General features: G+C 43.7%; 1 protein-coding gene across 1 annotated transcript; it reads left to right on the top strand.

Moving 5' to 3' along the window:
• Positions 1–4,814: 4,814 nt before the first annotated feature.
• FABP7 (fatty acid binding protein 7) lies at positions 4,815–16,685 on the top strand. Its single transcript, XM_040350346.1, has 4 exons — positions 4,815–4,985; positions 5,265–5,437; positions 8,917–9,018; positions 16,428–16,685. The coding sequence occupies exons 1-4, from the start codon at positions 4,913–4,915 to the stop codon at positions 16,476–16,478; spliced, it is 399 nt and encodes a 132-aa protein (XP_040206280.1). The 5' UTR covers positions 4,815–4,912; the 3' UTR covers positions 16,479–16,685.
• Positions 16,686–72,089: the final 55,404 nt, after the last annotated feature.

Here is a 72,089-nt window from a genome sequence, read left to right on the forward strand (position 1 = left end):
TGTCTTCTGCAATAAAATACACTTGCCTGCCTGTTTGCATCACCCCCTGGCATGTAAACTGATCTGCACATGTGAAGCTCAGCTTACAGCAGCCGATCCAATCCCTGTGTGCTGGAATGACAGCTTCCGCCACATGCACAGGAGTAACGTCATCCTATGCTGGCCAATGAAAATGCTTGTAAACCAACACACAGGAGAAGATGCCTGTGCCAGTGAGGGACCGGACAGTTGGAGGAAAGGTAAATATAAACTGCCTTTAGTTCCGCTTTTAAAAATGTATCTTCTAGTATTGTACATATGTAAGATATGTTTTGTATTTTAAATTTAGTTTTACAACAGCATTTTATGTCTACAGAAAATAGAAGTGTAATGAGCAGGCTAGTGCAGACCCAAATTGCTTCCTTAAAGGGGTAGTAAGGGTTTGTTTTTTTATTTTCTAAATAGGTTCCTTTAAGCTAGTGCATTGTTGGTTCACTTACCTTTTCCTTCAATTTCCCTTCTAAATGTTTTTTTTCTCTGTCTGAATTTCTCACTTCCTGTTTCTCCTCAGTAAACTTCACACCATCATCCAAGCGGTGGAAAGTCAGTCAGAACAGCTTAAGCCTCGTACACACGATCAGTCCATCCGATGAGAACAGTCTGATGGACCGTTTTCATTGGTTAACCGATGAAGCTGACTGATGGTCCGTCGCACCTACACATCATCGGTTAAAAAAACGATCGTGTCAGAACGCGGTGACGTAAAACACAACGACGTGCTGAAAAAAACGAAGTTCAATGCTTCCAAGCATGCCTGGATTTTTAACCGATGGTCGTGCCTACTAACGATCGTTTTTTTCCCATCGGTTAGGAATCCATCAGTTAAATTTAAAGCAAGTTGGCACACACACGATCGGTTTTGACCGATGAAAATGGTCCATCGGACCGTTGTCCTTTGTTTAACCTATCGTGTGTACGAGGCCTTAGAGCCCATTCACACCTAGGCGTTTTGTCGCCTGTAGCGCGACGCTCACAAACGCCAGAGGGACCAAAATACCTGAAAGTCTATGGGGATGGTTCACATCTGAACGCTGATGCGCCTGACGCCCATCGACTGTAGCCAAAAAAAGTTCCGGACCCTTTTTTGTCACGCGTATCGGGCGGTTTGGGCGTATTTGAGCGTTTCCATTTCCCATAGAAAGTAATGGAAACGCTCGATTCAAGCGACTTGTGCGACAACGGGCGTTTGCTACGGGCGTTTCGTCGCTTTAATCAATAGAACTTGTCGCCCATGCAGAAGATTAAAAAAATCTACCAACATAGCAACAAGTGATGAAAAGATGATAGTTTTTCCTATTGGCTAAAATAAAAAACATCAAAGTACAAAAACGTCGGACAACGCTGTATGCAAACGCGCAAATAAGCATGAATACGCGCGAAAAAAACGCCGAACGACCGACGCTCAGGTGTGAATGCAGCCTTACTGAACAGCTTACTGAGGAGGAACAGGAAGTGAGAAATTCAATCAAAGAAAACAAAAAAAAAAAAAAATTTAGAAGGGAAATGGAAGGAAAAGGTAAGTGAACCAACAATGCACTAACTTAAAGGAACCAATTTAGGAAATAAAAAATGAACCTTTACGACCCCTTTAAACCCAGGAATGGATAGAGAGATAATAGCAGATAGGTAAAGTTATATACACCACAACATAAAGGGTTAAGGATATTTTTTTCTTCTTTACATATTTTAATATACTCTTAAACTCATTTCTTTACATCATGAAGACTACAACAATAATTTTAGGACAGAACTACAGCCAATAATAACAAAATAAAAATTAATATGCCATTACAAAATAACATAACCAGCTTTTGCTGAAATATTCACCCAAAAAAAGAAATACATTTTCCACTGCAATACTTCTTTTTGCCACTAGATGACCTCTGTCTGATGGCCAGCACCTTTCATCTTACTTCCTTTGAGACCAGGTCATCCTGGACCCACGCCAACTTGTGAGTAAATAGTGAAAAGTGAAGCTGCACAGTGATGAGCTCTTCTCTCTCTCGTTATGCTTTCTCTTCTTATCAACAGATGTACTGATTGGCTTCCTTGTGCTGCTACTTCCTCTCCCTCTTTAGCCCTGCTCTACAAGGACTGCTAGCTGATACCAGAACGAATTAAGGTACCCACAGCTCTAGCAATTTAAAAACACATTAAAATGACAAATCCCATTGCATTTAACCCCCACCCTGTAAAGGTTAAATGCTTGTTAACTCTAGGGCCGGGTACTCACGAACAAACATGTACCGTGAAAGCGGTCCGTCGGACCGTTTTCACCGTACATGTCTGCCAGAGGGCTTCTGTACGATGGTTGTACACACCATCGTACAGAAGTCCGCGCGTAAACAATACGCGGGGCGTGTCCGCGTCGTCGCCGCGACGATGACGCGGCGATGACGCGGAGACGTGGGCGGGCCTGCCATTTAAAGGCTTCCACGCATTCGTCGAAGTCATTCGACGCATGCGAGGGACGGCGGGCGCCTGGACATGTACGGTAGGTCTGTACTGACGACCGTACATGTCCGAGCGGGCAGGATTCCAGCGGACGGTTTTAAAACACGTCCACGAATATTTGCCCGCTGGGAAAAGGCCCGGCGGGCAAATGTTTGCTGGAATTCGGCCCGCTCGCGCCTACACACGACCAAACATGTATGCTGAAACTGGCCCGCGGACCAGTTTCAGCATACATGTTTGGTCGTGTGTACGGGGCCTAGGGGGTAGAGGAAGAGGCTGTGTTACTTACCTTACCCCTCCCTCTTGCAGGCTCCAGTGCTTTCCTCTTCTCTCTAATGCTTCAGGCTGTCGGTGGCCCCTTGATGTTGTGGCATACATTGGAGGACTATTGGTTTTGCATTGTATGTGGAGAAAGCAGACGTATAAACCTCTCCGGGAGGGCCTTTGAAGTGAAGGCTGCAGGGTCCAGCCACAAAGGAATAAGATAAGTATTACTCCTTAGACCTTATGGGAATTTAACCCTTGCAGTGGGTGTGAGTAGGGGGTAGAGTTGGGCTTTATGATGTTTTACCTATTACAGAGCTGCAAGAATTTGTGTCTTTTACATCTGCTTAGAGCTAAGCTTTAAATGCTATATCAGTATCCAAAATATGATTATAGTACAATTTCAAAGTCTGTGTAGCAGTTAATATTATAGCTGTTAATGTAAGTGTGACTGTTCGAAGCAGTAAATTGCAGTAGTGACAGGTATTAGTACAGCTGCTAGTCTAATGTGCAATATTCTGTATACAATATCAGTATACTTATTATCAGCAGCCAAATATATAGAATGTGTAGAAATTAATGAATTGTGGGGCATACACACGATCGGAATTTCCGATGGAAAAAGTCCGACTGACTTTTTCCATCAGAAATTCCGACCGCGTGTACGCCCCATCAGAGTAATTCCATCAGAAATTCCGATGAATTCCATCGGAGTTTACATAGAGAACATGTGGAATTCTGTCGGCACTCTGATGTGAATTTGGACGGACAAAGGTCCGATCGTGTGTACAGGGCATAAGATTGGCAGATTGTTAAATATACTGGGGCAGATCCACGTAGAATTGCATGGGCGCAGCGTATGTGAGATACGCTACGCTGCTGTAATTAACTTTTTGTAGCTTCGAATCCAGAATTAATTTGCGCCGTAAGTTACGGCGCGTAGTGTATCTCTCGCGGCTTAACGGCGCGTAATTCAAATCGGCGAGTAGGGGGCGCGTTTCATTTAAATGAAGCGCGTCCCCACGCCAAACCAACTGCGCATGCTCCGTTCCTAAATTTCCCGCCGTGCATTGCGCTAAATGACGTCGCAAGGACGTCATTTTTTTTACGTGGACGTAAATTACGTCCAGCCCGATTCACGGACGACGTACGCAAACGAAATACATTATTTTAAATTATACGCAGGAACGACGGCCATACTTAACATTGCATACGCCACCAAATAACAGCTTTAACTATACGCCGAAAAAAGCCGACTAGAGACGACGTAAAAAAATGCGACGGCCGATCGTACGTTCGTGGATCGTCGGAAATAGCTAATTTGCATACTCGACGCGGAAAACAACAGGAACGCCACCCAGCGGACGCCGAAGAATTGCATTAAGATCCGAAGGCGTACGAAGACGTACGCCTGTCGGATCTAACCCAGATGCCGTCGTATCTTGTTTTGAGGATTCAAAACAAAGATACGACGCGGGAAATTTGAAAGTACGCCGGCGTATCACTAGATACGCCGGCGTACTCTCTTTGTGGATCTGCCCCACTGTAATGAAAAACTTGACTGTTTAGCACACTCATTTTAATTTATTATCATGTTGGTAGGTGATCATCCTCATCTAGAGGACGATCAATGTAAATGAGTGTATTATATACCTTTAATTTGTATAAGCATGATTGCCTATCTATTTTGTAATCCTGTCATTAAGTTCATTCTAAACTTTTCCATTCTGCTTTTAATTTTCCATTCTGCATTCAAATACAACGTTTTCATAAAATGAGGCAAAATACTTATTACACCTCGTTCTGACTGTTTCCAGGCTCGCACATATGTAAAATGATAAAAGATAACTTTTCTCCCCTAAAATGACCTCTTTTGAAACGAATTCAAGGGCTGCGAGCCAAGCATTTAATTTCCTGACCCTTTGTTTGAGCCTGGAGTATTATCCATACCACGCCTCTTGCCAGGCTATTGGTGTTTGAGGATGGGTAGGATTGGACCCCTTTCTTCTAACAAAGGTCCAGCCCCCATCACCAGTTGCAAGTCTCCTAATAAGTAGGGCTGCCATGTATAGTAAGACAGAGCATCTCCTAAGCAAAGGAAAAGAAAGCCATTTAGACCTTACACTGTGCTCTCAATAACATCCCTGCTGCTAAAATGGTAGATGCTTTCTGTGCCACCTGGAAGCTGGTCGACAGCCAGAACTTTGATGAGTATATGAAAGCCCTAGGTGTGTGTTCTTCCTTTAATCTGCAGATTTGTACAGCATCTGCTCTAGATAACGGAGACTAAGTGCACTGAGCATCAAGCCAGCCTTTTGTAACTTGCCTCCTATTAACCACCCGCAGACTGCACTCATGCAGTTACTTGGCAGATAGTAGACGCTTCTGCTTATATGCTGGCTGGTCATTTAATCGCAGGAGAACTTTTACCTAAATATTTGCTTCCTAAATTGCATCCATACAATTATTTCCACAACTCTGACTGCTTACCTTTCTGTTCTCTGCAGGAGTTGGCTTTGCTACCAGACAGGTTGGCAATGTGACCAAACCCACCATCATCATTAGCCAAGAAGGTGACAAAGTGGTGATCAGGACCCAGAGTACGTTCAAGAACACAGAGATAAGCTTCAAGCTGGGGGAAGAATTTGATGAAGCCACAGCTGATGACAGAAACTGCAAGGTGAGAGCTGCGCAGAGTATAGAGGATCTTATACCAGATAAACTTGAGAAGGGGGTGGGGGGGGGGGGGTCACAAAGCAGCTACCTTTATGTGTGTTGAAGCTTGGAAACTAAAGTAGAAATTACTGTATTTTATCAATGTATTTTTAATCAAATAAATGCATTTTAAGTGTTTTAGGTACTTTACGTTGTTTATACAAGCTAGTTTGCTTTGCATATTTGATTATAGATCTATCAAAGTCACATTGCTTTTATTAGTGTATGAGCAAGAAATATACTTCTGAACGCTATAGTATGTATTTTTATACTTCATAAACAGTTGTCAGGTTATATTCTGATGCCCCGTACACACCATCACTTTATGTGATGAAAAAAAACGACGTTTTTTAAAACGTCACTTTAATTGACCGTGTGTGGGGGAAAACGTTGTTTTATGTCTTGTAAAAAAAGACCAAAAAAAATTGAAGCATGCTTCAATTTTATGTGTCGTTTTTCAAAACGTCGTTTTTTACTTCACAGAAATTGACCGTGTGTAGCAAAAAACGTTGTTTAAAACAACGTTTTTTCACCCGCGCATGCACAGAAGCTACTTATGAAGCAAGCTTCAAGGGAAAAAGTGGTGAGAACGTAACCTCGCTTTGCTAGAACATTGTGAAAAAACGATGGTGTGTAGGCAACTTCGTCTTTGAAAATTGAAGTTTCAAAAACGTAATTTTTTACTTCACAGAAAATGTCGTTTTTTTTCATCACATAAAGTGATGGTGTGTATGCGGCATTAGAGAGCTGAATTAGCATTTAAATGTCATCAGTTACAAAGCATTTGGAAATTGGAATTCAATAAAACATAAACTGTTGGAATTTTTTTTTTTTACAAAATATTAGAATACACTATATATACTGTATTTATTGGCGTATAACACTCACTTTTTTACCCTGAAAATAGAGGGTAAACTGTGCCTGCGTGTTATATGCAGGGGGCTGTGGATTTTTTTCCCCCTGAAACTTCCCTCTTAAAGTTAGGGTGCGTGTTATATGCCTGTGCGTGTTGTACGCCGATAAATACGGTAAGTAGATTTTAGCTACAACACGAGGGTTCGTGTACCACCGCACCTAAGCCAACTGGTCTTAAAACCTAACTTTTTTTAGTTCACAAATAAAATATTGAAAAAGTGTGTGAAAGAATGTATCGGGTTTTTACTTAAAAGGGTCACCTCAAAAAATGAAAGAGGAGAGATTACCACGGTGGTCACTATCTAACCATGGGTCTTTAATACTGCAAATATCTTCCCTGCTTCTAATCTGAACAGGATCTCTCTGGCTGTATAGTAGAACTATCTGATCTGCTGGCTTTGCGGCAAGGAGGCTACTTTAATACCCTACCTGCCAATACGATAGATAACCTTGCCGGGTAGGTTAATTTGCTTCTGTCTAAAATTGACCCTAGTATATGAATGTGATTTCGGGACCTTAGATTGTAAGCTCCTTGACGGTAGGGACCGATGTGAATGTACAATGTTTATGTAAAGCGCTGCGTAAATTGACGGCGCTATATAAATACCATAAATAATAATAACCCGACAGATGGCTATAAGCTGTTTAAAATAAATATCTTTCAACATTTCTACAGCTCAGCTCAGAAGTAGGGAAGATATTTGCAGTATTAAAGACCCATGGTTATATAGTGACCGCCGTGATAATCTCTCATCTTTAATTTTTTGAGGTGATCCGGCACGATATATTCTTTGACACACTTTTTCAGTATTTTATTTGTGAACGAATACAAGTTAGGTTTTAAGACCAGTTGGCTTAGGTGCGGTGGGACACGCACCCTCGTGTTGTAGTTAAAATAGCATTGTCAGACGTTGGTCACTATAAAATTTAGGCATTGTTATTGGGAAAAATGTAGAAGTATCTGTTCTTAGCGCCAATAACAAAGTCCACATTAGTTTAATCTATTGGCTTCATTTGATAAGCAGTACTTTTTTTTTTACTAGCGTTAACTGTTGACCATTTAACTTGTTAACAATTTTTAAGCTATCAGTTTAGTTATGCTGTGATATAATTTTATTTTGGCATGCCAATTATGTAATTGATGGAAATCATAAAATAGTGGATGCGGTTTATTTGCCAAACTTGAGAGTGGAGTTATGCTGTATGAAAAACTGTTTTCAGATTGTTTATCTGCTGTTATTATGCATGGTAGTATAATGGGTTATAATTTATTCTTATAGTTAAAATCTCTTCTAGAGTCCAATAATAAAGTTGCTGAAACCTAATTATTGTTAATGGGGTTGATTTACTAAAGGAAATGAGCCAATTCAGAAAAGTGTATGTTCACTCCGTTTTGTAAATAAGGTCAAGCTGTGTTCATGTGCTAGGGAAGTTATAAAAACTGGACTTTTATGTGCATGTGATTGGATGATTGAAGTAAGCACAGCTTCATTTTACAAAGCTAAGTGAACAATAATTTTTCAAAATAACATTAAAGTTGTTTTTAAACCCCCACCTTTCAAGAAATGTCCCCCCCCCCACACACACACACATTTCAAATTCCTGATTTGTGCTTGCTGTACCATTTACTTGTATCAAAAAATATCCCGTTCTCTTTGTATTGCTTCCTTTATGTTAAATCCCTGGTGTTTCTGCTAGTCCCTCTGCTTTCCTATTAAATATTGAAAACATTAAGCAGGAGAGCTCACTGTGGTCAGTTATTTCGCTGTGCTGCTCTCCTCCAATGATCAGACTTGTCCTAACCCCCCCCCCCCCCCCCAAAGCTCTTATGCAGCAGAGGAAATAGGATCACTTAGAAAAAAAAGGGGGGGGGATTTATAATGTTTTATTTTTTATTGTTTTTATATCTATACACAAATGTTTGTCTTTCATTTCAATCTTAATGGAGTGTTTTAAAAGGTGATTGTTTACAGTCACTTTAAATTTAAGTAAAGCTTCACCAGAAAAGGAAAGTTCTAATTTTCCGACCACCGACCACCCCCCACCCCCCCAACACACACACTTCTACCTCATTTCGATTTTTTTTTTCCTGGGAGTGGTTACCTATTTCTGCTAGGTACCTCCTTCCGCTTTCACTTGGCTCACCTAAGTGATCTGAGCAGAAGTTTGGCCCCTCTCTTCCCCACCCACATCCTCCTGAAATACATGTCCCAGGGGGCTACAGATCCTTCAGTAAGCACAACGCAACTCGTGCATATGCAGCGGGAGCTGGCTGTTGAGCCACAGGAAGTCAGAAAGTTTCCCTTACTTAACATGACAGTTATGGGGTCCATGAAGAACCAGCCTGGCCTGGTAGGTGTCTGCATAATAAAAGTCAACGGCTACAGTATTTGCTCTTCTTTAAGTGAATAGCCTCTATTCGTTTTGTAAAACAGCCTACTGCACTTATCAAGGTAAATGCTGATTTGTATTAGATTTTTAACCTTAGACTGTTCCTACATTTTGATAACTCATTTATATTCTTGACAGTCTATTGTATCACTGGAAGGAGATAATTTAGTCCATGTGCAGAAGTGGGATGGTAAAGAAACAAAATTTGTAAGGGAAATAAAGGACGGCAAAATGACTATGGTGAGTATATAAAAGCACAGAAGATTATAATGTATCTGAAATTTGATATTTATTTTATTTATTCATTGCAGGTACTTATATATGCAGCAATTTACATATATATTGTACATTCACATCAGTCCCTGTCCCCCAGGAGTTTACAATCTAAGGTCCCTAACTCACATTCATGCATACATATACCAGGGGCCAATTTAGGCAGGAGCCAATTAACCTACCAGCATGTCTTTGGAGTGTTGGAGGAAATCAGAGTACCAGAGGAATCCCATGCAGGCACAGGGAGAACATGCCAGCTCCAGGCAGGTAGTGCTGTGGTTATGATTTGAACCAGAAACCCTAGTGCTGCTAGGACATTAGATATAGTATATGCAGGGTCCTGAGTTAAGTTACACTTTAACCACTTAAGACCCGGACCTTTAGGCAGCTAAAGAACCTGGCCAGTTTTTGCGATTTGGCACTGCGTCGCTTTAACTGACAATTGCGCGGTCGTGCGACTTGGCTCCCAAACAAAATTGGCGTCCTTTTTTTCCTACAAATAGAGCTTTCTTTTGGTGGTATTTGATCATCTCTGCGGTTTTTATTGTTAGCGCTATAAACAAAAATAGAGCAATATTGCTCTAATAATGCAATATTTTTTACTTTTTGCTATAATAAATATCCCCCAAAAATATATAAAAACATTTTTTCCCTCAGTTTAGGCCGCTACGTATTCTTCTACCTATTTTTGGTAAAAAAAATCACAATAAGCGTTTATCGATTGGTTTGTGCAAAATTTATAGCGTTTACAAAATAAGGGATAATTTTATTGTATTTGTATTAATTTTTTTTTTTTTTTTACTACTAATGGCGGCGATCAGCGTTTTTTTTTTTCGTGACTGCGACATTATGGCGGACACTTCAGAAAATGTTTACACATTTTTGGGATCATTGTAATTTTCACAGCAAAAAATGCATTAAAAATGCATTGTTTACTGTGAAAATATCAATTGCAGTTTTGGAGTTAACCACAAGGGGGCACTGAAGGGGTTAAGTGACCTCATTTGTGTTTCTAACTGTAGGGGGGTGTGGCTGTAGGTGTGACGTCATTGATTGTGTTTCCCTATAAAAGGAAACACACGATCAATGACGGCGCCACAGTGAAGAACGGGGAGCTGTGTTTACACACAGCTCTCCCCGTTCTTCAGCTCCGGGGACCAATCGCGGGACTCCAGCAGCGATCGGGTCCACGGGTCCCGCGGTCACGGAGCTTCGGACCGGGTCACGGGCGCGCTCCCACGACCCACGGCTGGGCACTTAAAGAGGACGTACCTATACGTGTGCCCAGCCTTGCCATTCTGCTGACGTATATGTGCAGGAGGCGGTCCTTAAGTGGTTAAGAACTAATTCGGAAACATAAAATTCCATGGTAGAGCTGGCTGGGTAAGGGTATCTAGGTGCAGGGAGCTCTCCAAAGCTAACCACCTATAAGGGGTAGAAATGTGATTTCATTTAAATTATGGGCACAGGAAAACCCTTTAAGAAACTAGGGGGGACAATTATATTTTATTTTTATATTAAAATGTATATACTGTATATACCCGAGTATAAGCCAAGTTTTTCAGCACATTTTTTTTGTGTGCTGAAAATGCCCCCCTCGGCTTATACCTTTTTGCACCTGATCTCCCAGACTTTGGGGACCCGGTACTGACTAGCCGTAGGTCCCCTGGACCCCAATTCTGGCACACATGTAGCCGCACTCCACTCTTGTTCGATTTTTAACATGTGAATAAATATAATTTTTTACTACATGGTATCACTTCTCCGTTTCTGAGCTGCGCAATAACCCCATTTGGGAAAATTCCTTCAACATGTAGCCGCACTCTTCCTCTACAAGTGTGCAAAGTTTGTTGTCTGGGGACCTATGGCCAGGGAGCACCGATTTTTCAAAGGTGGGCACCCCTTCCATAGACTCCCATGTTAAATGGTAATTTCTCTGGTGACTTTGGCGACCCGGTACCAGCCAGTCGTAGGTATGGGCACAGTGAGGCATGGGCATAGTGAGGCATGCACACAGTGAGGCACAGTGAGGCAGATGGACACCCTAGGCTTATACTCGAGTCAATATGTTTTCCCAGTTTTTTTGTGGTAAAATTAGGTGCCTTGGCTTATACTTGAGTATATACGGTATAAGTATTGCATAAAAAATATAAGCTCTAATGAGCAGGACCCTCTGATTCCTCTTGTACCACATTGTAATGTAACTGTAATGTCTGCCTTAATTTTGTTCAGCGCTGCACAAATTGTTGGCGCTATATAAATCCTGTATTATAATAATAATAATATTGGTAAATCAACCAAGAGATTCTTTAATTGCCTCTATCTATTTGTTAAGCTTATTGGAGTGTTGAGTAGAAAAGTGGGTTACTCCTTTTCAAGACATCTGGGACTCCATGAAAATCCTGAAAATAGCATTGACCACTTAGGCCAAGAATCTGATTAGGCCAATAATTTGAATATATCCTTTTATAAGCTTATCCTTCAGGTCTTTATGAAGTTGATTGCAAGCATATAGACATTTGAATGAATAAAGTGAATGATGAGCGCAAAGATAAATGGAATATTGCACATAAACAAATCAATTATGTGAACGATTGAAAGAATAATCCATATGATCCTCTAAATGAGGAAATAACACAAAAAACTGTAAACACCGCTAATGCCTTATAACGGCTTAAGTGATGTGCAAACAAAGGTAATTAATACAATGAAGTGTCCCAAATAAAATAAATATATAATATATGTGTATAAAGTGTCCCAAGTGACAACAATGAAATAATCAAATAATCCGTGTATTATTTCATTGTTGTCACTTGGGACACTTTATACACATATATTATATATTTATTTTATTTGGGACACTTCATTGTATTAATTACCTTTGTTTGCACATCACTTAAGCCGTTATAAGGCATTAGCGGTGTTTACAGTTTTTTGTGTTATTTCCTCATTTAGAGGATCATATGGATTATTCTTTCAATCGTTCACATAATTGATTTGTTTATGTGCAATATTCCATTTATCTTTGCGCTCATCATTCACTTTATTCATCCAATTTTTTGTTGTTAGCACAATTTAGATATGAGCTGCATTGAGTTTTTTATCTATATTTTGTCAGCACTTTTTTTATCCTCACCTTGTTAGCATTGGCTAGCGCTTTAGTCACCCCCTTTTTTATATAGACATTTGAATTGCAGAGGGTCTGGTGATTCCCAGACTTTAGAGTGAATCTACTTAGGTTAACCCAAATTAGTTAATCACTAGCTCAGTAATTATGTTAAAGCCATCTGTGTTGAAATAAGACATACTCATTAGTGTTGAGCAGAATATGCCATATTCGATTTCGCGATATATCTCGAATATATATTCGAATATTCGAGATATATTCGCTAAATTCGAATATTCGTGATATTTTATCGAAAGTAAATGATTGCGATTTTTCGCTATTGCGAATGCGAAAATAATTGCGATTTTTTGATAACTGCGGTAGGAGCACTCTGATTGGCTCAGAATATTCGTGATATTTTATCGAAATATCGCAACATGCGAATGCGATATTTATTGCGCAATTTCGAGAAATGCTGGAGGAGCGCTCTGATTGGCTCAGAATATTCGTGATATTTTATCGAAATATCGCAACATGCGAATGCGATATTTATTGCGCAATTTCGAGAAATGCTGTAGGAGCACTCTGATTGGCTCAGAATATTCGTGATATTTTACAATACAAAATAATTGCGAATATTCGGCAAATGCGGAAGGAGCACTCTGATTGGCTCAGAATATTCTTGATATTTTACAATACAAAATAATTGCGAATATTCGGCAAATGCAGAAGGAGCACTCTGATTGGCTCAGAATATTCTTGATATTTTACAATACAAAATAATTGCGAATATTCGGCAAATGCAGAAGGAGCACTCTGATTGGCTCAGAATATTCTTGATATTTTACAATACAAAATAATTGCGAATATTCGGCAAATGCGGAAGGAGCACTCTGATTGGCTCAGAATATTCTTGATATTTTACAATAGAAAATAAAAAGTGTTTTGCATTGGTGGTGATTCTTTACTCTATCCATCTGTCACAGCCGTTTGTCAATCAAACACCTTAAAGATTGAACACGTTCATGCTGCATGCTTTGGACTTTTTTTCACTTCACATATCAAAGACATTTTTATGAAAGATTATTTTTCTATTATTGGGACTATATTTCTTTATATATTTGTTTCACTGTGTATTTCACAAGTTATTTGCGCTTGCTTATTTTATAATTTGCCCACATGTCTTGTCACTAGACATATTTTTTATTCTTGTAGAGCGACTCCATTTTCTGTCTTGTATTAATTTATGTTGTATAACATTTTTGAGTTGCTGCTGTATTCTCCCCTTTTTTAAGGTATGCGCAATTTTTTCCTTCTTACAAAAAATAATAATATCAAACATACAAATATTCATAACATACACATACACATACACAAAGCCCCCCCCTTTTGCATCAGAGACAATCAGAGTTCTCCTACCACAGTTATCGAAAATTCGCAATCATTTTCGCATTCGCAATAGCGAAAAATCGCAATTTTTTTTTTTTCAATTTGGCAACATAATAGGATCGCCTCAGCTTAGCTACTCGGCCCAGGGTCTCTAATCATACCAGCAATGCTTTTAGACGTCGATAGGATGTGATCTGTTTTAAAAATCAAATTGAAAAAATGCGAATATTCGGAATTGCGAATATTCACCGCGAAATTCGAAATATAGCGCGATTTCTCGAATATGCTATATTCGAGTCGAATATTCGCAATGCGAATATTCGTGAGCAACACTAATACTCATATGGTCTTTACATCACTACCACCAGTTCTTATGGTACAATACCAAGCCGAAAATCCAATCATTTATCAGCTGAAGAGATATCCTTAGTTGTATGACACTTTGTCTTGTGTAGAACATCAGGTAATCACAGAAGTGTAGAGAACATTATAGTTTAATTCTAGAAGCTTTGAATAGTGCTGAATCACTAGTTGCTCGTCACCTAAGCACCCTTGGATTTTGCTGTATCTGCTGAGCCAGGCACTAAGGAAATCTATGCTACAGCTCAGTATTTAGGCTAATTGGTTTTCAGCCATTTGCAATTCGGTCTGTTTATTCTAAAGGCCCAGGTTTTTAGTTGTTTAGTAGTATAACATTAAACCCCTTGTTAACAGTTTCTCCTTTGGGATGCCTTGATTTCAATATATTCAGCATAAGACAGCCGTGAACAAGGAATTCATCCGCTCTGCTACTATTCTTATGCTTCTAAAGCTCTTCTACAATCTTTTTGAACAATCTCCTTTAGACCCACCAACAAGTATGTAGTGCACAAGCCTGTCTGATTGGATAGTTTAGGTAGGTCCTCATATTACATAGTTTTGGTAAATATAAAGTTGAATATACAAGGATTGTATAGTGAGCCCAAAAGACTATTATTTCTTTCATGTACCTAAACCTCTAATGAAAAGAAGATACTATATATGTAAAAAGCCTTGCACTAAATACTAAAGGAACACACGATCGGATTAAAATCCAAAGTACAAACAAGCATGCTTCGAACCAATGCTAAACCATAAGACAACATTAGCAGAAGTTGCCCAAAGGGTGGCGCTAAAGAGCAGAAAAACCATGTAGTTTCATGAATGTTGGCTGAAAAAGTTCTGCCGTCTGTATGCAGAACAAGTTCACGGCCAACGCCCTTCAGAAACCATTCCATGCATTAGTAAGATGGAAAACTGATTGTGTGTACGAGGCTTAAGTATTGCACTAATACTTTATAATCAGTTACAGTTGTTGTTTCCTTTTGGGATAAAGGCTTTACATAGATCATTTAAAGCAATCAGTGTAAGCACCCCTGTAGTGTCAAACAATTTGTCTCATCTCTGTAACTGATATTTTCTGCTGGAGAGCTTGTTCTTTTGAAAAAAATAAATAAAAAACAGACCTACTGGCTTGATCAAAATATGAAAATATAAGAAAGAAAGCCTTTTGGAAAATTAGAAAAAAACAAAAAACAAATGCAGCCATCACACCTAAGAATTGGTATGCTGCAATATAATAAATGTTAGCTTTTGGGTTTATTATCACTTTAGGGTTCACATATGTGTGAATTGGATGTGGTGTTCGCCTGACATGTGAGTGTGACCGGCGCTCAATAGAGCTAGTCCACACATGTCTGGGGCAGTCACGGTGTGATTTCCAAAAGCGTCCTGTGCGTTTCTGGGTCTGGTGCAGGTAAAAATGCGGACCTGAATCGCACCTGAACCATCAAACAGAAACGCACCAGGCCCCAGGCTGGAAACCACGACCACACATATGTGAACCCAGCCTAAAAGTGGTTGTAAAGTCACATTCTAAACTTACTGGTATACCCCCTGGTTTATAAAGACATAAACAGTACATACTGTACATTGTGTGCATTTTTTAAAAATGATGCCAAATAACTTTTTTCACACTGCTGTTGTGAGGTCACATGATTCCCCTCCGCTCTCCTTCCCTGATCTAAGGAGAGCAGGGGGAGGGGCTGAAATTCCCCTCCGACGTCAGCCAGCCAGTAAAGGGAGATAATGTGACTGCACTGCGGCAGTGTGAGAGAAGGTATTTAGCATTATCATTTTCAAAAGACACAAAAACTGTAGTTTATGTCTTTATAAAGCAAATGGGGATACAAGTCATTGTGTTAGGTATTGCAGCGGAATAGTGGCAGAAGGGAAGGGGCGGGGAGGAGATCGGCTCTCACACTGACTAGGAAATGACAGTTAGGGAGGAGGAGAGGGGAGAGACTCAGAACACACAGAGGGATGATGGAGGCATGTAAACTGACCACTGTATCATAGGTTTGAAAGCCATAATTACTGTGGTCAGTACACACAGGAGCACACAGAAACAGACAGGATCAACCAGGTATTTTACAGCATAGGATGGGACAAATTACACTGCAGAAGCACTATGTTATATATCATACTTTAAAGGAACAATCATTTTTGTTTAGGGTTACAATCACTTTATGGAGTCAGTGCAATTTTTTACTGTATATTTTTTTCAGAACATTATTATCATTGTAATTGTATTATTTGTTTAATTTTGTGATTATTACTGAAGAGTGAAGAAAATGTTGTTATATAGGATAACACGCTCTACAAACTACTAATCATGCTAATATACGATGAGCTGTAGGTATAAATGTATTTAGTTGGGGATTTCCTAGAACCTAAAACCTATTTCAAGAGTTCCCCAAGGGTAAAAAAAAAATTGAGAAACACTGATATACAGTATGATGAATCACTGTCTTGTATATAAAAATGTATAAATGGATCTTTTTTTTTTTTATTCTTTCTGCAGACTCTTACTTTTGGCGATATTGTCTCTGTTCGTCAGTATGAGAAGGCATAGTCTGGAACCTGTATTCTGCTCATCATCCACAGAAGTGTTATTCCTCTTCTATGAACTGAACATGCTGCATCTTAACAACCTTTTTTTTTTATATACCCAAAACCATTCCATGTATTTCTGATCTGTGTACACTACCAAATTGACAACTTTGTATTTTCACTGAAGATGAAACTGTAACAACTTTTTATTAAAAAAATAAAAAGTATATTCTTATGCATTGTGCTAGCTGTTTTTATATAATTTTTGTTTATCTGTCATATTGTGCTTATTTTTTTGTGGCTGGTTGGATTATGCTGGGAATGCGGAATGGATATCATAAAACTGAATTCCAGTGCCAAAACCTTTGCTTAAATATAATGTTCAATAGCTACAAATAGTATAAATACACTTTGTGCATACCAAATGTCTTAACAAATACAGATATTGCCTTGTAAAAGTAGCAGTGACATCATCACAGTGCTGCGCATAGCCACCAACCTACCAGATTGACACAACATCCAAAATTTACTGGCACAGCCAAGTTTTTACTGGCATTTCCAGAAGTTACAAAATTACAGTTTTAAGTGCAAATTTCAGTATTTAGGCCACAAACAAGTACAATGTGCAATTGGCAATGTGAAGGTAGATAGTATTAAAAAAAAAAAATATTTGTTATTTTATTTTCGATATACAGTAGTACCTTGGATTGCGAGCACAATTTGTTCCAGAAGCATGCTTGTAATAAAAAACACTCGTATATCACAGCGAGTTTCCCCATAGGAATCAATGGAAAATCAGATAATTTGTTCCAGTGTCACTGCTAGGGTATGCAGTACCGCATGTGACCAGAGGTGGGTGGGCCCCAGTGAGACCACTTGGAGATGCCCAGAGACTCTCCGAGTGTCACTGGCGCCCCCGCACATCTGGCTACATGTGGTACTGCACACCCCAGAGGCTTGAATCCTGCTCGTCTTGTGAGACAACGCTTGCAAATCAAGTCAGGATTTGAAAAAAAAAACAGCTTGTAAACCACGTTACTCGCAATCTGAGGTTTAACTGTAGTAAGTAAGTAGCTCAGCGACAGGACTCATTAGAATGGGCAGGCATGCACACATGAAATTGACTCTAACAATAACACTGACACAGGGGTGGACTGACCAATCGGGTACTCGGGCACTGACCGAGGGCCCCATGCCACTAGGGGGCCCCCATCAGGTTTACCAGCCTCAGTAAAACCAGGGACAGTATATAAAAACTGTGTTGTTTTTTTTTTAAATCCCAAGATTATAGCTGCCCTGCCTCTCCAGTACCATTTCAGTGTGTGTATGTGTATTCTGTGTGTATGTATACTGTGTGTCTGTGTGTATACTGTGTGGCCCCATAATCTATTGCCCGCGGGCCCCATAATCTCCTATTGCCCGGGGGCCTCATGAGCAGCACAGATGATGATGACAATTCACTGACATGACACTTCCCTTCCTGAGTCACAGTGACAGTCTCCCTCCACGCCAGGTGGTCCCTTCAGTCCAAACAGCACTGACAGTCCCACTCCCGGCTTGCCTTGCTCACGCTTTGCAGACCTACACATGAGGCTCCGGCTGCTCCGCTTGGCTCCCTTGTGCCATTACATCACACAACACACTCAGGCACCGCCTCTGCCTGACCCGCTCAAATACTTTGTAGCAGGCACTTGGATGGTGTCTACCAGCTCCAGACGGGAGCTGCGCATATGCAGTTCCGAGCCGAGCATGACACCCATATTTTTTACTGGCAACCTTTTCCTGTCACTGGCAGGAGAAAAGTGCCCATTTTCTACTGGCTGCCAGTAAACATCCTGGTGGTTGGCAACACTAGCACAAAGTCAGTGCAGAGAGCAGAGCTTTAGGAGGGCCCAGTAGGCCCCACCCACTAAAGGCTGCCTACAGAAAACTACAGGTAGGGGGTGGAGATAGGACCAATCATCCTGCACAAGGAGAGAAGGCAGTAGTGACCGGTCTTTATTATAGAAATCTCCTGCACAAATGACAAGTTTCACACTCAATTTTTGCACAAATCTGGAAGAAATACAAAAAGCACACCAAGATTCAAGTGAGAATACACACATCTCTTGTATTTAGGCGGAGTTGAGTGAGTGAAAAACTTATATAGCGCAACACATGCGAGCTGAATCGCCTCTGGGCGCTGTATCCATTCCATGAGTAAAACCCTTTGACCTCAGAAGAGATGGGTTTTAATCCTTCTCCTGAAGGCCAAGTGGTCCAACTCCAATCGAATGGTGGTTGGTAGAGCGTTCCACTGTCGGGGTCCCTGGACTGTAAACCTTCGATCTCCTTTGGACTTGTATCTGGCTTTGGGTATCTGGACAAGGTTTTGATTGGTGGATCGCAGAATATGATTGGGGTTATGAGCTTTTATTTTTTCGCATAAGGTTATACAAACCTTTCCCTTGCTCTGTTTTCTCCCTGTTCACTTTCCCGAGCTCCGAGTTAAAATCCACGAGGTCTTTGTCGTTGCTTACACAGGGCTAATGAGTCCCTCCATCCCTGTGTGACTGTACCCAGGTCTGGTGATTGACTGCTTACATGCTAAACAATGCATTACTGAAAGAAAGGGAAAAATGGTCACATGCTCCTCTATTCTGAGTCCTGAGTATGTTTTTTTTTTTTTCTCCTTTTCTTTTTTCTCTTCTGGGTTCCTCTCTCGCCTCTCCCACAGATTACGCTAATATGGAGGCTTTGACCTCTCAGTAGAGGAATACATTTATTCTAATGCCTTGTTAAGATGGGACGACAGTACCATAGAGTAGATTAGGTGCCCGGGACTACGAGGTATCTCTTATGTAAAAAAATCTTTGAAGATGGTTAAGGAGAACACGTGGAGACCGCTTTGAATGGGGAAGGGAAATGTATGTTTATTTTTATGTATATGTATGAAAGAGGAAAGCTTTTGTAATAATGCTGAAATGAAAATCAATAAAGAGGATTTATAAAAAAAAAAAAGAAACTCCAGAGGGTAATTGGAAAAGCAAGGGAACATAGTAAAGGTATAAATATCAGTGGAAACGAGAAACGGCGATCAAAAGAATCCAATACATATTGCAAAAAGTAGTCGTTAATGTAAAGTAGACCCAAGCGACCAATTAAAAGCTCCTTTTTCTCTAAACCGTTGACTGATTAAATCTAATTTATAACTACATCATAATTGCTCACTGCATACATCTGTGAGTTAGTATAAATAAAAGATAATAGGTATGATGAATAAAATGAGGATCAAGGCAATACAGAACATTTCTACACGTAACTGCCCCGTACACACGTCCGAGAAACTCGACGGGCAAAACACACCGTTTTGCTCGTCGAGTTCCTTGTGAAGCCGCCGAGGATCTCGGCGAGCCAAATTTTCTCATTGCCGTCAAGGAAATAGAGAACATGTTCTCTTTTTGGCCCGACAAGATCCTCGTCGAAAAGTGTACACACGACCGGTTTCCTCGGCAAAAAAAAAAAAAAAAACCAGCAAGCTTCTTGCTGGTTTTTGCCGAGAAACTCGGCCGTGTGTACGGGGCCTGAAAGATTTGATTTTTTTTTTTAGTTCCTTAGGGTGTTGTCCCTTTTTCTTTATTGTGGTTGGTATTTGGTGCCTTTTTCATGCAACTGTTTTCTATTTTTACAGTTGTTAAATATAAGATGTTGTAATTTCTATTGTATTGATACTCTTCAGCAAGGTTTAACAGGGCTGAAAGTTTCCACATTTCTTTTTGTGATAATATACTCGACTTATTTATCACTACCAGGTGTGTCTGTCTGTTTCTGGTAACAAACGACAGCCAGGATATCGGTATTTTCTACTTGTATTCTTGAAACTGTTTGTAGCGATTTTATATCTAACCAAGTGTAGCGCCCCCTTACTTTCAATATGGGCACTACGCTAAAGTTAGTGGGGAATGGGAGAGTTACTTTGCTCCCATTCACAATTTATTTAAATTAGGACTTCTGTCATTCCAGAAATGTCCACTGGGTCAGTCTGTACTCCAGGGATGTGATATCATCCCTGGCCAGCAGTTGGCGCTAGTGGGGTTCTGGCAGAGCAAGTTTTCTCCAGCAGCCAATTAGAGGAGTTCTTCCCTCACAAGGCATGCTGGGGAGGATTATATCTCCTCACTGGAGGTAAGCCTTGGGGAAAACCCGGACTTAGAAAGTGTCCTATCCAGTGTGACAAGCTCATCGGACGTGACAAGCACTCAGGGCGAGACCATTTCGGAGACGACTGCAACTTCCACAGCAGTCTCCGTGTGGCGTGGCCCTATCGGAGAAGGTTCCACTCCAGCCTCCCGCAGCTGCGGTCGAGGCCTACTTGCCAGGGGGGCCTGCAACGGCCAAACCCTGCGGTCCCTTGTCAGCAGAGGAGTGGCGCCTAATGGACTTCAATCTATTGCCAGATGATTCCGTGATTGATGAATGTGACCATCTCCTGGAGTCATAAGGCTCCAAGGAATCCAGTACCTCTGAGGATACTCAGGGGAGGAAGAAGCGCTCCGACCAGAGCGCACCGAGTGGGTCCCAGCAGCCGTCCGTGAATGTCCCGCACCTGACCTGGGGAGTCGGTGAGTCAAGTTTTGTGTCTGTTGCTGCTCTCACTACCCCCGTGCCCCTTGTTGCTCCTGTTCTGGGGAGGGCACCGGACGCTTTGGTGTTGCTGGGAGGTGGAGATCCACGCATCCTGCCTAGACTGGCTCGTTTACAACGTGTGGTGGACCAGAAGGTTGCCGCTGACTACAGGTATGAATACCCATATGTGCCACCCCCTCTCCTTTACCAGATTGATCAGGAGAGGGAAGCTGGGTGCCAAGAGGCCATTTGGGTACATTTGAAGGTACCCCACATCCTGGAGGGTGCTGATCCACGGGTGCCCTATTTAAATATGAGGTCTGAACGTTGCCATCGAGATTGGAGCTGGGGCCGCCACATCTACCGGGATCGGGTTGTGGTGAAGTGCCCCGGGAAAGAAGACCAGATCTTTGCAGTGCAATCCACTACTCCAAAAGGAGGCATTGTTTGGTTGCCTGACCCTCGTTTTTACAAGTAAAGAAACATGCGGACTTTGCATGGCCTGTTAACTTTGCAGAAGTTCTGGACAAGGACTTTCTTTGCCCCCAGTCCGTTTTGAACTCTTTTCCTGGTTTCCCCTTTCCCCCCTGCTCCTCCAGATCCACATAAACTTTCATGTGAAGGACTCTTGGGAGGGGTTTGGGTTCAGTCAGTTAGAGTGGGGACCTTTGCCAACTTCTTTATTGCAGCAAGGAAAAAAACTTTTTTTTTTCATTTTTCTGTCACTTCCCTTTGCTGCTACTTCTTCACCTTTGAGTTTTGGACTGTTGCAGTACCAGCGCACTGACCACTAGGGGCAGTTTTCTGCACCGTTACTTTGCAAAAAAAAAATGTGTGTGATAAGTTTTATGTTTTGAACTTCTTGCAAATTAGTATTTCTCTCACAGCACTTACACCTTAGGACTCCTCGGGAGGGAAGGAAGTTTTGCGCTCGGGCCCGAGTGCACAGCTTCACTCCTGACCCTGGAGGTTGTACATACATAAGAGATTATTTGATAATGCATATTGTATATTTGTATGCTTCTTTTTTTTTCTATACAGGTTTTTTGGACCCACCTACTATCAAACACTTGTGTATGTTGTATGTCTTATGCCATTTAAGTATTGTAATACAATGTGTGAATTCTGTCCTTCCTTCTTTTCCTCCTTTTTCTGTCTGGTTAGCAGGTATCAGGCCAGCATTCGGGCTCGAATGCTTTAGGACACTGGGGACAGTGTCATTTCAAGTGGGGGAGTATGTAGCGCCCCCTTACTTTCAGTATGGGCACTACGCTAAAGTTAGTGGGGAATGGGAGAGTTACTTTGCTCCCATTCACAATTTATTTAAATTAGGACTTCTGTCATTCCAGAAATGTGCACTGGGTCAGTCTGTACTCCAGGGATGTGATATCATCCCTGGCCAGCAATTGGCGCTAGTGGGGTTCTGGCAGAGCAAGTTTTCTCCAGCAGCCAATTAGAGGAGTTCTTCCCTTGCAAGGCATGCTGGGGAGGAGTATATCTGTGACAGGTGTCATGTGTTCTAAAATCTTTGCGGGGTACCCGTTCCAGGTGCGGCATCCACCTTCAGGGTGCGCGCATCCATGGACCCCGCCGGCGCGGCCCACCTGGCCAAAATTGCAGGCTATTCAGAACCTCATCCGGAGGTACAAGGGGACCCCAGTGACTTACTGGGTTCCCGGTTCTATTGAGAGGATCCCAGGCTGGGTGCCGTTCGATTGGGGGGTCGGCTTGAGGAGGACCCGGAGGTAGGTTGTCCAACAGGGCTTGAACGAACCAATCAGGAATCTGGTGACCAGAGTGCTGACAGGTATGCTTGCTGTCATCTGGTGACCTATGCAGAAATCTACTGGGAGGATTCGCTCCATTTATCTATCTAGCTCACTTACTGTAATTGGCCTGTGGCAGAGGCCCTAGAGCCAGGTCTGTGAGAGAGGCCTGTTCCTCCCAGAAATCCAAAGTGACACCTCGGCTGCCAGGCTTGTGAGAGGGGTCTTTGGGGGGGGCACTTCACTCACTCTAGCTAGAGTGGCGACGAGTTACAAATTGGTACTATATAGAGCAGGACTGCTCCATTAATATCCAGGCCTGATACTGCAAGGTTTTCTCTCTCTTGCTTCATCAACCTTGTCCTTCCCAATTGATGTTGATGCTGGCCGTGTTGGCCTGGAAATAAAGCATTGGAAAAACCTTTATTCACTGTCTGGACCTTCGCTCACTGTTTTGTTTCTACAACTGCACCCCTGGGCCACTTCAAGGTAACTCAATATGCTGATCCCAAAAACAAACCAGCGGCTCCTGCGGGGGTAGCGCTACACAAGTGTGCCAAAGGGGCTGAGTTTGTTCTTGGACTTGAGCGGAAGACAGAGGACTCAATATTTAACCAGCGGCTCCTCCAGGGGGTGGTGCTACAGAAATGATTTGAATGGCTCCCCCTATATCCTGAAATGAATGAACCCCTTTTCTTGTAATATGTGATAGAAAAAGACATGCAAATACCTGCTTTCTAAGAAGATTATACGGTGTTAATGCAGTATTTATGAGCTGAAGAAAGACAAACACTTTCAATAATTCAGTAATAATGATTATGACATCAAGGCTTGCTGTACCAAACAAGTGCATATAGCAGCCAATCAATTTTTGTCTTTCAATGTCCATTTTAAAAAACGAAATAAAAATCAAAATGGTTGTCTAGCAAAATACTTCTTTCACAGCTGATTCACATACAGTGAATTTATACCACTGGAAATTTCCCACATTTTGTCATGTTACAACCAAAAACGTAAATGTATTTTTTGGGAATTTTATGTGATAGACCAACACAAGGTGGCACATAATTGTGAAGTGGGAGTCTTTTTGGGGATGTCTCTACCAGCTTTGCACATCTACAGAGTGACATTTTTGCCCATTCTTCTTTGCAATATAGCTCAAGCTCTGTCTCTATCTAAAAAACCTCTGAGGACTTCACAAAACAGCTGTATTTATACTGAGATTAAATAACACACAGGTAGACAATTTTCTAATTAGGTGACTTCTAGTTAAACGATATTTAGTTAGGCGATTTAGTTCGCATGTGCCGCGCTATATACGTTTTTCATTCATTCATTCATTCAGAGTACAAGGGGCTGAATACAAATGCACGCCAAACTTTTCACATATTTATTTGTAAACTATTTTTAAAACTATTGATAATTTTCCTTGCACTTCGATATTATGTGCCACTTTGTGTTGGTCTATCACATAAAATCCGAATATATTACATTCACATTTTTGGTTGTGACAAAAATGTGGAAAATTTCAAGAGGTATTAATACTTTTTCAAACACGTGGAAAAAAATGCTATGTTTGCTAGTTTGACGTATAAAAGAAATAAATAAAAACTAATCGTGATGTTATGCCATTGCAAACAGAAACCTTTGTGCTTAACGTACAGTTAAGCACAAAGGTTTCTGTTTGCAATGGCATAACATCACGATGAGTTTTTTTTTTTTTATACGTCAAACTAGCAAACATAGCATTTTTTTCCACATGTTTGTTGCAGGGGAATGCCTTGATTCCAGAGTAGAAATTAGTTATATGCTGAGGTGAGGCATCACTGCCAATTGCATCCCAGTATCCCAGAGCCTCTAATGAGCGGAATGAACGCACGTAACCTCCCATGACTTTGTGAGCATACAAATATGGTGAAATAGTCTTTTCAGTGACACGTTATGAGGTAATTACTTTTCTTTTTCTTTGGCAGAACTCAGCTGAGAAATCACTGAAGTATGTTTGTTTGCTCATCTGTTGCTGGGCTCTGTTGCTGGGATAGTTTGTGTGTGAGAAGGTAGCTTCGAATTCCCACAGTTTGAAGTGAACATGTTACAAATCTTGCTGCCTGACCTCTTAGCATGCATGACTTCCCCCATCCATCTTAGAAGGGGGGCATTGTTCCCTGCAGAACAACAAAAAGGCAGTTCTACTCACACACTGAGCTCTACGATGGCAAGCATCCACGGTGGAAACACCAGACATCCTCACTAACCAATCCTGCTGTGCATTAAAAACCTATTCTTTTTAATGAGTTCACTAGCTGAGATTTCAGAGCTTAAAGTGCAATCCGTCATCCCTAAATAATAAATATATATTTAAAAGTCATCAGATAAATACATTGCAAGGTATAGCACATTTGCATGAACATTTCTGTTAAGATTAATTGTACATTATTGTTAAGAGGAACTCACATCTCTCCAGTTGTGAATATTTTGTGTTTATTTCAATAAATATATACAATATATAATTATATATGAAGCTGAAGTTAGCTTCTTATTCGGCCAGCGTCTTATTCGCATGCAGAAGTTGGCTCCTTATTCTGCTAGCTTCTTATTCAGGTTGGATCTTTATTTTAAAGTGATTATTTAGTAAATAATCACTTTAAAATAAAGATCCAACTGCAATGTTTATAATGAAATTGTGAACTTTAACAATTCTTTCTCCCTAAATGCCATGTATTTAAAGGGTTAATTCTGAATAAATATATGAAAACCTTCTTGGTTCACCCAAATTCCACTTGTTTTATATTCATTGGGCATACTACTATATAGTTCAATTTGGCCCGAGCCAAGTCATCTAAATACTAAAATATGGCACCTTGACAGCCATGCATTTCAATGGGAAATTCTGAATAAGAAGCCAAGCTATTCCTATATGAAATCCACTTTGGCTCACCCAAATTCCACTTGTTCTATACTCATTGGGTATCCTATTAGTTAATGTTCAATTTGGCCTGAACCAAGCAAAGGAAATCATTAAATATGGCACCAAACTTGTCACTCTGTCACCCATGCATTTCAATGGGAAATTACGAATATGAAGCCAAGCTATTCCTATATAAAAACCACTTTGGTTCACCCAAATTCCACTTGTTTTATACTCATTGGGCATCCTACTATGTAGCAAAAAATGTGAGAACAAAAAGGTATAGCGCTAATAAATTAGGTTGGCATAAAACTTCAAATTACAAATATGACAATAAAGTGAAAATGTCCACATAAATATATAAATAGTTGTCCATATGTGAAAAACACAATCAGTGCAAAAGTATATGGAGAAAGATCTGACTTTTTGAATAGTCCAGCAATAATAATCGTGAATTCCAAAGCCTGGTGATAGCTTCAAAAGAGTGCTAAGGTTTAAAAAACTTTGAAGTGAATTAACGTGAAGAGAAACCACCACCGATAGGTAAGGGGCTTACCAGAGAGTTTGAACCCAGGAGAACCTACATTCAGATGGGTCAAACAGAGCTTTGTGTGGTAAAAACCATGGTGGAACCTGGGCAATCCTGTGTGTGTTTCCAAAAGCTGTAGCAAGAGTGACCAAGCAGCAGAGGGATGGTTAGCTGATGATCTCGCTGGATGTGATGGTCCAAAAAAATCCCGATATGTATGGAGGGGTGTGTATCATAAATTAGGAAGAAAAAAACATCCACATAGCATAACTCTGTGTTGAATGTTGAAAATTTAATATAGCAAGAACACTTACATTTAGATGGATGTACAAGCGCTTTATGCAAAGTAGTAGCAACAGTGGGGTCCTCCTTGCTACATTAAATTTTCAACGTTCGACACAGAGTTACGCTATGTGGATGTTTTTTCTTCCTAATTTATGATACACTTGTTTTATACTCATTGGGCATCCTGCTATATAGGAAAGTTCAATTTGGCCCGAGCCAAGTGATGTAAATTATAAAATATGGCACCTTGACAGCCATGCATTTCAATGGGAAATTCTGAATTAGGAACCAAGCTATTCCTATATGAAAACCAACTTGGCTCACCCAAATTCTACTATACAGGTACTACTTTCCTACTATATAGGAAAGTTCAATTTGGCCCGAGCCAAGTGATGGAAATCCTAAAATATGGCACTCTGACAGCCATACATTTCAATGGGAAATTTCGAATAAGAAGCCAAGCTGTTCCTATATGAAAACGATCTTGGCTCACCTAAATTACACTTGTTTTATACGCATTGGGTATCCTTTTATTAGTTAAAGTTCAATTTGGCTTTAGCCAAGTGATCTAAATCCTAAAATAAGGCACCTTGACAGCCATGCATTTCAATGGGAAATTCTGAATAAGAAACCAAGATATTCATATATGAAAACCAACTTGGCTCACCCAAATTCCACTTGTTTTATACTCATTGGGCATCCTACTATATAGGAAAGTTCAATTTGGCACGAACCAAGTGATGGAAATCCTAAAATATGGCAACAAACATTGCACCATGACAGTCATACATTTCAATTGGAAATTCAGAAGAAGCCAAGCTATTCCTTTATGAAAACCATCTTGGCTCATCCAAATTTCACTTGTTTTATACTCATTGGGTACCCTTCTATTAGTTAAAGTTCAAAATGGAATCTGAACTCCACACAAAAAATATAGAAGGTAACAAGCAGAAGAAGTTGAGACTTTAGGATTTATATCACTTGGCTCAGGCCAAATTGAAATTCCCTATATAGTAGGATGCCCAATGAATATAAAACAAGTGGAATTTGGGTGAGACAAGATGGATTTCATATAGGAATAGCTTGGCTTCTTATTCGGAATTTCCCATTGAAACGCATGGCTGTCAAGGTGTCATATTTTAGGATTTTCGTCACTTGGTTCGGCCAAATTGAACTTTAACTAATAGAAGGATACCCAATGAGTATAAAACAAGTGCAATTTGGGTGAGCCAAGATGGTTTTTATATAGGAATAGCTTGGCTTCTTATTCTAAATTTCCCTTGAAATGCATGGGTGACAGGGTGACAAGTTTGGTGCCATATAAATCCTAAAATATCACTTGGCTCGGGCTAAATTGAACTTTCCTATATAGTAGGATGCCCAATGAGTATACAACAAATGGAATTTGGGTAAGCCAATTTGCTTTTCATATAGGAATAGCTTTGTTTCTTATTTGGAATTTCACATTGAAATGCATGGCACCAAGGTGCCACATTTTAGGATTTATATCACTTGGCTCGGGCCAAATTGAAATCCCCTATATAGTAGGATGCTCAATGAGTATACAACAAGTGGGATTTGGGTGAGCCAAGAAGGTTTTCATATATTTATTCAGAATTATCCCTTTAAATACATGGCATTTAGGGAGAACGAATTGTTGTTAAAGTTCACAATTTTATTATAAACATTGCAGATGATTGTTTAGTAAATAATCACTTTTGTGAATAAAGATCCAACCTGAATAAGAAGCTGGCAAAATAAGGAGCCAACTTCTGCATGTGAATAAGAAGCTGGCCGAATAAGAAGCTAACTTCAGCTTCATCACTGAAGAAATGTAGTGAGTAGTGAGTGTACAGCTTGTATAGCAGTGTCAATTTGCTGTCCCCTCAAAATAACTCAACACACAGCCATTAATAACTAGCAACAAATTTAGTACACCCCCTGAGTGTCCAAATTGGGCCCAATTAGCCATTTCCCCTCCCCGGTTTCACGTGACTTGTTAGAGCCGGTTCACACTGAGTCGCGTCCCATTCTATGCAATAGAACCGTTCTAATAGGAGCGACGCAAGTCGCTCTGACTTAGAAAAAGGTTCTTGTATGACTTCGGGGGCGGCTCGGGGCGATTTGCATTGACTTCTATACAGAAGTCATTTTGCTAATCACCTCTGAAGACGTCTTCAGGACGACTTGCAGAGTCGCCCCCGAAGTTATGTTGCCGCAGTGTGAACCGGCTGTAAGTGTTACAAGATCTCAGGTGTAAATGGGGAGCAGGTGTGTTAAATTTGGTGTTATCGCTCTCACTATCTCATACTGGTCACTGGAAGTTCAACATGACACCTCTTGGCAATTTTTTTTTTGAGGATCTGAAAGAAAAAAATTGTTGCTCTACATAAAGATGGCCTAGGCTAAGAAGAATGTCAAGACCCTGAAACTGAGATGCAGCACAGTGGCCAAGATCATGCAGCGGTTTAATAGGACAGGTTTCACTCTGAACAGGCCTCACCATGGATGACCAAAGAAGTTGAGTGCACGTGTTCAGCGTCATATCCAGAGGTTATTTGTGGGAAATAGACTTGCTGCCAGCATTGCTGCAGAGGTTGAAGGGGGGGGGGGGGGGTCAGCCTGTCAGTGCTCAGACCATAGACCACGTACCGCATCAAATTAGTCTGCAAGCCTCTTCTAAAGATGATGCACAAGAAAGCCTGCAAACAGTTTGCTGAAGACTGAAGGACTTGGAGTACTGGAACCATGTCCTGTGGTCTGATGGGGTCACGTGTGTATGGTAGCCACCAGGTGAGGCATACAAAGACAAGTGTGTCTTGCCTACAGTCAAGCATGGTGGTGAGAGTGTCAAGGTCTGGGGCTGCAATGAGTCCTGCCGGCACTGGGGATCTACAGTTCATTGAGGGAACAATGAATGCCCACATGTACTGTGACACACTGAAGCAGAGCAGGATACCCTCCCTTCGGAGACTAGGCCGCAGGCTAGTATTCCAACAATATAACGATCACAAACACACCTCCAAGATGCCCACTGCCTTTCTAAAGAAGCTGAGGGTAGAGGGGATGGACTGGCCAAGCATGTCTCCAGACCAAAGCCCTTTTGAGAATCTGTGGGGCATCCTCCACCGGAAGGTGGAGGAGCACAATGTATCTAACATCCACCATCTCCGTGATGTCATCATGGAGGAGTGAAAGAGGACTCCAGTGACAACCTGTGAAGCTCTGGTGAACTCCATGCCCAAGAGGGTTAAGGCAGTTCTGGAAAATAATAGTGGCCACACAAAATATTGACACTTTGGGCCCAATTTGGACATTTTGACTTAGGGGTGTACTCACTTTTGTTGCCAGCCGTTTAGACATTAATGGCTGTGTGTTGAGTTATTTTGAGGGAACAGCAAATGTCCACTGTTGTACAAGCTGTACACTACTTTACATTGTAGCAAAGTGTAATTTCTTCACATGAAAAGATATAATAAAATATTTACAAAAATGTGAGGGGTGTACTCACTTTTGTGAGATACTGTACACCCTCCTTATAGACACTGCATAATCCGATCCACCTCTCCTCCCTTTTACACATTTGAGATTTTTTGGGGGGGCAAGGGTTGCAATTACGTTTCCTACACGTACTTCCTCCAATTTACTCATTCTTCCCTTAGAAAAGATTGAATTTTTTTGAGTCTGCTCGTCTGCCCGCAGCCTCCTGGGACATGTCACACATCCCAGAAGGCTTAAGAACAGTCAACTCCCATCAGCGAATCTTGTGCATGTGCAGTAGGGGGCTGGCTGGGGCTAGTTAGGAAGTCCAAAGTCAACATCCCAATCTAAGATGGAAGTGCAGGACGGAAGACAGTAAAGATGATGATAGCGATGGACTTCTTGGGCTGGTAAGTATCTGTTTTGTAAAAGTCAGCAGCTACAATACTTGTAGCTGCAGATTTTTACTTTTTTAAGACCTACCTGAAATTCCTACTTAAATAGGATAAAAAAAGATTTTTCATTTCATTTCACCACACTGACCACAATGCAACAGATATTACAGCACAGGCCACAATGTAACAGGTGAACACAACGTAATGGATTTCACCGCACTAACCATCAATGTATTTGATATTAGTGCACTGACTACATTGTAATATGTGTCAATGCACTGACCACATCAGACCAGGTGTCTCCAAACGGATCACAATCTAATGCATGTAATGCAATGTAATGCATGTAATTACATCACAATGTGGGTGGCATCACTGCACTGACCACAATGTAAACTGGGGCAACCAAACTAATAACACTAATACTTTTCAGCAGATTTATTTACTGTATGTAAAGTGTATCAACCTATTGACCACACATGTGTAGCGCTACCCCTGAAGGAGCCGCTGGTTTGATTTTTGGGCCTACTCTCTGATCTATCCACCCTTCTAATAAGCTCGAGCCCCCCCTGGCACACCAGATAGATGCAAATATATTGCAAATCCCCTTCTTGACTGGGACCAAAATAACACATGTAAAATATACAGTAATGTTATTACCTTTTCTTGAATGCAGTTCTCAGGAACAAATACACCTCACACAATTATTGTAGTTAAACCAATAATAACTTTACTTGGCAATAAAAGGGTAAATGAATAAAAAACAGATTAAACACACATAAACATGTATAGTGGACTCTGCAAGCGTCCCTGCAAGAGTCAGTAAAACACATCTAAAATGTTAATATAAATGAGTCTATAAGTAGCTTAGGATAGTATATGCTCGCGAGCTCCCCCTAGTGGGCAGTTCTGTAAAAACAAGTGTAGGTAGCCTTGACTAGGCCTGGTCTAAACAGCTTCCAAATGCTCCTCAATGATGAAGTCTATGATGAAACGTTGGTGCACTTAATTTATTTGTAATCCAAGGGGAAGTTAAACTCAGTCAAAAAGGGTATGATGAACACAAGTACTTGCGGACCGATCCTCCAGTCAGCATCAGTCAGTTTCGCTAGCGTGACTTTCAAATGGTAGGCCTCTGAGCTAAGTCAGTAAGCAATACGTGGCTCAGGTATGTGAGGTGCCATTAATCATAAGGCTAAGGCAATATTGAAAGTTGAGCAAGTGCCCTCTCACCCGAGCAGGCCTAGTCCGCCTGAGTTCCTCACGACAACCACGCCGATCGGTGATCACTCTGCAGCATGCAGTCTCCGGTCTCTTCCTCGCCACTGCCACGATCGTCAGCTGGCGGAAGTCTCCGGTCTCCCGAAGACACAAGCAGGATACACTTAATCTCGTCTCCCTCCGGATGGCTGATCTCCCGGCGAATCCAGGCCCAGGCTTCAGGCCTAGCTGCTTGGCTGAAGTGCTCTCCCTTGTTCCGCAGAGGGAGGAAGGCAGGTCCCAAGAGAGCGAGTTCAGGTCCTCCCAGTCTTTTTATAACCTCCCCCATAAGGCTGTGCGGAGGTGTCATGTGCTCCAGGAAGACAAGGCATTGTGGGAACTGTAGTCTATTTCTACTAATGTCTATGGAGTCCGTTTCTCCTGATACTTCTAGTCCCACAATGCATTGGTTTCTTTTTAGAAAGAGATAAATAAACAGATATATACAGGTAACTGGAACTCCCAGGGGTAAATTTACATATGCAACACTATCAAATAGTGCCAGATAGTATTACCCCACTACACATGTAACTGGTGTCACCACACTGACCACATTGTAGCTTTGCTCTCAGAACCGTTTCAAATCCTTGTGGCATGGAATCCACATTAACCACTTCCATACTGGGCACTTAAACACTCTCCTGACCAGACCAATTTTCAGCTTTCAGGGCTCTCACACTTTGAATGACAATTACTCAGTCATGCAACACTGTACCCAAATGATTTTTTTGTCCTTTTTTTCCCACAAATAGAGCTTTCTTTTGGTGGTATTTGATCACCTCTGTGTTTTTTATTTTTTGCGCTATTAATGAAAAGAGACCGAAAATTTAGAAAAAAAATGTTTTTTTCTTAGTTTCTGTGATAAAATTTTGCAAAATATTAATTTTTCTTCATAAATTTTGGCCACAATTTATACTGCTACATGTCTTTGATAAAAATAACCCAAATTTTTTGGAAATTATTTGGTCTGTGTGAAAGTTTTAGAGTCTACAAGCTATAGTGCAAATCATAATAAATTATCACACCTGATCACACCTGATGTTTTGAAGGCCTATCTCATTTCTTGAGATCCTAACAAGCCAGGAAAGTACAAATGCCCCCCAAATAACCCCTTTTTGGAAAGTAGACATCCCAAGGTATTTAGTAAGAGGCATGGTGAGTTATTTGAAGTTGTAATTTTTTTCCCAAAACACTTTGCAAAATTAAGATTTTTATTTTTTATTTAAAAAATTTCTCAAAAGTGTCATTGTAATAGCTTATTTCTCTCACATGGCATGTGCATACCACAAATGACACCCCAAAATACATTCTGCTACTCCTCCTGAGTAAAACGATACCCCATGTGTGAGACTTTTCCACTGCCTGGCCACATACCGATGCCCAACCTGCAGGGAGCGCCATCAGGGGTTTTAGGAGCATAAATTGCACATCTAACTAGTTGACAACCTATTACAATTTAGAAGGCCCTGGAACACCAGGACAATGGAAATGCCCACAAAATGACCCCATTTTGGAAAGCTAACACCCTAACGTATAATCTATGAGGCATAATGAGTCTTTTGAACGGTTCATTTTTTTCCAGAAGTTTTTGGAATATGTGGAAAAAAAATGAAAACGCATTTTTTTTACACAAAGTTGTCCATTGATAAGATATTTCCAACACATAGCATGTACATAGCAAAAATGACACCCCAAAATACATTCTGCTATTCCTCCTGAGTAAAACGATACCCCATGTGTGAGACTTTTTCACTGCCTGGCCACATACAGATGCCCAACATGCAGGGAGCGCCATCAGGGGTTTTAGGAGCATAAATTGCACATCTAACTAGTTGACAACCTATTACACGTTTGAAGGCCCTGGAACACCAGGACAATGGAATTACCCACAAAATGACCCCATTTTGGAAAGCTAACACCCCAACGTATAATCTATGAGGCATAATGAGTCTTTTGAACGGTTCATTTTTTTCCAGAATTTTTTGGAATATGTGGAAAAAAAAATGAAATCGCATATTTTTTACACAAAGTTGTCCATTGATAAGATATTTCCAACACATAGCATGTACATAGCAAAAATGACACCCCAAAATACATTCTGCTACTCCTCCTGAGTAAAACGATACCCCATGTGTGAGACTTCTACACAGCCTGACCACATATAGAGATCCAACATGCAAGGAACACCGTCAGGTGTTCCAGAGACACATAGCATGCACATACCAAGAACTACACCCCAAAATACATTATGCTGAGCAAAGCGTAAACAAAAGATTACCTTGGTAATAGTAGCGCAGTTCTACACAGCAGGATAGCACTGGTCCAGGCAGCAGGCAGGGACTTGGTCAGCAACGTCCAGGCAGGGATACTGCAGGTGGTCAGTTCATGCAACAGGCAGAGGCATGATGGCATAGGTCCTACAGGCAGCAGGAGGGCCTCGTTCAGGACAGAATGGGGACAGGGGTAGAGGCTTCTCCCACCCAAATCTCTTTGAAGCCTCCGGGCAACCAGACCCTAATCTAGCATGAGAAAACAAAAAAGTTTTCTTCATCCAGAAAAACTTTTCTGGCGCCCCTCACATATGTGAGACCCCTGTGTTGAATCCCACTAGTCCAGTAGCAGGGTACAAGATCAGTCCAAGAGGCAGGCAAAAGGCATGGTCAAACAGTCCGAGGTCAGTTCCAGATCAGGCAGAGGCAGTACAGAATCGTTAGGCAGAAGAATGGTCGAAAAACAGTCCAGGGTCAATTCCAAATCGGGCAGAGGTATTACAAAATCGTTGGGCAGAAGAATGGTCAAAAAACAGTCCAGGGTCAATTCCAAATCAGGCAGCGGTATTACAAAATCATTAGGCAGAAGGGTGGTCCAATAACAAGCCGGGGTCAGTTACAAAGCAGGCAGTGGCATAAGGGGTGAGAAGGCAGGAACGGAGGATTACGTTTACCATACTAAACTAATACTTTAGTTTAGTATGGTAACGTTTGAAACAGTCAATTATACAGAGGCCTGGTTGTGAAGGACACTCTGCACAATAATAAACTGTGTCCCGTCTGACTCCTACACTGGCACACACTCTACATTTTTTTTGAGCTCGTCGGCCTGATGCTGTGGGAGGGACCTTATCCGGGAAGTGCCGTTCGGAGAGCCGACTTAGAACATCTGATCGGATGTGTTGGGGCAGGTCGTTCGGGAATATCAGGGAAGTGGTAATTTCCTCCAGGTAGCCAAGGAAGGGTAGGGGGTTTTGGGTGGATTTGCGGTAAATAATATGGGAGTTGTAGACGGCCAAATGAAAAAAATAAATTGCTACTTTCTTGTACCAATGGTACGTGCGTCTTGTGGGTAGATATGGTTCCATCATTTGATCATTTAGGTCGACTCCCCCCATGAACAAATTGTAGTCCTGAATGCAGGTGGGTTTTTGGATGGTGGTGCCACGCCTTCTGTGGGTTTCTACAAAGGAATCGTTGTGGATGGACGACAACATGTACACGTCTCTTCTGTCCCTCCACTTCACTGCCAGAACCTCCTTGTTGCGCAGACTCGCCGATTCCCCTTTCTTCAGCTTTGTATTCACAAGGCTTTGAGGAAAGCCTATCCGGTTCTTTCTGGCGGTGCCACATGCTGGCGTCTTCTTTCGGTGCAGGTTGTGGAACAGAGGAAGAGACGTGTAGAAATTGTCCACGTACAGGTGGTATCCTTTATCCAGGAGGGGGGTGATGAGTTGCCAGACAACTTTTGCACTTGATCCCAAGTAGTCTGGGCAATCGGGGGGATTCAGCTGGGTGTCCTTCCCTTCGTACACCAAAAAGGAATACAAGTACCCTGTGGCTCGTTCACATAACTTGTACATCTTCACCCCATAGCGGGCTCTTTTGCTTGGCATGAACTGTTTGATCTTAAGTCGGCCACAAAATTTTACTAGGGACTCGTCGACACAAATGTGTTGTTCCGGGGTATATATTTGGGGGAATAATTCTGAAAAATAATCTAATAAGGGGCGAATTTTGAAAAGCCTATCAAAATTTGGGTCATTTCGGGGAAGGCACTGGGTGTTATCATTGAAGTGGAGGAACCTCAGGATCATGAAATATCGGTTTCGGGGCATTGATGCAGAAAAGACGGGCATATGATAAATGGGGCGTTTGGACCAAAATGAATGTTTTTCGTTTTTTGGGTTGAGTCCCATACAAAAGGTGAGGCCTAAAAAAATTCTGAACTCCTCCACTGTTAGATCTCTCCAATTGTAGGGACGGGCATAGGACGATGTGGGGTTGTTGGTGATAAACTGTTGGGCATATAGGTTGCACTGGGCCACAACGCTAGAAAGCAGTTCCTCAGTAAAAAATAAATTGAAAAAATGTATTGGTGAAAAATTGTCCGTGTCCACCTGGACTCCTGGCTGGGCAGTAAAAGGGGGAATGTTGGCTTCTCCGGAATTTGGAGGAAGCCACAAGGGGTACTGAAGGGCATAGGGAAGGCTTGCATGGGTCCTTGGCCTTTGCTGCCGAGGTACTGCAGTGCTGGTGGATGGCACTTCGGTGCTGGTGGATGGCACGACGGGGCTGGTGGATGGCATGACGGGGCTGGTGGATGGCATGACGGGGCTGGTGGATGGCATGACGGGGCTGGTGGATGGCATGACGGTGCTGGTGGATGGCACTGCCTCACCAGAGCGCCTTCTTTTGGCGGGCTGATTATCTTCCCCCTCTGAGCCTGTATCGGTTCCACTGCTGTAGACTGGCTCGTAGTCTACATCCACATCCGAATCCAGCTGTGAATCGGAAGACGAGAGCTCCCCGTTGCTCTCGTCACTTGCGGCAATAATTGCAAATGCCTGCTCGGTGGAATAGAGACGCTTAGACATTGTTGCTGGCGACTTCACACAGATGTGTGGCACAGATGTGCACTGAGGCGACACAGATGGGCAGAGATGGGTACTGAGGTGGCAGAGATGGGTACTGAGGTGGCAGAGATGGGTACTGAGGTGGCAGAGATGGGGTGGAATAGATTTGCACTGATGAGGCGGCACAGATGTGCACTGATTGATTGCACAGATGTGCACTGATGAGATGGCACAGATGTGCGATGATTGATTGCACAGATGTGCACTGATGAGGCGGCACAGATGGCACTGATGAGGCGGCTCAGATGGCACTAATGTGGCGAAACAGGTGGGCACTGAGATGGGTACTGATGTGCACCGATGAGGCGGCACAGATGTGCACTGAGGTGGCACAGGTAGGCACTGATGAGGTGGCACAGGTGGGCACTGAAAAGTACTGAGGTGGCAGGTGGGCACTTGGCAGAGGTGGGCACTTGGCACAGGTGGGCACTTGGCACAGGTGGGCACTGGTGGCACAGGTGGACACTGGTGGCACAGGTGGACACTGGTGGCACAGGTATCACTGGGCACTGATTGGGTACTGAGGTGGCAGGTGGGCACTTGGCAGAGGTGGGCACTTGGCAGAGGTGGGCACTTGGCACAGGTGGGCACTTGGCAGAGGTGGGCACTGGGCACTAATGGCACAGGTGGACACTGGTGGCACAGATGATGGACACTGGTATCACTGGGCACTGATTGGGCACGTTTTTTTTTTCACATTAGATGCATATACTTTTTTTTTACTCACAGACAATCTCTCTCCTCACACGCGCTGTGTGTGTGAGGAGGGAGAGCCGGCAATGAGAGATGATCTCATATGTTTACATTTGAGATAATCTCTCATTGGCCACAGAATCGCGCTGTAAATAGCCGATGTGATTGGCTATTTACCGCGATCTGTAATTGGCTGTGTCCAAGGGACACGGCCAGTACAGGAGTTCCCCGATGCGCGCTCGGGAGCGCGCGCGGGGAACGAGGAAAGGGGCGGCCGTAAAAACACGGCCTCCCAGAGATTCAGAGCCACCCGACGGCCGTACAAAGTCGTACAGCCGTCGGGAACTGGTTAAACAAACATTACTTTTAGATTCTGGTGTTGATATGATTGCACCACAAAAATTCAGAAGATTTGTCAACTACACATTCTGCGAATGTACTACACTACCTCATTACAAAGGTGTTCTATTGGATTCAGACCCGGTGACTGGCCCGCAATTTGTATTTCTCAGCGTAGACTCATGACAGACATTTTTAGGATGTCTGATGCTCTCTTGAGGCCATTCTACAGCATCTCTATGGGGTTAAGGTCTGGGCTCTGACTGGGCCACTTGTATTTTTCTAAGTAAACCCAAAGACCAATTACTTCAATGAAAACTAACTGGAATCAGTAGTTTGCACATCTGAAGTCCAATTAATGAAATTCGTTTGGAGTAATAGTTTAGCGCTACTTTGGTTGATAAAGGCACTCAAACATTTCAGGATTGCTACTCATAAGAAGCATTAGCTGATGTGAACCATGCCTTGCAAAAAAAGAGCTCTCGGAAGACATATCAGCAAGAGTAGTTGCTTTTCAAAAGGCTGGAAAAGGATACAAAGCAATCTCAAAGTGTTCAGTCACCCATCAGTCACAGTGTCGGTCGTGTCACAGGCAACCCCCCCAGTCGGTCGGTCGGTCACCAGCCCTACACTTACCCCACCTAGGTTGCAGGCATTGCTTCCTTCTGGCAGCAGCTTCACCCTGTGTCTCCTCCTCCTGGGCTTCCCGGCGGATTCCCTGCATCTCCTACTTCCTCCTCCTCGATGGCCAATAGGATCGCTTCTTCTTCTCCTCGCCAATCTGGTGACGTGTCTCAGGATCTCTGGAACTGACAAAAACCCCTGTTCATGTGTCTACCATACTGAAGTCTTTGAACAGGCAGGGTGTCCATTGGAAGAACACCATGCAGGAAGCTGCTGCTTTCCAAAAAACATTGATGTGCGCTGAATTTTGCCACAGAGCACCTTGGCAAACCAAAATACTACTGAGAAAATGTTTTGTGGACTGATGAAACTAAAGTTGAATTGTTCTGGAAGAATACTCAGCAGTATGTGTTGCGCAATAAGGGCACAGCTTACAAACATTAAATTATCCCATTAGTGAAGTATGGTGGAGGGAACATCATGATTTGGGCTTGGTTTGCTGCCTCAGGGCCTGGACCACTTGCCATCATTGAGGGGAAAATACATTCCCACGTTTATTTGAAGTTGGGTAGTGCAGCAGGAAAATGAACCAAAGCATCCAAGTAAATCTACCACAGACTTGCTTCAGAAAAAGTAAATGTGCCTTTTGGAGTGGCTCAGTCAGAGTCCGGACGTTAACCTCAAAGAGATGCTGTGTAGTGACCCGAAGAGAGCTGTCCCCAACAGACATTATACAAATGTGTCTGAGCTGAAGCAGTTTTGCAAATGGGAATGGTTAAAAATTCCTCTTGAATGTTGTGCATATCTGATCCAGAGCTGCTGAAAGTGCTTGCTTAAAGTCATTGCTGCCAAAGGATGTTCTACCAGCTATTAACTCCAAATGTTCACTGACTTTTCTTCCAGCACTGTTATTGTTTAATGGGTCTGTTCAATATAGACATGAGAAATTAGATTTCTTTGTGTGATATCAGCTTAAAGCGGGGGTTCACCCTATAAACCCCCCAAAAATTTTTTTTTTTCTTCTACCATAAAATCAGGCATTGTAGCGCGAGCTACAGTATGCCTGTCCCGATTTTTTTATCCCCGTACTCACCGTGTACTCGTACATCGAAGATACTGACTCCCCTCGGGGAATGGGCGTGCCTATGGAGACGGAGGATGATTGACGGCCGGCTCTGGCGCGTCACGCTTCTCCGGAAATAGACGAAATAGGCTTGGCTCTTCACGGCGCCTGCGCATAGCCTGTGCGCAGGCGCTGTGAAGAGCCGAGACCTACTCCGGCTGTCTTCGGGGAGAGTGACGTGCCAGGGCCGGCCGTCAATCATCCTCCCTCTCCATAGGCACGCCCATTCCCCGCGGGAGCCAAAATCTATAATGTACGAGTACACAGTGAGTACGGGGGTAAAAAAAATCGGGACAGGCATACTGTAGCTCGCGCTACAATGCCTGTCTCGATGGTAAAATCGTGTCACTGAGGGTGAACCACCGCTTTAAGCACATTGTGTTTGTCTATTTGTCTATTGTTGCGATTTGTTAATAAAACTACACAAGGCCAGAAAACTGGCCAAAAATGGTTAGTTTGGCAGTTACAGGTTGACTTTTGGCCCTTGTGTGCAGCTCCTCGTCTGACAGAAGCTGGTCTCATGACAAGCTTCTGTCGAACAAGCATGCTGGAAAATCAACAGCTGATCATCATCCGATTAGCACATGCAGTCATTGCATGTTCTGCCGCGGGGGTGGCGATCAGTCCCCCTGCCAATACACAGTAGCAAAGAGAGAGAGATCAATGTATTAATATCACATAGTTAGTACAATGACCTCTTCAGTTTTTTTTCCGCACAGCCTGCTGAATTGAAAAAAATAAAAAATAAACTTTCTGTATGTACCAGGCTTTAGATGAGGATCATATCACATTTGCAATTACTGCAGAAAAACAGTTAGTTCCAAGGGGTTCACAATGCAATGCTACCTTTATTTCCACCATAATTAAAAAGTCACTCACACGATGGTCAGATTAAAACCTTCTATCTGAGCTAAGCAGCCAACAAAGACAGCAGAATTGACTCCAAAAAACAAACAAAAAGAAAACAGACTACCTAGAAGGATTGAAGTGCATCATAAACCTCAACTAACCCAGGGTCTTCAAATAACGTCTGATAAAGCTGTGTTATACATGGTCTTGTCAGGAAGGGCATGCCAGTGCCCAAAATGGCGGCAAGCACTCCCTGAGTGTTTGGCGCCAAACAGGCTATTTAAACTGTCCACTTCCTGGACTCAGGTGCTGTCCGTTCTATAACGTTTAGCGTACCTGATCCTGTTATCCTGTATCCTGATTCCTGTTCCGTTTATCCGACCCGGCTTGTCTCTGACGCTCCTGCTCTCTGCCTGCACCTGACCCGGCTTGTTTTGACCCTGCTCCCGCCTGCTGCTTCTGCTACCTCGCTGCCAGCCCAATACCGACCCGGCCTGCACCTTGACTTTGCTCCTGCCTCTGCTTTTGTTCCTGACGTGCCCGATAGTGTATGACCCGGCTTGCCTACTTCGGCTACCTGCTGACAGCTGCTCCTGGGCCTCTCCTGCACCAGTGTCCTCCTGCGATCCCTTCAGCGACTCCAGCCCAGCGACTCATCAGTGATCCTGCCAGGCACTCGTGCGACTTTGTACTCTTGAGCCTCCTGTCCACTCTATCAGGAGCTCGGAGTCAGAGCTGTAAGAGAGGCCGTCCTCCGCACATCAGGCTCTACCGCCAGGGACGTGACAGGTTTTCTAGTCTTGTGTGCAGTTTTATCGATAGGTATTTGTGTGGCTAGAGCATTGACCTATGCTGACTATGTGAAGAACTTCCCATAGTAAAACTTTAGACCATACATATTCCATAATTTCCATGGTAATGGAGTTACCTCTTAAAAAGTAGTTACATTATTGTAGGAGAAGATACTATTCAGTTAAACAAGAACTCAACTAATTACAAAGTCCAGGTTAGAAAGTCACATAAGACCTTCTAGGAGAAAAACACATTATAGACTTGTCATAGTTGGTCTCCAACAAATCATAACTTCATTCTGCTAAAAATATGCTGGATTTTGGATCGTAAAACCTTGCCATATAGAAAGATAGATGTATCCAGGATTTAGTAGCTGGCATTAAAGTGGTAGTAAACTCCCATGCATAATTTTTACCTATTTCATGCACCGTTTAGGAGATATTTATTGTAGATCCAGCAGGTAACGTCACTGGCACATTCGCTCTAAAGCATGGGTCTCCAAACTACGACCCTTCAGTTGTCCAGGAACTACAATTCCCATCATGCCTAGTCATGTCCGTGAATGTCAGTTTCACACTACCTCATGGGATGTGTAGTTCCACCACAGCTGGAGGGCCATAGTTTGGAGATCCCTGCTCTAAAGGAACGGCCACCTGGTTCGTTCCTTCAGAGACCTGTGCCTTAAACATCGCACGGGAGTGACGTCATCATGTCTCCGACCACACACAAAGTCGAAGTCTGCAAACCTGAAAGGGTGAAGATGGAAGCGCCTTCAATGGTGACAGTGTGTCACTGGAGGGCTTCATTCTAAGGTAAGTTTCACATTACTAGTATGCGATGCTTACTAGCACATTATGATATTGTCTTAGAGGTTCCAAAAAAAACTACAACAGTTTACGGTTTAAGGGCTTGTCCACTGGGCATTTTAAAACACTCCAGCACAACTACAATCAGTTTTGAAAGCAGTTCTCTACCATCCTGTCTGGTGGACAAAAAATATATATCTGTACTAGCAGCTAGGAGCTCTTGTATTACCATCAGAACTACAAATGAATACTAATTTATGAGGGTCAAAGGCTTAACATCAGATCAAACCTATACTTCAAGTGATCCGAACTCTGCACTGTATCAAAGACCAGGTGGACTTGTATTTTTTCATTTTTAAACCCTTTTTACTGTAGCTAATGTCTGTTTTGTAATATACTGCAATATTCTGTTAAGAGATTTGTTGCTCGAACTAGAAAATAAGGAATTTAAAAGAAGCTACCATGGTTTAAAATCTGTTACATTCCTATGGCAACAAGGTCTACAATTTTACAGGTCAGAATCGCAACATCAGATGCTGTGAACCATGGATGTTGCTATTAAAAAATGCGGCCACAGCTCTTTTGTGTGTAAAGAGTTAACTGCTCCATTAACCTACCCCAGGGATGATCAGCCTTAGTCTGCAGTAGGGATGAGCTTCGATGTGTTTGCACACTCCATGTGCAGAGCCCGCCAGGAAGTCAGGAAGGTGCTGCGCTAATCACAGGCAGGGAGACATTGTTCCGATGCTCGGCTGCAGAGATCGGGAAATGTCTCAATGCCTGTGATTAGCGCAGCGCCGTGCCGACTTCCTGGCGGGCTCTGCATGTGGACTGTGCAAACACGCCGGAGCTAGTTGCAGGAACTCAGATTATTGTCCCATGAGTTAAGAAAATCTCTATACAGGGTAAAGCTGAGAGTGCATAGATCACAAAGTTACTTTTTGCCATCTGGTTACCATTGGGGAACTTTCTCTTCACTTCCTGTCCCAGAGGCATTAAGGAAAGGTAAGCCTCCCCAGCAGGTGCACAAATACATAAACATATACACAAAAAAAAAAAAAAAAAAAACTTGACAGAGGGTCTAACCCTTTCTCACTGTATCTAAAGTTTAAAAAAAAATGCCTAGAGATACACTTTAATGTATTTACAACAATTCTACTCCAGTAATATATTCCCCTTTGTTATATCTGTTGAAAATATATCTTTTATCATTTTACTTTTTATCTTGAACTGAAACACAGTTTGTAAAACTCTGCTATATCTGGATGGAAAAAATGTTGAGTGTGGCCTCAGATAAATAATATAGTTACTATTAAAAGTGTACCATCATCCCGGTTGATATATGAAGAAGGGGATGGGGATAGGGGACGAGGGACAGTGGCTATGGCTGAGCCTCTAAGAATCCCCTCCCCCCAAAGGGGGCGATTATGGGACTATCTCTGTACTGGGTAAAAAATGACATACATATAAAATAAAATTATATTTTATTACATAAACTGTTGAACAAAAAATACATGATAAAATTGAAAAAACAAGACCTCAGGGATACCCCCGGGCAATTCTGTTGTTGCAAACATATAGACTGGTCTATGCCTCGACTAGTTTCGTGGTGAAACCGCTTTCTCAAGAGAACCAATCTATAAAACAATTGGATACAATTAATATTATGCAAACATAATAAAATTATTATTATTATGTTTGCATAATATTAATTGTATCCAATTGTTTTATAGATTGGTTCTCTTGAGAAAGCGGTTTCACCGCGAAACTAGTCGAGGCATAGACCAGTCTATATGTTTGCAACAACAGAATTGCCCGGGGGTATCCCTTAGGTCTTGTTTTTTCAATTTTATCATGTATTTTTTGTTCAACAGTTTATGTAATAAAATATAATTTTATTTTATATGTATGTCATTTTTTACCCAGTACCGAGATAGTCCCATAATCGCCCCCTTTGGGGGGAGGGGATTCTTAGAGGCTCAGCCATAGCCACTGTCCCTCGTCCCCTATCCCCATCCCCTTCTTCATATATCTGGATGGAGTAACTTTAGGGACAGGAGGGCTGATTAATCAGAGTCAATCATTTCAAATTATCAAATTTTAAAGGATGTATCTCCAGGACAAACAGCTTATTTGCACATTATCTGTTACTGTATACTTTATAATGCAGAGAAGTCACATGGTCCATCCCATTCCAGCCTGAAAGAAACTCCCCAGTCCCTATTATGTAACCTATTCCTAAACCTTAACATTGCCCATACAGTTAACCCTTACTCATTCCTTCCTCTGTTCTTGAGGAGCAAGCAGGGCTCCAGCCTCCAGGAAGGCTTTTAAAACACATATCCACAAGGGCATCTTAGGTGTGGTGGGGGAAGAGAGTGGAGCATTCCACTGCTGGGACATGTTACTGCTGATTTAAGGATGGGAGAGTGACCTTTCCAGGGACATTACACTGCTAATCTAGGGATTGGAGAGTGGAGTTTCCAGAAAGATGTCACTGCTCAGCTATGGATGGGAGAATGGCAATTTCAGGGATATGTCACTGCTGAGCCAGGGATGAGAAAGTGATATTTCCAGGTACACTGCTGAGCCATGGATGGGAGAATTGTATTTCGAGGAATATGTCACCTCTCAGTCATGGATGAGAGAATGGTAATTCGAGAGATAGGTCACTGGTGAGCCAGGGATGAGAGAGTGGTATTTCCAGGTACATGTAACTGATGAGCCATGGTATTCTGACTCCAACTGTTGTATTAGTGACTTATCCCTTGCTGAGCCTGCCTGTATAAGCAGGTATAATCACCACGGACAGTCTTTATCAGAGAGCTGAACTCACCAAGTACCTTTTCACGTCCATGAAAATCTTTATTACTGTATTTGCCGGTGTATAAGGCGACCGGGTGTATAAGACGACCCCCTAATTTTACAGTTTTTTAAGATTTTTTGCCTGTACTCACCGTATAAGACGACCCCCCTTCCGAGGCTTCTGACGCTTCATATTTCTTTGTTCTGGATCCATATTCTTCTTCATTCTTGCTGGAGCTAGAGCCAATCATGGCGAACGGCTGTAACATCATCAGCCCGCGCCTCTCTGACTCTCAAAGCCAATCCGAGCAGGCTACTGTATGTAGCCTGCTCAGATTGGCAGAAGTTGTTACTCCAATCCGAGCAGGCTCTGTATTAATTTGAAAACATCGCTCACCCGGGATTGACTAAGCTAAGCGGTATATACTGTATGTAGCTGAAGCTACATACAGTATTACCGCACATCCAGCAGGCATCCGAGTAGATGACCCGGCGTATAAGACGACCCCTGCTTTTTGGCCATTTTTTTTAAGTGTAAAAGGTAGTCTTATACGCCAGCAAATACAGTAAATGCAGCAGGTTACTACAACAGGATACAGGCAAAATATTGAAAAGACAGTGGGCTGGATTCAGGTACGAATTGCGCCCTCTTACGGAGGCGCAGCGTACCGTTTTAACGCTGCGCCTCCGTAATTTACGTGTGCTACGCTTCATTCATGAAGCAGTAGCTACGTAATTTGCACGGGCGCTCCTTAAAACTGCCCGGCGTAAGGGCGCGTAATTTAAATGATCCCGTAGGGGGCGTGGATCATTTAAATTAGGCGCGTTCCCGCGCCGAGCATAGTGCGCATGATCCGTCGGGAAACTTTCCCGACGTGCATTGCGGTAAATGACGTCGCAAGGACGTCATTTGCTTCAAAGTGAACTCGAATGGCGTCCAGCGTCATTCACGATTCACTTACGCAAACAACGTAATTTTCAAATTTTGCGACGCGGGAATGACGGGTATACTTAGCATTGGCTGCGCCTGCTAATAGCAGGAGCAGCCTTACGAACGCAAAAGACGTAAAATGCGTACGTAGGGCGCGCATACGGTTGTGAATCGGCGTTAGTATGCAATTTGCATACTTTACACTGACCACTACGGGAACGCCACCTAGCGGCCATCGTAAGAATGCAGCCTAAGATACGACGGCATAAGAGCCTTATGCCAGTCATATCTTAGGCTGCAGTCGGCATAACAAGCTTTCTGAATACAGAAAAGTCGTTACGCCGGCGCAACTAAGCAATTGCGCTGCGTAACTATGGTTACGCAGACGCAATTGCTTACTGAATCTAGCCCAGTATTTGCAGGTCAAAACTAGGGATGAGCTTCATATTTGAGTCAAACTCATGTGTGCACCTAAAGCTACATGTTGTGTGTACTGCCCATGTCCTCTGCAGTGTGCACCTCAAGCTACGTGGTGTGTACTGCCTGTGTCCTCTGCAGTGTGCACCTAAAGCTACGTGGTGTGTGTACTGCCTGTCTCCTCTGCAGTGTGCACCTAAAGCTACGTGGTGTGTGTACTGCCCGTGTCCTCTGCAGTGTGCACCTAAAGTTACGTGGTGTGTGTACTGCCCGTGTCCCCTGCAGTGTGCACCTAAAGCTACGTAGTGTGTGTACTGCCCGTGTCCTCTGCAGTGTGCACCTAAAGCTATGTGGTGTGTCTACTGCCCGTGTCCTCTGCAGTGTGCACCTAAAGCTACGTGGTGTGTGTACTGCCATTGTCCTCTGCAGTGTGCACATGCTTGACCAGACATATGTCGACCTGCCATGCAGTTCGTTGGCAAGCGTACCTCAAAGACCCACACCAAAGTACAAAGCGGACCTCCCCTTGCTTCTCATCAGCTGGGATCTCCAACCCCACTATACCCTTAGTCCTCTCTGAAGCCTGCACTGATAGGACTGAAGGTGTAGAATTAGGTGTGTCACAGCCAAGTACATTGCGGGCAATCTACTATCGGTACACCGATGGCAGATTGTACCAGGCAAATTTCCCTGACCCAGCTTCTGCAGCGCCGAAAGAAGTTCTCTCCCAGCCATCCACAGGCCCGGCTTAGCTAAATTGCTAGCACTTCAACGGCTGCCTTTTCAGTTGATAGATTCTGCCCCCTGCCGTGAGTTTGTGGAATGTGCGGTACCTCAGTGGCAAGTTCCCAAACGCCACTTTTTCCCACGGAAGGCGATTCCGGCTCTCTACCAGCATGTGGAAGGCAATGTCCATGCCTCACTGGACAGGGCGGTCAGTGGTAAGGTGCATATTACCGCTGACTTATGGTCCAGCAGGCATGGACAGGGACATTACCTATCTTTCACAGCGCATTGGGTGACTCTGCTGGCAGCTGGGAAGGACGCAGGACAAGGTACAGTAGTGTTGGAGGTTGTTCCGCCACCACGCCTTCAAAATGATACTACTGGTTGTGACACACCTCTCTCCTCCACCCCCTCCTCTTCTTCTTCCTCTGTGGCCTCTTTCTGTGCTGATGTGTCCTCCGAACCAGCGGTGCTCCGTAGGCGTTCAAGGGGCTACGCAGGTACGCAGGCAAAGAGATGCCATGCGGTGCTTGAGCTGGTGTGCTTGGGGCACAGGAGCCACACTGGGCCAGAGGTTCTGTCAGCTCTGCAGGGGCAGGCTCAGAGGTGGTTGACGCCACGCCAGCTTAAACCAGGAATGGTGGTTTGCGACAATGGCACCAACCTCCTCTCCGCCCTGCGACAGGGAAAACTGACCCATGTGCCCTGTTTGCTCATGTACTTAACTTGGTGGTGCAGCGGTTCTTGGGCAGGTACCAGGGCTTACAGGATGTCCTGAAGCAGGCCAGGAAAGTCTGTGTGCATTTCCGACGGTCATATAATGCCAGTGCTCGGCTGGCAGACCTCCAAAAGGAATACAACCTGCCCAAGAACTGCCTAATCTGTGACATGCCCACCAGGTGGAACTCTACGTTGGCCATGCTGCAGCGGCTGCACACGCAGCAGAGGGCCATCAATGAGTATCTGTGCCAATATGGCAGCAGGACAGGGTCAGGGGAGCTTGTTTTTTTTCCCCACGTCAGTGGGCCATGATCAGGGATGCATGCACTGTCATGTCACCATTTGAGGAGGCCACGAGGATGGTGGGCAGTGACAGTGCATGCATCAGTGAGACTGTCCCTCTTATTCACCTGTTGGAGCACACGCTGCGTGGAATAATGGACAGGGCCCTTGAGGCAGAACAGAAGGAGGAAGAGGAGGACTTCCTTACCTCTCAAGGCCCCCTTTATCCAGACAGTGTTCCTGCTTGCCTGCCTATCACGCAGGAAGAGGACGAGGAGGAGGAGGAGGATTGTGTCAGCATGGAGGTGGAGCCTAGCACTCAGCATCAGCAGCAGTCTTCAGGGATCAATTACAGTCCCAAGGAACCCATGGACTTGTACATGGCTGGAACGAGGTGGCTGCGGATCATGTCGTCCTCAGTGACCCAGAGGACTCCGCACCGAATGCCTCAGCAAACCTATGTTGTATGGCCTCCCTGATTCCTGCAAAGCCTGCGGAAGGATCCTCATATTCGTGCTATCAAGGAGAGGGATCATTACTGGCTGACAACTCTCCTTGATCCACGTTACAAGAGTAAGGTTGCGGACCAGCGCCAGCACCAAAGGCCCAATTTTTCTACCACTGTTCAACAATGGCATGTAGTTACAGTTCTTATTATAATAGTTCATGAATCCCACTCTATGTTTTCAGAAAAGCTTAAAAATAGATTTTATGGCTGGAGCTACACTTTAAAAAAGTACCAGTTCAAAATTACAAACAGATTCTACTTAACAACAAACCTATATTCCCTGTCTTGTTTGCACCACTTGTATAATGCTGTTCAAAGTATATAGGGCCAAAGGGGCTTGTAATGACCTGGGGGAGTGGGGGGAAACCCATGCTATTTTTCTTAATGATTTTAATCAATATTGCAGGGACCAGACATTACATTAAAGCCGCAAGCAGTTTTAAAATACTTTTTTCTTATAGTAATCTCATTTTGTGCAGGGACAGTTCTAAACACGTGCCACTTCACAGGCATACTATAGACACCCAGCAGGTATGATATTTAAAGGAATTTTTCATATTTTTTTTCACTTTAAGCATCATTAAAATCACTGCTCCAGAAAAAATACAGTTTTTAAAACTTTTTTTCCCATTGATACATGTTCCCTGGGGCAAGACCCGGGTTCTCAAACCCGTTTTACGACAATAACTTGCATATTAGGCTTTAAAATTAGCACTTTTGAATTTGAACGTTCGAGTCCCATAGACGTCAATGGAATGAAATTCTAAATGTTCGCGCGAACGGTCGGTCCGATCGAAGGTTCTGGTGCGAACTGAATGGGGGGGGGGGTGTTCGGCTCATCCCTAGTCAAAACATGGCAATGCATTCCCCAATGCGAGCAGATTAACATTTGGCCATTAAACAAGCAGCCATTTTTATCCCATCACGCTATTGTTTGAAGGAAGGGGAAATACATCATAAAATGGGAAGGAACACAGAAAAAGTTGGTGCAATAACCAAAATAATCACAAGATGGTAGTATGTTAACTAACTATACTGGGGCCATATAAACAATGGTTAAGGAATTAACTACAAAAATTCTCAGTTCACAGTAATATCAACATTAACCATGACTATGCATTGTATTATATCTTCATACGACAAGTGTAACAGCACAATGGTAGAGTGGTGTTTCCAGGGACATATCAATGCTGAACCAAGGATGGGAGAGTGGCCTTTTTTAAGGGACATATATCATTGCTCTTTTATGGATGAGCGAGTGGTCTTTCCAGGGACATATCACTGCTCTTTTATGGATGAGAGAGTGGTCTTTCCAGGGATATATCACTGCTCTTTTATGAATGAGAGAGTGGCCTTTCCAGGGACGTATAACTGCTCGTTTATGGATGAGAGAGTGGCCTTTCCAGGGACATATCACTGCTCTATTATGGATGAGAGAGTGGCCTTTTCAGGGACGTATCACTGCTCTTTTATCGATGAGAGAGTGGCCTTTGCAGGGACGTATCATTGCTCTTTTATGGATGAGAGAGTGACCTTTCCAGGGATGTATCATTGCTCTTTTAGGGATGAGTGAGTGGCCTTTTCAGGGACGTATCACTGCTCTTTTATCGATGAGAGAGTGGCCTTTGCAGGGACGTATCACTGCTCATCTATGGATGAGAGAGTGACCTTTCCAGGGACATATCACTGCTCTTTTATGGAAGAGAGAGTGGGCTTTGCAGGGACTTATCACTGCTCATCTATGGATGAGAGAGTGACCTTTCCAGGGACATATCACTGCTCATCTATGGATGAGATAGTGGTCTTTCCAGGGACATATCACTGCTAATCTGTGGATAATAGAGGGGTCTTTCCAGGGATAGACTGCTCATCTATGTGTAGCGCCATGCTCCCATTTAGTAGGCGCTATATGTTAAATTTTAGTTGTCTGAGCTGTAGTTTAGCTCAGAAGGATTATGCTAAATTGTTGGTTCTGTTTCAGTTCAGCTGGGTTGCACAATTTTCCCCTTGACGGTGGGTGTTGCTGTTATCACAGGTCAAGTTTGGAAAGGCAGCAGGCTGGATGCATTGGGTATCTCTTTCCTAGAAGTAGCTCAGGGGGCACGGTCAACCCACTGTGCATTCTAGGGAGGTGTACCTAAGAGACAGACGCCGTTTTGGAGGGGTTTGTCTTCGGATCCTGACCGGATGGCCCTCCTGGCCTCAGGGATGTGTGTGCTGTTTCGTAGCCTCTGGGCCAGCTGGTCCGAGACCTCGCAACTGAGAGTAGGCCCAGGAGTTTCTCTGGCCTACTAATCCAGGGATGGTCCTTCGCTACTTTACCTATGGAAGGAAGCTGAACCAGTGGGATTCAATTGAAGGACGTACCCTGGCAAATTGACCTCACTGTGCTGCCGGCCTGGCTGAAAGATTCTTGGCACCGTGAGTTGTGTACTTTATTGGAACTGTGCAAAGTGTGCGAGTGGTTGCGTGACCTTGTGGCAGAAGATCGTGGGACGGCCTGGCAACCCTTATCAAGTCTGTGGCAGAGACTTTGACGAGCTTCGCACCAGCTGATAGGCCGGTGAGAGTAAGGCCCGGTACACACGAGCAAACATGTACGATGAAACCGGTCTGTCGGACCGTTTTCACCGTACATGCCTGCCAGAGGGCTTCTGTACGATGGTTGTACTAACCATCGTACAGAAGTCCGCGCGTAAACAATACGCGGGGCGTGTCCGCGTCGTCGCCGCGACGATGACGCGGCGATGACGCGGCGACGTGGGCGGGCCTGCCATTTAAAGCCTTCCACGCATGCGTCAAAGTCATTCGACGCATGCAAGGGACGGCGGGCGCTCGGACATGTACGGTAGGTCTGTACTGACGACCGTACATGTCCGAGCGGGCAGGATTCCAGCGGACGGTTTTAAAACACGTCCAGGAATATTTGTCTGCTGGGAAAAGGCCCGGCGGGCAAATGTTTGCTGGAATTCGCGCCTACACACGACCGAACATGTATGCTGAAACTGGCCCGCGGACCAGTTTCAGCATACATGTTTGGTCATGTGTACGGGGCCTTAGCCTATCTGGTGGTTGCTGAAATCCAGTGTGGAGCTGAGTTAATCCTCTGGATCTAAGTTGCACCCGTGATCCGCAAAGCAAAAGGTAGAGTCTTTCCCTATCCCTCTACCCCTCTGTTGGAGAACTTTGTTTAATAAAAACCTTGAAAGAGACTTTTAGGCAGATTCACAAAGACTTACGATGGCGTATCAGTAGATACGCCGTCGTAAGTCTGAATCTGCGCCGTCTTATCTTTAAGCGTATGCTCAAATTGAGATACGCTTCTCTGTTGCTAAGATACGACCGGCGGAAGTCTCCTACGCCGTCTTATCTTAGCTGCATATTTACACTGGCCGCTAGGGGCATGTACGGTGATTTACGCCGAGAATATGCAAATGAGCAAGATACGCCTATTCACGAACGTACGCACGCCCGTCGCAGTAAGATACGCCGTTTACGTAAGGCGTTTTCAGGCGTAAAGATAAACCACCAAAAAGATGACGTAGCCAATGTTAAGTATGGACTTCGGGACAGCCGTCGAATTTTACGTCGTTTACGTTGTTTGCGTAAGCCAATTCAGAATGGGGCTGGGCGCAGGTTACGTTCACGTCGAAAGCATTGACTTTTTGCGACGTGATTTTGAGCATACGTTCATGGACGGCGCATTCGCCGTTCGTTAGGAGCGTCATTTACGTGAGGTCACAATTAATTACCATACAACACGCCCACTACAGCCTACTTTGAATTACGCGCGCTTCCCCCGGCCCATTTACACTACGCCGCCGTAACTTAGGACGCAAGTTCTTTGTGAATACTGTACTTGCCTCTCTAACTTACGGCGGCATAGCGTATATGAGATGCGCTACGCCCGCCTAAAGTTAGGCACAGCTACATGAATCCCTTTAACGAGCGTATGGAACAGTAAGGTAATGGCAGGCCCAAATCTAAACCAGCAGCTCCTTCGGGGGTAGTGCTACATATAGATGCGTGAGTGATCTTTCCAGGGACATATCACTGCTCATCTGTAGATGACATAGTGGTCTTTCCAGGGACATATCACTGCTCATCTGTGGATGACATAGTGGTCTTTCCAGGGACATATCACTGCTCATCTATGGGTGAGAGAGTGGCTTTTCCAGAGTCACATCACTGCTGAGTCAGGATAAGGAGAGTGGCCTTTCCATGAACATTTCAGGTGGCACAACACACCTCCTCCCAGCTTTGTAGTGGTTTCCCCCTGTAAGTTGTGGGGGCAGGGGAAGGTTCTGAGCTTACAGGCAAATTGTACACCATGGGGGGGGGCAGAAATAATAGTGTTTGGGATGTACTGTATGTGGAGGAGAGCGGATAGGAGGCTACCTGTGCTGGAAATTGGGAGAATGAGGGATTTTGAGGGGAAACTGAATTAGGAAAGGGATTGGGGGAATTGTTATGCTAGGAGGGGTGGGGAAATTTGTGCTAAGTGGGGGAAATTGGGGGTGGACATTTCTGCTGGGAGGGAGAATTAATGCTGGAAATGGTAATTTGGAAGGGTTGTGCTAGGTGGAGGGGTTTTGGGGAATTTATCCTAGGAGGGAGATTGAACAGAGAGGATTTGTGCTCTAGATGTTGCTACTGTATAAACTGCATTTCAGTTATCTCCTTGTCAAGAATATCTTTATTAAATGCAAGAATAAATTACATAGTTACATAGTTAGTCAGGTTGAAAAAAGACACAAGTCCATCCAGTTCAACCACAAAAAAATAAACAAACAAAATAAAAAACACAATACAATCCCATACACCCAACTCCATACCCACAGTTGATCCAGAGGAAGGCAAAAAACCCCAGCAGAGTATGATCCAATTTGCTACAGCAGGGGAAAAAATTCCTTCCTGATCCCCCGAGAGGCAATCAGATTTACCCTGGATCAACTTTACCTACAAATCTTAGTACTCAGTTATTTTATGTACATTTAGGAAAGAATCCAGGCCTTTCTTAAAGCAATCTACTGAGCTGGCCAGAACCACCTCTGGAGGGAGTCTGTTCCACATTTTCACAGCTCTTACTGTGAAAAAACCTTTCCGTATTTGGAGGTGAAATCTCTTTTCCTCTAGACGTAAAGAGTGCCCCCTTGTCCTCAGTGTTGACCGTAAAGTGAATAACTCAACACCAAGTACACTGTATGGACCTCTTATATATTTGTACATGTTGATCATATCCCCCCTAATTCTCCTCTTCTCAAGAGTGAATAGATTTAGTTCTTCTAATCTTTCCTCATAGCTGAGCTCCTCCATGCCTCTTATCAGTTTGGTTGCTCTTCTCTGCACTTTCTCCAGTTCTCCGATATCCTTTTTGAGAACTGGTGCCCAAAACTGAACTGCATATTCCAGATGAGGTCTTACTAATGATTTGTACAGGGGCAAAATTATATCTCTGTCTCTGGAGTCCATACCTCTCTTAATACAAGAAAGGACTTTGCTCGCTTTGGAAACCGCAGCTTGGCATTGCATGCCATTATTGAGCTTATGATCAACTAAAACCCCCACAACTAAAATTGTACATGAAGCATACATTCGTTACAGTTATCAGGTGGTTATTATAACATAAGATTGACTAACAGTATCATCTTTCTTAAACAACAATAAACGGGAATATTTTAGCCATGTTCTGTGTACTATCGCAGGAAGAGTTTAAGTAGTTAACATAGCCAAATATGTAATCCTTACAACTTGTCCTAGTGGCTAGTGGATAATATATCAAAGATAATACGTCCTTATTTAATGTAACCTTACTACCTATCAACTTTAAATTTCTAAAATGTGCTACCTTTTCAAAGTTAACGGTAGATACACGAGGGTACTACCTTATGCAGTATCAGATCAGGAAAAGGAAGAAGCGAAGAAAAGGAAGGAAAATGGGGGGGGGGGTCAGGTAAGGAAGTCTGCAGGGATGGGCTAGGATCCGTCGTCAAAGCATGAAATGTACAACGGTTATTTTCGTATAGGAAAGCTACCATGGCATCATTACACCTCTATTAAAATTTTCTGGTATAGCATATTGTATCCAAGGGTTCCATATTTTTTCAAAGTTGGCGATCGTGTCCGTTTCTAACGCTTCCATTTTGGCGTGCGTCATAGCAATATTCATTCTATTTTTTGTTTCCGTCGTTGATAAAATTGGAGTTTTCCAAGCTTTTGCTATGGTTTGTTTGGCAGCCGTAAAGAGTTGTGTTAGTAGCTTGAAGCGCGTGTGTGTTAGATTGATGGGCTTTAAATTCAGTAGTGCCAATTTAGGGTCTGGAAGTATTCTCAATTTAGTCACCGCATTTACCATCTTGAAAATCTTATCCCAGAATTTCTGTACTATTGGACACGTCGACCAAGTATGAAAATATGTACCTTCGGTGATGCAATCCCTATAGCAATGTCCGGTGCAGTTTGGTGCATATTTAGCTATTCTGCTTGGCACCAGGTACCATCTCATTAATACCTTATAGCCCGCTTCCAATGCTATTATATTCGAGGAAGCCGATTTAGTGTTTCGCCATATTTGATTCCAATCCGAGGTATTAAGTTCTATACCCAGGTCACTCTCCCATTTCTGAACATAAGGAAGCTTTGTTGTGTTATTGTGGGATAGTGACTGCAAGTACAGAACCGAAATTGTACCTCTTACATGTGGATTATCTTTACATATACTTTCAAAAGGTGACATCTGGTTTTTCAGAGCCGAAGAGGTCAGATGTGTTTCCACAAAATTTTTTATTTGGAGGTATCGAAACAATTCTGATTGAGGTATACCGTATTTTTTACATACTGTCGGGAAGGGCATGATACCCGATGAATCCAAAAATTTATAGACATATATACAGTCTTTCCTTACCCATTCCTTGAATGTGTTAGGGAAGATCCATGCCGGATAAAATGTTGGGTTTTTATAAAATGAAAGCAGTGGGTTGAGAGGGGACACCAGTGAATACTTGGATTTATAGCTATCCCATAGTGAGAGAGAATGTTTAATAATTGGATTGCAGATTTTCCCGCGTAGCTTGGGAAGAATCCATAGTAAGTTAGCTGGAGGGATGGGATCACACTCGGTTGCCTCAATCGCTACCCAGAGAGGTGTTTCCTTTTTTGCATGATATTTGGCCAAGGTTGAAATTTGCGCTGCCCTATAGTAGTTTGTAAAATTCGGATATCCTAACCCTCCTTGAGTTTTGGGGAGATGCAAGATTTTCGCCTTTATTCTGGGCCTAGATGTGCCCCATATAAAGGTCGTCATTCTGTTTTGTATTATCCTCAGAAAGTAAGCCGGTATTGGACTCGGGAGCACTCTAAAAAGATACAACAATTTTGGTAATATTGTCATCTTGACTGTGTTGATCCTACCTAACCAGGATAATGGGAGCTGGGACCAGGATTTGAGTAAGTTTGTTATCTGTTTAAGAAGAGGGGGATAATTATAAGAGAATACATCAGATGTATCAGCCGTTACATGTGTTCCTAAGTACGGGATGCTCTTATCCGACCATGTAAATGGAAGACCTACTGTGGCTGCACTTAATTCTAGTCTTGAGAGGGATATGTTTAGTGCTACACATTTCTTGGGATTAATGGCTAGACCTGAGAACGTCGCAAATCTATCAAGTATTGGGATGAGATTAGGGCCAGTTACTTGCGGGGAAGAAATAAATAAAAGAATGTCATCCGCAAATAGGCATAATTTATGTTTATGACCTCCTAATTCTATACCTAGGATAGTGGGGTCTGATCTGATTTTCTGAGCAAGCGGTTCGATAAGGAGGGCAAATAATAACGGGGATAACGGGCAGCCCTGACGCGTTCCTCTTCTGATATCAAATGTGTCAGACTTATATCCTGCGTATTTAACATATGCTTTAGGGTTATTATAAAGTTCCATAATCCAATTAGTGAAATTAGGGCCAAAGCCCCATTTCTGTAGAGTATATTTTAAATACGCCCAGGAAACAGAATCAAAATCTTGTTTGATGTCCAGAGAGAGAAAACACGCCGGTATACCCCTTTTCTTTGCTATGTTGGCCAAGAGGCATGCCCTGCGTATATTATCGCCCGCTTGTCTGGATGGCATGAAACCTACTTGATCTCGATTGATTAGAGTACCGATAAAATTGTTAAGGCGGGTAGCTAGTATTTTACCTAATAGTTTTATATCTATGTTAAGCATAGATATGGGACGATAATTGCTACAAAGTGTGTCATCCGAATGTGGTTTGGGAATCATACAAACCGTTGCTAGCAACGTTTCAGGTCTGAAGGTTTTTTGCTCTAGTAAGTTGTTAAATGCCTCTGCCAGTCTGGGTGAAAGTAACTCAGTAAAAGTTTTGAGGTAGTTTGCCGAGAACCCGTCAGGTCCCGGTCTTTTGTTGATTTTGAGTTCCCGAATGGCTAAAGCTACATCCTCTTGCGTAATTGGTTCTTCCAACTGTTCTTTCTGTGATTGACTTATTTGTGGAAGATTAATTTGTGCAAAAAAGGAGTCAGCTTTAGATTCGTCAAATACAGTAGTTTCTGAGTAGAGTTGTTTTAGATGTGAGCTAAACTTTTGAACTATTTTAAGTGGGTTGCTGGAGAGAACCCTGTTGGCAATTTTTAACTTTATGGGTTTAAAAGTCTTATTGAGTGTGTTTAGCGCTCTAGCTAAATATGTCCCTGGTTTATTAGCTTGCTTGTAGAAAGCATGTCTAGATCTATTAAGTGTTCTATTCGCCGAATCGGTTAAGAACAAGTCGTATTCCAGACGTGCTTTGTCCAGCCGAGTTCTATTAGTTTGAGTTTGGCAGTTTTGTAGGGCCAGAAATGCTAAGTTGAATTCTGTTTCCAATTTTCTTGCCATCAGTGCTCGCTCCTTTTTTAAGATCCCTATTTGCCGCTGGAATGCTCCTCTGAGGACTGGCTTATGTGCTTCCCATAATGTAAGTGGGGATATTTCAGGGCTTGCATTGAGTTCTAGATAGTCTTTTAGAGCTTGTTCAATCAATTGGCAATGGGCAGGGTGTTTGAGTATAATTTCAGGAAGATACCAAGTAGGATCATGGTTTTTTGGAATGGTTGATGCCATTGTGGTGTACACCGCATTGTGATCTGACCAAGGGATGGGTATTATATTTGAATATAGTATTTGAGGGACCATACCGATTGTCACAAAAATATGATCAATTCGGCTGAAGGATTGGTGTGGGTTTGAAAAGTATGTGTAGTTCCGTTTTGTGGGATTGTGTTCTCTCCACGTGTCTACTAAATTGTATTTGGCTAATAAGTTGGGAAGGGTCCATTTAGCTTGGTGTTTAGGTGTGACATAGGGGGTTTTACCTAAGAATGGAAGAAGGACTTGGTTGGAGTCTCCGCAGATGAGGAGAGTCCCTATTTTATGTGAATTAATTATTTGGAAAAGATGCGATAAGAAGGGTAACGGGTTTAGATTAGGAGCATAATAAGATTCTATCGTGATCTCCGTATCTAACACTTGGCCTGTTAATAGTATGTATCTGCCCTCTGGATCTTTGATTTCCGTTTTTAGAGTGAATGGGGTGGTGCGATGAAAAGCGATAAGGGTTCCCCTTTTTTTGACTGAAGCAGAGGCTGAATAGACTTGTGGATAGGAGGGGTTAAAAAATCTAGGAGTCGTGTTCGTAGTAAAGTGAGTTTCCTGTAGGCAAACAATATGGGCTTTTTTGGCCTGAAATGTTCTGAAGGCCTTGGTTCTTTTCTGTGGCACATTCAATCCCTGTACATTTAACGACAATATATTCAATGGTGCCATGGTAGCTTTACTTCTCTGTCCATCTTACCGTGATAAACCGGAGGACATCTGGCCAGCCCAATCCCTGCAGACTTGGGGAAAGAAAAGGAAAAGGGGTCTCTGGGGTATTCAACCTTGAAAAGGAAGGGAAACACAGAAAAAATGAGTAAATAAACAGTCAACAATAAACCAATAAAGTTTGTTAGGTTTACCCGTGGCGGGGATGGACTACCCCCGCCAGGGCAAAAGGGGATCCCATCAATCCCCCTCTTAATCTTGCGGGGAACTGAGGAGATCATGGTGGAGCACAGGTTGGTTCCGTGCGGTGGAAAACCGCTGTAAATATGTTCAAGTAAACACCGTCTGAGGTGTTTTTTCTCAACTAAGCTGTTAATAACATTTCGAACAGGATAACACTAACTGCTCGCCTTCTGTTGTTTAGGCGAGAGATATGAGAGGGGGTTAACTATCCTTAATTAATTAAATAAATAGATTGTAGAATTCATTAGCCTATACCAAAGATGTTTTAATTGGATCATGTGTTCCATTGGAATTTTAGGAAAAAATTCCTCAAGTAGGTCCAATAGTTTGGGTAAGATTAGGCTTCTATTGATCAGATATATGTCAGATTGGGTATCTACCTATTGACCATTAAAACGATGCAGATTCTACACACCAAAACTCGCCTTGCGCCTGGACGCTGACTGGGCTACTAGTGCACGAGGTGGTGTAATGTGGTGAAGCAACTTTGGATATTATAACTAGAGGAGGATAAGAGAATGGGTTTTAGAGGTGTCTCTTAGGTACCCGGGGTGTAATTAAATGGTGTGGGATGTCATAAGTCTGAGGGACCCTGCGAATGAAGAGGCAGGCCTTGTCGTTTCCTCCCCCCCCCTCCTCCCCACCCTGAGGTGAGGAGGAGGTGAGGAAATAAAAAGTGGGGGGGAAAGTGGAAAAAAAATGGAAAGAAGTAAGAATGTGATAAAGGTAGGAGTGCAAGGTAAAAAATGAAAAATACAAATCGCAATAAGCGGTGAAAATGAGAATAAAATTGGGTCAAAAGAGAAAAATTTAAAAGTAGAAATTAAAAATAAGAGTAAAATAAATAAAAATAAAAATAAAAAACATCAAGTTCTCAATCCATGCAATCTGTACATCTTTTCTTGTGAAGTGTTCTTGTGACCAGGGGAAGAAGAAATTCATGAGGTCCTCTGGAAGGTGGTCAGTCCATGGTATCCTCTTGGTCTTGGGGTTGAGACACAAATCTTCCTCGTTTGTTTGTGTGATGAGTTCCATTGTTCTTTTCAGGTTGAATGATGCCATTGCGGGAAGATGTTGATGCTGATCTTCTGCGGGAGGAGTTGTGTGTGATACTGTGATCAATGAGCTTCAGATCAATTAAAGCTTGGTGTAATTGATCAGGTGATCTGCACACTATCTTTGAGCCCTGGAATGTAAATCTGAGGGAGAAGGGAAATCCCCACTGGTACTTTATGTTTCGCTGTTGTAATTCCACTAAAAGGGGTTTCATTGCACGCCGTTTGGTAATTGTCAGTTGCGATAGATCGGCGAATATCTGGAAATTGTTTCCCTGGAATGTTAAACTGCTCTTCTCTCTGGCTGCTTCCAGAACCTGCTCTTTTGTTCTGTAGTAGTGGAGTTTTGCAATGATATCCCTGGGGGGTCCCTCAGATTTTTTGGGGGCTAATGCCCTATGTATTCTATCAAATTCCAGGCGTTCTACAGGCAGTCCCGGCACTAGCTCCTGACACAGTGCTAGAATGGTACCTGAAAGGTCCAGGACTGTCTCAGGAATTCCCCTGAATCTCAAATTCGATCTCCTGGCGCGGTTCTCAAAATCTTCTAGTTTGCTATGAAGTACCAAGTTCTCCTCTTTAAGCGCATCTAGTTCTGATTGGCAATCTTGAGTATAAATTTAAATTTCGTCCATTTTTGCCTCTAAAGTCTCTGTGCGGCAGCCCAAGTCTCTTATTTCCTTAGTTAGACTAGTGGTGATTTGCTCTGAGGTGCGCTTTAGCGCTTTATTCAGCATTTTCTCGAATTGACTTAAGAGCTCTGAGGGGACTGTCTTACTTAATGTAGCTATTTGTGGGGTATTAGACAAGTCCTCCTCCTCACTGTCCGTGTCCATGTTCCTCAGAGAAGCTGCAGATTTCATTCCCTTTAACAAGCGTTGCTTGCCTTTCCCCTCAGTATTAGACTCTGAGGTAGCTGAGGTGGCTGAGGAGAATGCCGCCTTTTTTACAGAGCCCTTCATCTGCTGGGCCGTGCTATTAGGGTTGGATTTACCCTTATTTCTGGCACCCCCCAGCACCATATTTCAATAAAATGGTTCTCCTCACCTCCTGGGAACACGACCCGTCGTTTTCTGTTCGTTTGCAGCTCTATTAAAATCAATTATTTGCGGTTTTCTTTCCCCACAGAGCGGAGCTCTAGTGCAGCATGACTGTGCAGCTAGACCCCGCCTCCTGGCTCCCGCATTTCAGTTATCTCAATGTAAGTGTAGCGGGCAGCTGTTTTCTCTGCTGGCCCTGCTTTATATTTAGAGGGTAGTCAGAGGAATAGTTACCTCTGACTGATTTGTTTTCAAGTTTGGGCCTCTGTTCCAGCCATAGCTGTACTGCAGATGACCACTATTGTTGTCTGGGGTGTCGGTTCCGCTCCAGACTGAGGGTGGCAGCAGTCAGATCAAGGTGTGTTGGGTATTCTTTCTCAGCGGCCAATCAGCGGGGGTTGATCGCTACGCTGTGCATGCTGGGGCAGAGTATTTAAGGGACAGTTGTCACTGGTTCTGGGTCGTCGTCGTCCGTCCTGGGCAGTCGTCCCACCACCCCTGTATGTGGCCCTCCTGGCCTGGGGTGCGTGTACAGAGTTCCTGGCTCTGGGACCACGTTGGTCTGGAGTCGTGATCTGCGGGTAGGTCCAGAAGTCAGACTGGGTCTACATCTACAAAGTGGTCCTGCGCTGTCCGTCCTGAGGGGGGAAGCCACCGAATTAAGTACCTGTTCTGGAGAGCACCGAGCACAAGGCTGGTACACTCAGGGGAGGCCTGAACTTCATTGAAGGATGCACGAATACTGAAAGGCTGAGCATTGGTTGCCTGTCAGTTTCCTGCATTCACAAGTAATTACTTCAAGGTGCTTAATCCTAAACTGAGGGGATTCTGGACCGAACATATCTCCATCTTTGGAAGGGTCGGTGGCAGAGACTGTACCAAGGTTCCGTGTAGTGCCCTGGCTGCTAGGACTAGTAAGAGAGGCCTATCCAGGGGCACAATACCCACTCTGGCTAGAGTGGCGACGACAGTTTATGACTGGAAGCAGGAGTGCTTCTGAATAATTTCTACACCTGAACACACTACCTATACCCTATTTCACCTCTCCAATCCCTTATTCGTTCTTTTACCATGTTTGGTAAATAAAGCAAAGAAAAAGGAACACAATATGTGGACATTGACTCTTTTTCAGCTCTCATCAAGCACCCTAGACGGCAGAGAAGTAAAGGTAACATGCCACCCAAAATCAACCAGCAGCTCCTTTGGGGGTAGTGCTACATAAGTAATTCAAACATTTACACAAAGCTGAAAATCTGGAAACTTGACCTGCTCTGGGCAAGAGGAAAGCCACACCAAAGGTTCTACAAATATTTGTAACTGTTACAAGCAAATTAGCTAATTCTGCTTCATGAAGTATTTGAATATAATCCCATTAAGTATTCCAAGGCTTTCTGTAAACCTCCTAATTACATAACTATTACACTGTTTGCTTCCCATTCTAGGCACATACAAGTTTGTAACCTAAGTTTGTTTAGCCATAGCTGGCAATATCAGTGAATCCCACAGGCCTGTTTAGGGAATGAAACACAATATTGGTTTTCCGTGGGCCTGGGCCATGTTTCAGAGGTAAGTGCTGTAAAGACCGTTCTGGCATGCAGCTCCGGATTCATGCTGTAATGAAAGAATTTTACTAGAATGTTAACCACTTGTTTACTGGGCTTTCCTGCCCAGGTGAAATTTCAGCTTTCAGCACTGTCACGCTTTGAATGACAATTGCGTGGTCGTGCGATATGGCTCCCAACAAAATGTATTTTGTTGGTATTTGATTTACCTCTGTGGTTTTTATTTTTTGCGCTATAAACAAAAAAAGAGCGACAATTTAGAAAAAACACAATATTTTTTACTTTTTGCTTTAACCACTTGACCACTGGGCACGTAAACCCCCTTAATAACCAGACCAATTTTCAGCTTTCGGTGCTCTCACAATTTGAATGACAATTACTCAGTCAAACAACACTGTACCCAAATGAAATTTTCGTCCTTTTTTTCACACAAATAGAGCTTTCTTTTGGTGGTATTTAATCACCGTTGGGTTTTTTATTTTTTGCGCTATAAGAGAAAAAAGACTGAAAATTCTGTAAAAAATAATAATTTTTCTTTGTTTCTGTTATAAAATTTGGCACATTTAGTATTTTTTCTTCATTCTTTTGCTTAAATGTGAAAGATGAAGTTACGCCGAGTAAATAGATACCCAACATGTCACCCTTCAAAATTGCACACGCTTGTGGAATGGCGCCAAACTTTGCTACTTAAAAATCCCCATAGACGACGTTGCAGGGTATTGTGGAGTATTGTGGGGTATTGCGGAGTATTGTGGGGTATTGTAGAGTATTGTGGGGTATTGTAGAGTATTGTGGGGTATTGTAGAGTATTGTGTGGTATTGCAGGGTATTGCGGAGTATTGCGGGGTATTTCGGGGTATTGCGGGGTATTGTGGGGCATTGCGGAGTATTGCGGAGTATTGCGGGGCATTGCGGAGTATTGCGGGGCATTGCGGAGTATTTTGGGGCATTGCAGAGTATGGGGGCATTGCAGAGTATGGGGGCATTGCAGAGTATGGGGGCATTGCAGAGTATGGGGGCATTGCAGAGTATTGCACAGGGAGGGATGGATGGATGGCTGGATCTGTGACTACATGTGTCACAGATCCAGCCCGCAGCAGCAGCAGCAGCTGCTGCTGCTTCCGCTCTCTCCCCTCTCCTCTCTCACACTGTACGGTTCGGTACAGAGAGGAGAGGGAGGAACCGGCGTCATCACATGACGCCGGTTTGTTTACTAGTGATCGCTCCGTCATTGGACGGAGCGATCACGTGGTAAATCGCCGCTATCAGCGGCGATTTACCGTGATCCGTGATCAGCCGGGTCCGGAGGACCCGGCGGTCACGGAGACTCCCGTGTGCGCGCCCCACAGGGCGCGCGGGAGCGCAACTCTGGGAGGACGTACATTGACGCCCTCCCAGAGTTAAGCAACCGCCTTGTAGACGTATTTCGTCTATAGGGCGGTTGCTAACTGGTTAATAAATATCCCAATTCTTTTTTTTTAAACGTTTTTTTTTTTTCTTAGTTTAGGCCGATACGTATTGTTCTACATATTTTTGGTTAAAAAAAAAAAAAATCGCAATAAGCCTATAGTGATTGGTTTGTGCAAAAGTTATAGCGCCTACAAAATAGAGGATAGAATTATGACTTTTTTTTTATTTTTTACTAGTAATGGCTAGTGGTGAGCTGAACACTCCCCGTTCGGTTCGCACCAGAACCTTCGAACGGACCGACCGTTCGCGTGAACATTTAGAACCCCATTGACGTCTATGGGACTCAAACGTTCAAATTCAAAAGTGCTCATTTTAAAGCCTAATATGCAAGTTATTGTCGTAAAACGGGTTTGAGAACCCGGGTCTTGCCCCTGGGAACATGTATCAATGGTAAAAAAAGTTTTAAAAACGTTCATTTTTTTCTGGAGCAGTGATTTTAATGATGCTTAAAGTGAAAAAAAATGAAAAATTCCTTTAAATATCGTACCTGCTGGGTGTCTATAGTATGCCTGTGAGGTGGCACGTGTTTAGAACTGTCCCTGCACAAAATGAGATTACTATAAGAAAAAGGTAATTTAAAACTGCTTGTGGCTTTAATGTAATGTCTGGTCCCTGCAATATGGATGAAAATCATTGAGAAAAATAGCACAGACACAGACAGTACACACACTACGTAGCTTTAGGTGCACACTGCAGAGGACACAGGCAGTACACACGCCACGTAGCTTTAGGTGCACACTGCAGAGGACACAGGCAGTACACACACCACGTAGCTTTAGGTGCACACTGCAGAGGCCACGGGCAGTACACACACCACGTAGCCTTAGGTGCACACTGCAGAGGACACAGGCAGTACACACCACGTAGCTTTAGGTGCACACTGCTGAGGACACAGGCAGTACACACACCACATAGCTTTAGGTGGACACTGCAGAGGACACAGGCAGTACACACACCACGTAGCTTTAGGTGCACACTGCAGAGGACACAGGCAGTACACCACGTGAGAATACTGCAGCTAGCACAATCACCTGCCTGCCTGTCAGTAAATTAGGAAGAGCGGATCTAGCTAAACTATACAGTGTATAAATATATATACAACACCTGGGATGCATATATATCCTCTACACACTGTAACTTTAACTGACTAGCCTGCCTGCCTTTTCTATCTACCTGTCAGGGACTCACCTCTCAATCCCGGAATCCTTCCAGAGGGTTAAATCAGCGGCGCGCAATCGCGCACCGTCGTGTGCCTGTGGTGCGCGCGCGTGCGTTAACGGCGCGCGCGTGCACGCCGGGAGCGCGCGCAGCGGGGCGCGCGCGTGCGCGCTGACTTCTTGGCGCCAAAACGGCTTTAAATGGACACTGACAGCTCCAGCACATTGCTGTCTGATCTACAGTCTCTGAACGCTGTTACCCTGAAGAAACCTGATTACCTGCTATCACCTATTTGACCCGGCTTGTTTGACCTTCCGCACCTCTCCGATCCCGACCTCGGCTGCTATCGACCTACCTCTGATTGATCCACTGTTGCCTGACCTACCTGCCTGCACAACGATTACTCTCCTGCTTATCCCATCTGAATACCTGAACTCTCTATTGTGATCCGGCTTGTTTTGACCCTGCTTCCGTCTGCTATCTATTTACCAGCTTGCCTTCTCAGTTGTTGCTGTGAATCTTCTGCCTGTGTCACGGACCCCACTTCCGGTTCCAGCTCCCGTCTACACTTCCAGCAGTGGTCTGCATCTACTCACCTATCAAGCCAGCCGGCACTCCTACCCCGCCAGGCTTCTGAGTCTGCTGTTCCATATCCAGCAGCTCACAAGCCGGAGTTGTAAGAGAGGCCTACTCCTACCACCGGGCTCTGGTTACCAGGTACGTGATACATAACAGTATCAGACAGCCATGTCAGAGCCCTCAGGAGTGGCCCCAGCAATGGAGGAGATTTGTAAACACCTCGCATCTCTCACCCAAGCTGTTAAAAATCTACAGGACGGCTACATGCGACTGGAAGGCCGAGTACAGAATCTGTCCGGAGACGCAACTCCTGAATCTTCCGCCAGATCGTCTTCATCAGCCGCTGCTCCAACTGTAGTGATGCTACCACCCGAACCCAGGGTTCCGATGCCAGAGCGATTCACTGGGGATCGCTCCAAATTCCAGAACTTCCGCAACACCTGCCAATTATATTTTGCTCTCCAACCTAGGACTTTCTCTTTAGAAGCCACAAAGGTGGGATTTGTGGTGTTGCTTCTTCAAGGAGAGCCTCTAACCTGGGCGCACCGACTATTGGAGGAAAATGGCACCAACACTGAGACTCTACTTGCTTTCTTTCAGGCCATGGCACAACTCTATGACGATCCTCAGCGAACTGCTACCGCTGAGGCCGCCCTGCTTGCGCTTCAACAAGGCCGCCGAGCCGTTGAGGAGTATGTTTCGGACTTTCGCCGCTGGAGTGCGGACACCCAGTGGAACAGCGCAGCTCTGCGTCATCAATTCCGTTTGGGACTTTCAGAAAACTTAAAGGATGAGTTGGCCCGTATTGGGATTCCTGATACCTTGGAGGACTTAATTGATAAATCCATACAGATTGACCGACGCCTACGAGAGCGACGAGCAGAGCGATCTTCTCATCTAAGTCGCCCTGTATGGGTCACTACTAAAGCACCCCTGCCTGCCTCTCGCTACCAACCACCCGTCCATTCTAGTGCGGCCAGCTCTCCTCCTGATACCTCAGAGCCTATGCAACTTGGGGTCATGCGACCCACTCTGCCTCCAGAAGAACGAACACGTCGTCGGCAGCTAAATTTGTGCCTCTACTGTGGTGAACCCGGTCATTATGTCGCCAACTGCCCCATCAAGATGCGTAAGTGTCGTTTTTCTGTTCCTGTCAACGTCTCTACTCTCTCAACCAATACAACACACCTTGCTCTTTCTCTGTATTTACAGCTCCCAGGAAGAACGATTCCGGTCAACGCAATCATTGACTCCGGCGCCTGCAGTTGTTTTATTGATGCCACCTTTGCCAGTCTGCACCACATTCCTCTTCGAAAGAAAGACTTCAGGCTTTCAGTTTTCCTGGCCGACGGATCCCACATTAAATCGGGTCAAGTGACCCAAGAAACCCTTCCTCTACCTGCTTCTACTTCCGCTAATCATAGGGAATTATTAATTCTGGATGTAATCTCTTCACCCTTGTTTCCAGTGATCCTTGGCATCCCCTGGCTCCGGGTCCACAACCCCCAGATTGACTGGGTCTCTGGAACTTTACAATTCCCTTCCCAATACTGCCTGGAACACTGCCTTCCTGGATCTTCCAGTTTCTCTCCAACTCTGTTATGTCTGAACACCGACCCCAGTTTATTTCAGTCTGTTCCGGAGCCCTATCATGAGTTCCTCGATGTCTTCAGTAAAAAGGGGGCCGATTCCCTACCTCCTCATCGCCCCTATGATTGCCCGGTAGAATTACTTCCTGGGGCCGAGATCCCTTTTGGGCGCATCTTCCCCCTATCCGAGAAGGAACAAGATGCTCTAAAAATCTACATCGACGAGAACCTAAATAAGGGGTTCATTCGTCCATCCACCTCACCAGCAGGTGCTGGTATATTTTTTGTCGCTAAAAAGGATCAGACCCTTCGCCCGTGCATCGACTATCGAGAGCTCAATAACATCACGGTTAAGAACCGTTATCCATTGCCACTGATACCCGAACTGTTTCAAAAATTAAGGTTCGCTACTATCTTCACTAAACTGGACCTGAGGGGGGCCTACAACCTAATTCGCATCAGGGACGGTGACGAATGGAAGACTGCTTTCCGTACTCGGTATGGTCACTACGAGTATCTAGTCATGCCATTCGGGTTATGCAATGCTCCTGCCACCTTTCAGCATTTCGTCAATGACGTGTTCAGAGACTTTTTAGATATTTTTGTCATCGTCTACCTGGATGATATCCTGGTCTTCTCGGGCTCATTAAATCAACATCGAGAGCATGTCCGGAAGGTTTTGAATCGTCTTCGTCTACACGGTCTATATGCGAAAGCAGAAAAATGTGAATTCGAGTTGCATACCATCCAATTTTTGGGCCTAGTGATCTCCCCGACAGGAATTGAGATGGACCCCAAGAAAGTGTCTGCTATTCTGGACTGGCCGGTGCCCCTGGACAAGAAGGGGGTCCAACGTTTTATAGGCTTTGCAAATTTCTATAGACGTTTTATCAAAGGATTTTCTACCATTGTTGCTCCCATTACACAGCTTACAAAACAAAACTTCCGTTTCCGTTGGAATCCTGAGGCACAAGAAGCCTTCGACACGCTAAAAAGATTCTTCACGACCGCCCCAATTCTCAGCCACCCAAACCCAGCTCTACCCTTCCTCCTTGAGGTAGACGCCTCCGAAGTCGCAGTGGGGGCCGTTCTCTCCCAACGCATGGGAGACAAAGACCTGATACATCCCGTAGGTTTCTTTTCCCGAAAACTCTCCCCTGCGGAGAAAAACTATGACGTAGGTGATCGTGAGTTATTGGCCATCAAGGCCGCTTTGGAAGAGTGGAGATATTTATTGGAAGGAGCTTCACACCCTGTGCTAATTTATACGGACCATAAAAACTTGGAATATTTAAGATCAGCCAAGCGATTGAAGCCCCGACAGGCTCGGTGGGCACTCTTCTTCTCCCGTTTTTGCTTCCACATCACTTATCGCCCAGGCTCTAAGAATATCAAGCCAGATGCCCTGTCCAGAATGCATGACAATCCAAAAGATACCTCCACTCCTGACACCATCCTACCAGAGAACAGTTTCTTGCTACTGCACACTGACCTACTTTCCCTGCTCCGGAGAGCATCTTCAGACTCTTCCAAACCTCCCAACATTTCTTTAGAATCCCGAGATGGACTATTCTGGAGAGGAAGCCAGATTTTTGTCCCTGAAGACACCCGAGTAGAGGTTCTGAAACACCTCCACGACCATCCAATGGCAGGACATTTTGGGGTTCGTAAGACACTAGAGCTGGTGCGTCGCACCTTTTGGTGGCCTGGATTAGAGAATTTCTGCAAATCATACATCAGCACATGCCCTATTTGTAATCGGAACAAGACACCTCGAAACCAAGCCTGGGGTTTATTGAAACCCTTACCAGTACCCGACAGACCATGGAAAATGATAGCCATGGATTTCATCGTAGAGCTTCCTTGCTCCGAAGACTGTACTGCAATTTTCGTGATCGTGGACCGTTTGACCAAAATGGCCCATTTCCTCCCTCTAAAGAACACACCTTCTGCCGTTGAAACTGCTCGTGTCTTTATTAAAGAAGTCGTTAGGTTGCATGGGGTACCCTCCAACATAGTATCAAACAGAGGAGTTCAATTTACCTCTCGGTTTTGGAAGGCTCTCTGTGAAATATTACAAATTGAACTCGCTCTTTCTTCAGCATATCACCCCCAGACCAATGGGCAAACTGAACGAACCAATCAGACTCTGGAACAATACATCAGGTGCTTTACTACGTTTTCTCAGAATGATTGGGTCTCTCTGCTACCCCTAGCAGAATTTGCCTACAACAACGCCAGTCATTCTGCCACGGGTCAATCTCCCTTTTTTGCCAATTATGGTTTCAACCTAACTTTTCTACCAGATTTTCTTTCAGAATCTTCAGTACCGGCAGTACAGAATACAGTGGAATTCCTCAAACAGAACACCAAATTACTACAGGAAGCTGTAACCAAGGCCCAGGCCGACAGCAAGAGGTTCTTTGACAAAAAAAGGAAAGGAGAACTGGATCTGAAAACAGGGGACCAGGTATGGCTTTCTACCAGTAACCTCAGGTTAGCTTGTCCTTCTAAAAAATTGGGACCCAAATTTATGGGACCCTTTCCGGTCAAAAGGAGAATTAACACGGTTTCATATGAACTTTCTTTACCTGATTCTCTTAAAGTGCACCCTGTATTCCATGTCTCTTTATTGAAACCTGCAGCTCCTGATCCCTTCCCTAATAGGGGTACAAGGCCTCCTGAACCAGTTCATGTTGACGGATGCGAGGAATTTGTAGTAGAAGCCATCCTGGATTGTAGAAGGCGACAAGGACAGAACCAATTTTTGATTAAATGGAAAGGCTACGGACCAGAAGAAAACTCCTGGGAACCTGAAAGCAACATCCATGCCAGAAGATTGGTACGTTCATTTTTTCTTGATCATCCTGACAAGATGGCCCGACTAGGCATCCGGAGGCTGCCCCTTGGGGGGGGGCAATGTCAGGGACTCACCTCTCAATCCCGGAATCCTTCCAGAGGGTTAAATCAGCGGCGCGCAATCGCGCACCGTCGTGTGCCTGTGGTGCGCGCGCGTGCGTTAACGGCGCGCGCGTGCACGCCGGGAGCGCGCGCAGCGGGGCGCGCGCGTGCGCGCTGACTTCTTGGCGCCAAAACGGCTTTAAATGGACACTGACAGCTCCAGCACATTGCTGTCTGATCTACAGTCTCTGAACGCTGTTACCCTGAAGAAACCTGATTACCTGCTATCACCTATTTGACCCGGCTTGTTTGACCTTCCGCACCTCTCCGATCCCGACCTCGGCTGCTATCGACCTACCTCTGATTGATCCACTGTTGCCTGACCTACCTGCCTGCACAACGATTACTCTCCTGCTTATCCCATCTGAATACCTGAACTCTCTATTGTGATCCGGCTTGTTTTGACCCTGCTTCCGTCTGCTATCTATTTACCAGCTTGCCTTCTCAGTTGTTGCTGTGAATCTTCTGCCTGTGTCACGGACCCCACTTCCGGTTCCAGCTCCCGTCTACACTTCCAGCAGTGGTCTGCATCTACTCACCTATCAAGCCAGCCGGCACTCCTACCCCGCCAGGCTTCTGAGTCTGCTGTTCCATATCCAGCAGCTCACAAGCCGGAGTTGTAAGAGAGGCCTACTCCTACCACCGGGCTCTGGTTACCAGGTACGTGATACATAACACTACCTACAAAAAATTACACTCTCTCTCTCTCTCTGTCTGTCTCTATCTTTAACCACTGCCGCAACACACTACACAAGGCCGACCTGCAGGTGGCCTTTTATAGTGTGGGGCGTGTGCTAAACCCCCTGAGCCATAATTGGCCAAAGCCAATCTGGCTTTGGCCAATTATGGCTTTCCGTTTTTTGCAAGCTGTGATTGGCCAAGCATGCGGGTCATAGTGCATAATTGGCCAATCATCAGCAAGCAATGCACTGCGATGCTGCATTGAATTATGGGCCATGACACGCCACTCGAATTTGGCACGAACAGCCCAAAACGTTAGTAATTCGACGAACGATCGAACATACGATGTTCGAGTCGAACATGAGTTTGACTCGAATACGAAGCTCATCCCTAGTAATGGCGGTTATCTGCAATTTTTGTCAGGACTGCGATAATATGGCGGGCACATCGAACACTTTTGACACATTTTTGGGACCATTCACATTTATACAACATACAGTGCTATAAATATGCACTGATTACTGTATAAATGCGACTGGCAGGGAAGGGGTTAACACTAGGAGGCGAGGAAGGGGTTTAATGTGTTCCCTAGGAGTGATTCTTACTGTGGGGGGAGGGGACTGACTGGGGGAGGTGACTGATCTGTGTCCCTATATACAAGGGACACACCATCGCTCACCTCTCCCTGACAAAATGTCGATCTGCGGGCTCCAAGAAGTTAAAGGGATCCTTTGAATTGAGGTTTATCATAGTCACATATGCTACAGGAGAAGTAGTATTTTGTGGGTACAAAGTCTACAGCAAATATATGAAGTAGACTCAGACACTAACACACCATGACCCTTCAAGCCAGTTAGTGAGACCAGGGCCCAGTAGAGTATTTCAAAGTATGTCAAGTATTTCAAAACCTTACATGACCCAAAATTTTAAAATGTAATTGAGAATTATTGGTGTAGAGCAGTGATGGGGAACCTTGGCACCCCAGATGTTTTGGAACTACATTTCCCACGAAGCTCATGCACTCTGCAGTGTAATTGAGCATCATGGGAAATGTAGTTCCAAAACATCCGGGGTGCCCATGGCAGATGAAGATACAAGGCTTACTCAGGGCCGATCCTAGGGTCACATGTGCCTGGGTGCAGAAATATTTCCGGCGCCCCACATGGGCGTGGTCATCTTACTAACTCCTCCCCTTTACAAATGTTTCTGTGGCAGCGACCCAAACCCAGAGATTCTCACCTAAGGAGTCTTTGTTACCCTGGGATCCTCCCATGATCTCTTAACAATAAGCAAAATACAGAAAAACAGTACTCTAATGGGATTCTGTTAGAAAGAGCCCCCAGACATACTGCAGACACACTACAGGAGATGGTCAGAGACTGCAAACATGATACAAGAGATGGTCAGAGACTGCAGACATACTACAGGACAGGGTAAGAGACTGCAGACATACTAGAGGAGATGGTCAGAGACTGCAGACATACTATAGGAGAGGGTCAGAGACTGCAGACATACTACAGGAGAGGGTGAGAGACTGCAGACACACTACAGGAAATGGTCAGAGACTGCAGACATACTACAGGAGATGGTCAGAGACTGCAGACATATTACAGGAGATGGTCAGAGACTGCAGACATACTACAGGAGATGGTCAGAGACTGCAGACATACTACAGGAGAAGGTCAGAGACTGCAGACATACTACAGGAGATGGTCAAAGACTGAAG

Source organism: Rana temporaria, chromosome 4 (assembly GCF_905171775.1).
Source record: "Rana temporaria chromosome 4, aRanTem1.1, whole genome shotgun sequence".
In the NCBI taxonomy this organism is placed as follows: Eukaryota; Metazoa; Chordata; class Amphibia; order Anura; family Ranidae; genus Rana; species Rana temporaria.

Excerpts from the sequence above, each read along its gene's own strand:
- FABP7 (XM_040350346.1), top strand. The coding sequence starts at position 4,913 with ATGGTAGATGCTTTCTGTGCCACCTGGAAGCTGGTCGACAGCCAGAAC. Across the intron at positions 4,986-5,264 it reads TGAGTATATGAAAGCCCTAG|GAGTTGGCTTTGCTACCAGA; the intron begins GTGTGTGTTCTT and ends TGTTCTCTGCAG. Across the intron at positions 5,438-8,916 it reads CTGATGACAGAAACTGCAAG|TCTATTGTATCACTGGAAGG; the intron begins GTGAGAGCTGCG and ends TATTCTTGACAG.